The sequence below is a fragment of the Akebia trifoliata genome, chromosome 3 (genome assembly GCF_017979445.1).
Source record: "Akebia trifoliata isolate Shusen 1 chromosome 3, ASM1797944v1, whole genome shotgun sequence".
Taxonomy (NCBI): Eukaryota; Viridiplantae; Streptophyta; class Magnoliopsida; order Ranunculales; family Lardizabalaceae; genus Akebia; species Akebia trifoliata.
The window spans coordinates 50,412,661-50,464,569 of NC_141377.1; the positions used below are offsets into that span (position 1 = coordinate 50,412,661).

At 35.0% G+C, this 51,909-nt stretch overlaps 5 protein-coding genes across 5 annotated transcripts; 2 read left to right on the forward strand and 3 right to left on the reverse strand.

The window, feature by feature from the left end:
• Positions 1-2,988: 2,988 nt before the first annotated feature.
• LOC147407734 (putative inorganic phosphate transporter 1-9) lies at positions 2,989-6,101 on the forward strand. Its single transcript, XM_086436455.1, has 2 exons — positions 2,989-3,882; positions 5,001-6,101. Exons 1-2 carry the CDS (start codon positions 3,194-3,196, stop codon positions 5,893-5,895), a joined length of 1,584 nt encoding a protein of 527 aa, XP_086292581.1. The 5' UTR covers positions 2,989-3,193; the 3' UTR covers positions 5,896-6,101.
• A 1,950-nt stretch (positions 6,102-8,051) lies between these two features.
• On the forward strand, positions 8,052-16,372 carry LOC147407735 (damage-control phosphatase At2g17340-like). Its single transcript, XM_086436456.1, has 12 exons — positions 8,052-8,485; positions 9,213-9,278; positions 11,097-11,163; positions 11,312-11,380; positions 11,500-11,640; positions 12,386-12,514; positions 13,235-13,321; positions 14,692-14,766; positions 14,853-14,930; positions 15,056-15,133; positions 15,779-15,841; positions 15,981-16,372. Exons 1-12 carry the CDS (start codon positions 8,316-8,318, stop codon positions 16,062-16,064), a joined length of 1,107 nt encoding a protein of 368 aa, XP_086292582.1. The 5' UTR covers positions 8,052-8,315; the 3' UTR covers positions 16,065-16,372.
• A 1,965-nt stretch (positions 16,373-18,337) lies between these two features.
• On the reverse strand, positions 18,338-19,976 carry LOC147407736 (cysteine protease XCP1-like). The gene is made up of 4 exons (XM_086436458.1): positions 19,479-19,976; positions 19,158-19,393; positions 18,779-18,919; positions 18,338-18,681 (listed from the first exon to the last, which is right to left on the reverse strand). Exons 1-4 carry the CDS (start codon positions 19,945-19,947, stop codon positions 18,466-18,468), a joined length of 1,062 nt encoding a protein of 353 aa, XP_086292584.1. The 5' UTR covers positions 19,948-19,976; the 3' UTR covers positions 18,338-18,465.
• A 9,116-nt stretch (positions 19,977-29,092) lies between these two features.
• LOC147407737 (uncharacterized) lies at positions 29,093-32,387 on the reverse strand. The gene is made up of 5 exons (XM_086432857.1): positions 32,313-32,387; positions 30,792-31,546; positions 30,133-30,653; positions 29,575-30,046; positions 29,093-29,474 (listed from the first exon to the last, which is right to left on the reverse strand). The coding sequence occupies exons 2-5, from the start codon at positions 31,501-31,503 to the stop codon at positions 29,308-29,310; spliced, it is 1,872 nt and encodes a 623-aa protein (XP_086288983.1). The 5' UTR covers positions 31,504-31,546; positions 32,313-32,387; the 3' UTR covers positions 29,093-29,307.
• A 7,353-nt stretch (positions 32,388-39,740) lies between these two features.
• Positions 39,741-48,621, reverse strand: LOC147407738 (HSP20-like chaperones superfamily protein). Its single transcript, XM_086432629.1, has 5 exons — positions 48,532-48,621; positions 45,072-45,426; positions 44,073-44,371; positions 40,520-40,900; positions 39,741-40,077 (listed from the first exon to the last, which is right to left on the reverse strand). The coding sequence occupies exons 2-5, from the start codon at positions 45,346-45,348 to the stop codon at positions 39,775-39,777; spliced, it is 1,260 nt and encodes a 419-aa protein (XP_086288755.1). The 5' UTR covers positions 45,349-45,426; positions 48,532-48,621; the 3' UTR covers positions 39,741-39,774.
• Between the last annotated feature and the right edge of the window lie 3,288 nt (positions 48,622-51,909).

The following is a 51,909-nucleotide window of genomic DNA, read 5'->3' on the forward strand; positions in this document are numbered from 1 at the left end:
CATTTTAATAGATTAAAGCATAAAAGTAATTTCAACAAACCAAATATTGTGGTTTTCTATTTTCTATTATGAATCATCACATGTCACAATAATTGATTGCCTATAATTGTTTTTGTAATGATGAAATATAGTTATTACATAATTCATAGATCTTATTGATAAATATGAAATTGAATGATAATAGTTTCATAAAATGAATAATGAATAATGAATGTTATAAGTTATCCTTGAGGGGTTGACCAGATGGAAATTTCAGATTGATAAGCGGTTAATGATTGTAGGTAGTGAGTTCGATACCTAATATGAGCATTAATTCCTCTAGAGCCATCTGCAAGGGCACACCCTCACTTTCTTGATGCGTGTGATGTGCGGGCATTGCACTATGATCTATGGATTGAGCAAAACTAAGACACAGGCCTGGTACTTGTCTAAAGGGATACCCAATTATCAAAAATAAAAATAAAAATGAATGTTATTGGTTAATTCGATATGATAGGCTTTATTAGTGAACCCAAAAGGGTGAGCCATGTATTACTTTTTGGTCGTTAATAACAAGTCATTACAACTTTTTCGTATAATGGTGCATCTTTTCATATATTAGTGGATATGATTTTGGTATTATTGGTTCTAAATGATCCACCAGTCCTCGAATTTGTCGATATATTTGAGATGTCTCATTCAACAATGAGAAAAATGAATGTGGGGTTTTAAATCTCATCCGATACATTGACTTGTCCATCAGTCTCGTCTATGCCTGATACCGAGATGACTCGGGTGATACATCACGGTATCGAACGAGTTTTGAAACCATGGTCCCACATAACTTTTTATTGGAAGAAAAACTAGTATTTGGAGTGTAATCAAGAGTCATAATTCTTAGGTCTCATTATCAAAAAAATTTCATGATTATAAGAAAAATTTCATAGATTAGGTGATTTGGGTGGCACTTATGGTTGGATTGTCCGATGCGTCCTTATCCATGTGGGCCTTACAAGCAAGAAAAACAAATTATTTTTTAAAATATCAGATCTTTTCTTCATGTGGTTTAACAAATTATTTTTTCGTAGTTCAACCATCATATCAAGGTGTTAATCAATAAAAGATATAAAAATACAATGGTGGACTCCATTCCTTTTATCTCCCATAAAGAGGGTTGGGATTTAATTTTTTTATAAAACAAAATCATATTTTTTTAATTTTATTATTTTTTCTCTTCTTTTCCTTTTCAAGAATTCTCTTTCAATTTTATTGTCTTTCCATTATTACCCTTTTAACTCCAAAGAAGATGCTTTTGCCATAGGCAAGGACAAACATTAGTAGTTGAAAAAGAATTTCCTCTTTATTTTAAATTTCACATCTTATTGATCCGACGGATGACCCAAAATATGATGACTAATGGTCTTATAAGAACAACTCGAACAAACTCTTTACACATCAGATGTTCTATCTTCAACCCCCCCCCCCCCTCACACACACACACACAAACAACAAACTTTTATTTCTACTTTGATGTGTATTATTATTTCATTAAATAATATGAACAAGTTAATATGCATTATAATTTGAGATTTCAAATCTATAACTAAGAAAAAAAAACATAATATTTAAGATTTGAAGTTAAAACTCTGCTATTTCCAAATGATATAAAAACTAGAGTAATTTTTATATTTCTCACCCAAAGAATACAGTATTAAGCTTCCACCCAAGTAAACGACAAAGCAATGTACGTAAATCGTAGTCACCAGTCATTTAGTGAAAACGAGTTTGATGGGACCTCCTCCCATATGAAAAGTTAAAAACCAAGGAAAAAAAAATATATTTTTTAATTAGATGTACCCCTCAACTTTTTTGGAATATTTGAGGTACCCTATGTTTTCAAACTATGATGTATCATGAATCTTCCCAATAAATTAATAAAATTATCTAAATGTCCCCACCTTCAACATCTAGCCAAACTTTTGTATTTGCAAAATAAATCATATTAAACTTCTTGAATAAATTTCTTTCCACTCATCATCAATCTACTTCAACTTTCAAACCTCAAAAACTACAAACTACAAACTTTAGAGAAGTGAAAGGCGATGAAATTTTAAATACAAATATCGAGGGTTTTCTATAAGGGGTTAAAGCGAAGTTGAAATGATGATCCATTTTGTTTTGATTTAACTTATATCCAAAATCGAGATCTAAATAAAACATTGGTTCTAATCTTAAGTATGAGATCCTTGAAACAAAAAATCGGCCATACAAATATATACTTGATATCGTCCATCAAATATCTAATAAGATAGGCAATTATTATTTAAAGGAAACAAAATATAATTGGTAATTCCTTGCTTGATAGAGTTTAATTTTCGTTAATGTACATTGACTTCTAGATTCCCTCGATTAATATTTAATTAGATTATTAATATTGTTATAAATAAATTAAATTTATGAATCATAGTCTTACAAGGACGTATTAATTATTTAATAGTATTGTCATTAATCTTCTAATTCACCTTATTTTATAAAAACTATAACTATTTAAATATAAATATATCATTAAATAATTATAAACTTTGTTAAAAGATGTCATGATGATACATACGAGTCAACTTAGTATACTGAGTTTTAAAATCATGAGTCCCACACATGGTTTTAAAACTCGATTTCACATGTCTTGGATGAGTTTTTCGATATATTTGAGACGTCTTGTTTAACAATGAGAAAAATGAATGTGGGGTTTAAATCTCACCCGATGCATTGACTTGTCTGTCCGTCTTGTCCATGCCTGATACTGAGACGACTCGGGACAATACGTCACGATCTTAGACGAGTTTTGAGACCATGGTCCCACATAATTTCATTAGTGGAAGAAAAACTAGATAAAAAGTCTTTGTTTTCCATATGGAAAATATATAAAAAAAGACAGAACGATCGTAGATTCATAACGACCTGATACGAATCAAATATATAAAAAAAGACAGAACGATCGTAGATTCATAACGACCTGATACGAATCTTCCACGAGTCCAGGCTCCCTACAGTCAAAGTCTTCTATTACTACTCCAATGCCTCCTCCATGACTCAGCTTCCCCCAAGTCTTCTTCTTAACTTAAGCCTTAAAAACAAGTCGGCCCAATCATCAATTAAGAACAACTAGTACTATATATCTCTCTGCTCCTCTAATTCTTCCACCAAAATTTCACAAATGGCACTTAAGGTTTTATCAGCACTAGATACAGCAAGAACCCAATATTACCACTTCAAAGCCATCATAATCGCTGGCATGGGCCTCTTTACGGACGCCTACGATCTCTTCTGCATCCCACCCGTCATGAAATTGATCGGTCGTATCTACTACGACAAGAACAACGGTGTGATGCCACCATCCGTGACTTCAATCTCGGTAGCAATAGCCCTATTAGGGACCGTAATTGGAAAACTCGTGTTCGGTCTGTTGGGTGATCGGTTCGGTCGAAGACGAATCTATGGCTTCTCACTTATGCTTATGATCTCAAGTTCTATTGGTTGTGGATTTTCGATTTGTCGAACCCATAAATGCGTTATAACAAGTCTTTGTTTCTTTCGATTCTTGCTTGGTGTTGGGATTGGAGGGGATTACCCTATTTCAGCTACGATTATGTCCGAGTTTGCTAATAAGATGACACGTGGTTCGTTTATAGCTGCGGTGTTCTCGATGCAAGGTTTGGGGATTGTAAGTAGCTCGGCTGTTACTATGTTGTTTTGTGAGACTTTCAGACATCGATCAAAAGAATCAAACCGTGGTGGTTCTACGCCCGAGGAGGCTGATTTGGTGTGGCGATTGATTTTGATGTTCGGTGCGATTCCTGCTTCTATGACGTATTATTGGCGGATGAAGATGCCAGAAACGGCAAGGTACGTACGTTTGATTCATCATCAATAATTGGTGCCGTATGATGCGGTGCTATGGGATCTGCTATAAAGTTAGTTGACCTGTATCTGTTCAGATATGATTTGAAATTCATACATAACTACCATTTGACTCTAATGTATTTTTCTAATTGAATAATATTGTGTCCCATGGACAGCTGAGATGAGAAAATATTTATAAGAGATTCTCAATTGGGACTGATCCCTAGAAAATCTAAACCAGTCAATTTTCCTTCCATCTCAGCAGTTTGTTGGATTATCCAATCTTCTTTGGATCCTAGAATAGGCCTTCTTTAATAAAAAATCATCCTTTTCACTTTTTTAAGCTCTGATTGATCTCCTTATCTCGACAATTTTCAAAAGAGTCGCAATTTTATGATGCCCCCTCTGGCATACACTCCTTGACCTGGCATGAACTAGAAACACATATCTCTTTTCCTCGGGATACACAACTACACATCCCCATAAATATGTGTTGTTGTCGAGGAAAAAATCTATGATTCTAGCACATGCCACATTAGAGCGCGTATGAGAGCGTATATCAACTGCTTCTTGTTTGATGCCTTTAATATATTTGGTGATCTTTTCATATATCTCATGTTTTTAGGGATAATGATTTGATAGGATCATATGTTTTTGATAGAATGGTTTGACTCAAGTTGACTGATAAACATAGGTATTAAGAATTTATACAGTATGGAGTTTTGAAATTCAATGGATCGGTTCAAATTTAATGTATCTTTAGTTTTAAAAGCATGTGTTAAAGTTTAGGGCTTAAGTGTGTTTGGGTAAGCATATTTTTGATTGGATCAGTCAAGGGATTGACTTTATTTTTTGTTGACTACTCAAAGAACATCATTGGATTAGTTTAGTTAAAATGGATGTGAATGTATGGGATAGTTGCTTGGGATGGGGCTTCTTAAAGTTTGTTTAGGCCCAATTCAAAAAATTAAAAATATTCCTCATAATTATCCCATCCTTGGGTGGACTTCAGAAATTTTTATCATGGGCTTACAACCCATCCATGGACCTGTTAATATGGCCCACAATGAAATTGTATAGGCCACGCTCAATGTATAGTATTTCTCCAATTTTTTTTGCAGATACACAGCTTTGGTGGAACAAAATATCCCTCAAGCGATCAAGGATATGGAGAAAGTGCTAGAAGTATCAGTGAATCAGATCACAGAAGATTTCGAAACCGTGCCAATGCCACCATCTTATGGAATAATTTCCAAGCAATTCCTTCGTTACCACGGACGTGATCTCTTTGCATGTGCTTCAACATGGTTCCTCGTCGATATTGTATTCTATAGTACCAACTTATTCCAATCTCACATTTACAAGAAACAACTCAACAAACACCCAATATCTGCATATCGGGAGGCCTTCAATATTGCCAAATTTCAAGCTATTATGGCAATTTGTGCCACAATTCCCGGATACTGGGCCACGGTGTTCTTCATCGATCGGATCGGAAGAGTCAAAATCCAAATCATGGGCTTTTTCTTCATGGCCATTTGCCTTTTCGCGATTGGAATCCCTTACTATAGTTATTGGGACAATCATACCAATACGGGCTTCTTAGTTCTCTATGGTCTCATCTTCTTCTTCTCCAATTTCGGGCCAAACACGACCACATTTATCGTGCCAGCCGAACTGTTTCCTGCTCGATTTCGGTCCACCTGTCATGGGATCTCGGGTGCGGCTGGAAAGATCGGGGCTATCATAGGATCAGTTGGTTTTCTTTGGGCTTCTCAGAAAAATGAAGATAAATACAAAGGGCATGCGATGAGAAATGCATTAGTGATTCTTGGTGGAGTTTGTGTTTTAGGGATGATTTTGACTTATTTCTTGACACGTGAAACTAAGGGAAGGTCGTTAGAGGAAAATGAGAATGATGACGAAAGTAGTGAGTTATGTTTCTTGAGATGTTTCAATGGTTCAACTCGAAGAAGGTCTCATCATGCCTCTCTCAATGCAGTTGTTGCTGCTTAAGGTTAATTAAAAGGAAGAAAGTTGACTACTCCACCACACTTATTCTTCTTTTTCTGTGTATGAATTCGTGTTTCCAGTAGTAAGTTAATATAATGTCGTTTCGTCGCAAGCCCTTGATGATATTGTAATTCTCATCATAATGCTTTCATTGCATACTAGGGCCATTACATCTCGGCTAGTTGTAAATTATATATACAAGAATAGGATTGGTGAATATTTGAGATACCATTAACTTCTTGTTCTTCAACTTTTATGATAAATTACTTTTAATTTATTTAACAAAATATATATATAAGATTAGGATCCGTATACACAGATATCTACTCATATATCTACAACATGTTTTGTCCTATGTGGGTTAAAATTTTTTGATTGAGCTGATTTTTGGTGAGGATGATCTCTATGACGAGGAGATCATCCCCACCAAAAATCAGCTAATTCTAAAATTTCTAATCCCATATTTATGAGTTGAAGAATTGTGGACCGTCTATTTTTTATAAATCACTTTTGACGAGGTTTAAAATTTAGGATTGAACTGATTTTTGGTGAGGATGATCTCCTCATCATAGAGATCATCTTAGCCACTAGGAAAAAACACGTTGTAGATATGTGTGTACTCGGAACCCAACCCATTATATATATATTATGACGGGGTATCCAGACCCGTAGACCCAATTAGTATGGCTACAAGCCACACATGCTAGGTTAGTCAGTGAGTGGCCAACGAAGGGGCTAGAACATAAGATTCTTGATTTTTCTACTCAAAGTTTTATCATCTACTAAAAAAAAATCCAATCTTGTTTAGAAAGACAAAAATATTTTGGTTAATTTTCACTTTTCTAAGAAGACTTATAAGCGTCGATGTCAAAAGTTTGAAAATGAACGGATGATTCAAATATTCACCAAAATGTTAGATGGCTATAGCTAGAATTTTAAAAAATAATAAAGGCAACTTAATTAAAGCTTTAAAATTTTGCCTTAACTGTTATTTCTTCAAAAACTTAGAAATGGGCAAAGTAGCTTTAAAGTGGCACTCTCTCCAAAATCACCAATTCACCCTACTACATGGATTTGCCAGTACTGATTATGTTTTGGTCCCTAAGTCCTTCGAACTTGTAATTCATTTAAGTTTGAAAATTAATGGGAGTATTGATGGTCATTGAAACATTCAAAACCAATTTAATTTGTAAGCTTGCCATATGTGAAATTCGGTATTTTACTTTAACTCATGCTCGTTGACCCCCACCCCCTCCCCCACCCCCAATCACAAATACACCCTGCTTTATAAAAATGAAAGAATAATGATGAATGCACGCAGTTGGTACGTGGCTGATGTGTATCTAGTCAAAATTTTCCACTTTTTAAAGTGAGTTACATTTTTAGAAGGGAAAACTACATAATAGACGATGGAGGAGGGACCTGTTTCTGAATGCACCCAGCATTTTTGGGTGGTATCTTAACCTCCATGTTTGTATTTTTCTTCTTCTTTCCTAATGTTCCTCATCTCGATAAAATGGTAATTCAAATATTTAAGATCAATATTCAAATTATCAATGATATGAATTGTTGATTGTCGAGATATCAAGATCAACATTTTTATAATCATTGATCTCGACAATTGAAGCAAAAGTTAATCTCTTATTAATGATTTGAATTGTGATTACAACAATTTGAATAATTGTGAAGAATAATTGAAAGGGAATGAAGTGTATTAAGAAGTAAAAAAGTTTAATAAGAACATATTTGGTAACATTTTTGAGGTCTGTTTTCTAGTTCAAAACTTCTGGATTCATCCAACGCCCTCCTTTGTTAGTTTAAAACTTTTGGATTTCGATTTTGAAATCTAAAATAAAACTAATGATATATATTGAAACTTTCGAGTCTGAATTTTAAAGGTGTAAAACCTTCATTCAGATTTTAGAAGTGTCACCCAACACCTATTAAGATGTTCATAAATTTTTTTTTAGGTATTTTAAAAATGATGGTTATTATTGTCACACCAGTTTTATTAATGTTTCACCAATTCAATTGATATAAGTTGTCACCAAAAGCATTGCACATGATTTGGTGTGGCGTTGCCAGAGATGGCGTGGCAATTTAGTATATTTTCCCATGAGTGGGGGCAACGAATGCCTTTTTTTTTGTGTGAAACACAAAGGTGCCGTGTATCATCTTTCTGACAATCTGACTCCATTGAAATAAACTTTTTCTTTTTCGCGGTTTATTGCCAAGAAAAACGTATTCTGTGGAGATTTCCATCGTTTGTTTACGTGCACGGTCTTTTAATAGTGTCCCTCTTCAGTCTTCCCTCTCTGTCTCTCTCTCTCATTGGTTCAGCAGAGATCATTCTGGATTCTGGAGCTTTCGAGTCGAAATAGAAGAACAGAAAATTACCGAAAAAAGACAGAGAAGGAAGGATCATGGAGAGCGCTTCGGAGCTGGTGCCCTTTCCACTGTTAATGACTCCGATCGAATCGAACTACAGAGCTTGTACGATTCCGTACAGATTCCCATCCGATAATCCTCGAAAAGCGACGCCAACCGAGGTCTCTTGGATCGATCTCTTTTTAAACTCAGTTCCATCTTTCAGGTTTGTGTTCTTGATCGATTTATAAGGTTCTCTGTTGTTAAATTAGTCTATGTTTCGTGATTTGTGTCTTTTTCTTTTTTGTCTTATGTTGTTTTGATGATTCGTGATTAATTATATATTTTTTTGGGGGTTTTGGGGCTTCAAATGGAGCATTTTGAGTCTGTAGCTTTATAAAAAATTGATCTTGGTTAGTAGCTTATGGTAATGTTGCTTCTGTTCGTTTACTGGAGCTGCATTTCTTGGCAATTTTACAGAAAACTCGGATTTGAGAAACCTAAAGTCATATCCAGTTTAGTGCAGAAACTTAGATTCTAGTATCATATATCAACCTCTTTACTCGGTTGTGGACATCTTTCATTGTTTTAGGGTTCTTGAGGATTTTAGATATTTTCTTAATTTCTGCTAATAGCTCATCACGGGAAAATCATCTGGAATAGAAAATTCAAGATCACAAAACTTGGTGTTTAGGGTCTTGACTTGGCTTTGGACAGAGTGAATGGAGGAACATGATTCGTTTTATTTTATATATTGGGATGTGTCTCATGCCTCGAAAACCAACAAAAAGTCATGAGGATTCGTGTTTGATGTTTGGGTTGGTGAGACCATAGAGAAATAAGTGGCTCCAATGATGCCCTCATCAAAATGCTATGCAAATGGTGATATTAATAGTGTGTTATGCAACTTTGTTCTGGATTCATGTTACTTTGCATATTTGATTTTGATTTAGGCAACGAGCGGAAACTGACACTACAGTTGCTGATGCTCCTGCTAAGGCTGAAAAATTTGCTCAAAGGTACCTACATAATTTTTGCATTAATGCATCATAATTTTTACCTTTGTGATAGTTCGTGTTTTAATTTTACATCTGGTAACATGACGTACTCAATATGAATCTAAAGTTTATCTTTTCACCCCAAGGAGTAAGGATAGAGAATGTGCCCTTTTACTAATGCCCTAAAATACACATTATCCATAAATTTTCTAAGTTGATCCAAAATTCAATTGATACAAGTTGAATGCCCCCTTCAACTTGATGACAATGTGTATAATTAGGTCTTATGGGAGGGTTCTCATAGGTTATCTGTCAAACTAAAATTTCCATTTCAGTGTGAGACCCATTAACAATGATGAACTATGGCTTATTTAGCTGGGTCACTTGGCAATTTATTTGTTAGCTATTGTAAATTAAATGAATTCTTATACAAGTCTCAGGCACTTCAAAATCTTACCTTTTGCTCATCATCATCAAAGCTTTAACCCAAATATTTGGGGTCACTGGAAATTCTCGTTTTTCCGTATTTATAAAAATTAAGAAAACTTCATTTTCTTGAGGGGACTTAGATTCATGCAGGAAAAATGAGATGTTCATGAAATTTGTTTCTAACAGTATATCAAATGTCTAGTTTTTCTATTCATATATGTTTTTTTTTTGTACCTTTTTATTTTCAAGTTTTTGTGATTCCTTGGTAAAAACCCAAGGGTCGTTATGATTGCTAAGAAATGCTTTCTCAAGAAAATGGGCGCTATGAATTAAATACAAAAAGATAACATTAAGAATTCATATTAAAGGATGAACATAAGAAATTGAAAACCATCTATTTTTATTCGTCCATTATGTAGAGGGGGAATAAGAGGATAGAGAAGAAAGGTGAAAATGATTGTCTTTGCGCCAATGCATGAAAATGCATTTCCCAAGGGCTGGGTGGGCAAAGTTTTTTTCCCACCAAGATTTGCGTAGATGGTGCAAAATGAATCAGTCCATGTGTAAGCCAATTGAATTGACCGTGATTGACATGGTAAGGCATGATCAATTGGGGGGGGGGGGGGTGGATGACTTAGGTTTGGAGGCACGATCGTCTATTCAACGCTTTTTATCTAAAACATACATTTAATTGTGGGTCATCGGATGTGAGGGTTATTATTATTATTATTTTTCATAGGTAAAGGATTATTGGTTAGCAAGGTGAAGGTGGTTTCAAGGTGGTTTGAACCTAGGATGTGGGAACACCACTCCACACGTCTTACCAACTTAGCTAAGTTGGCACTTAACCATTTTCTCCCTTTTCCTTCATCATCATCTAAGTCTTACCTAAGATACTTGAGGTCAACTATTTTATGGTATTACCATATCACCTAGTCATTACAAGGTAAATCACTAGTAACTATTTGCAAACTTCAAAAAAGGAAAAAAGAAAAAAAGAAAAAAAGAAAAAAAGAGAAAAAGAAAAAAGAAGAAGCAAATATGCAAATCAGACTTGACCAGAAAAAATCCCAGAAAAGAACATAATGCCTGTTGAACAATACACATAAAGACAATACATCCAGTCATCTGTATACACCATTATTGGGCTTCCTTCAAGCATTCTAGAAATGGCTCCATGACCACTGTCATTCACCTCCAGAGACCCATTGGTATTCATCAAAATGATATCAATATAAGGTGGAATCCAAGAGTAAGACTTTGGTTATATATCATGGAATTGGTAACCAAGGCTCATACGCGGGTTCCATGCAAGCTTGTATCCTGTAATCATGCCTGATCAACTAAAGTGGAGAGTTTAGTATCAAATCTTCTGATTATATTGTGCTTATGTGTGTAATGTCTGGGAAGGTACACAGAGTTATTGGAGGACTTAAAGAAAGATCCTGAAAGTCATGGTGGGCCTCCTGATTGCATTGTAAGTCGACTTGCATAAGAAACCATCCTTCCTACTTTCTTCTTTATCTCCCTACTGTTTGCACATGGTGATCACTTCTTTGTTTAGTATTTCAGAGCATTTTATGATGCAGATACTGAAAATTTTGTTTTTTCTTGGATAATTCTAGCTTCTTTGTCGGCTCCGTGAGCAAGTCCTTAGAGAATTAGGATTCAAAGATATATTCAAGAAAGTCAAGGCAAGTTTCAGTCTTCATTTATGGATTTTAAATCTCTTGTGTACCAACAACGTCCAGTTTTTATTTCTCTATTTCTGATCAAGAGTCATTTTTATTTATTTTGCATTAAAATGCACTAGGATGAAGAGAATGCTAAAGCTATATCACTATTTGGAGATGTGGTTCGGCTAAATGATGCCATTGAAGATGGCAGCAAGCGTGTTGAGAATTTGGTTAGGGGAATATTTGCGGGGAACATATTTGATTTGGGTTCTGCACAGGTAAACCAAGTCCTTATTGCCAACTATATGAAAATCTACGGATATTCATTACATTTCTTGTTATGTTGACATCTGGACATTAACACGGCAAGAAAATCAAGTCACCTTGTCAATAAGGTTTCCCATTATGGATAGTATTAATATTCTAGGGAACTTTCCTGATGATTTGCTAGCTCAACTATCTGCTAATTGACATTATGTTTATTATTAAAAATTGCATTACGATATGGAAAAATTAAATATCAAAATAGAAATAAGGTGAACCACTCTGTATATTGAAATCATGCAATGTTGAATATTTAAATCTTAAAACTAAATCTTACCACACCATGGTGCGGTCAGATTATGAGCACCCTTCATGTGAAGTGTGTTCTTTCCCCTTTGAACAGTTGCTTCTCTTGCTTATCTAAAATGAAAAAAAGAAACACGAAACAATTGCTTCTCTTCATGACTTGTATGCATCATACAACACTACATACTTAAAGGCAATGCCTTGAAGCTTTGGTCCAAGATTGTGTTCTGGATCTCAGTGATGTGAGACATTTGGCAAGTGAATCTGCTAATTCTTCCTTTTCGAACACATGCAAAGTAAGTTCATAATTGTCAGCACTATGAAAGTTCTATGCTTTGTAATTTTGGGATCTAGCATTCTTATCTTATTGTAGAATCTCACAGTTGTATGACTTAACATTTAGACAATTTTTCTTTCCTAGTAGGATTTACTTTACATTTCCATTTCTTGAAGCTTGCTGAGGTTTTTGCGAAGGATGGAATGTCTTTTCTGGCCAGTTGTCAGAATCTTCTTCCTCGACCTTGGGTTATTGATGACTTGGACACTTTTAATTTGAAAATGAGTAGGAAATCTTGGAAAAAGGTAAGTACTATTTGCTTTAATTTTAACTAATATAATACTTTTTACCTTCTTGCAGAGTTTGTATATATTTAAAAGATCTTATATCTTGTTTTTTTAATTGGCGTGCAGTCACTATCACAAAATTCAGTATTTTTTTTGAAATTTCGAAACACTTCTCAATATAAGGGACCAGCCGATTAAATAGGAGTATCAATGAATTAATCAGTGATTTTCCGATTAACCCCCAGTTTCTTCAACCTTCAAATGTCAAGCACAAGATGGGGTTTTTAGGGAGGTTGCAGTTGACGGGTTTTGTGTAGAAACCCAAAAACATAATCTATATAATAAAACAGGATGGTTGTCGCCCCTCCTTTATCTCAATCTTTATACCCCATAAAAAGTATCTCGAAGAAAAGTTTTACCTTTTCTCTTTTCCCTTTTTCAAGAATACCCCCAACTTTATTATGTTTCATCTTTCCTTTTCTAATAATACCCATTCAACTATATTTTCTTTCCTCTTCTCCCATTTTCCAGTAATACCCGTCCAACTTTATTTTCTTTCCTCTTTTACCCTCTTAATCTCAAAGAGGATGGCCATGTTGTAGGGGCATGGGCAAACTAGTTTGTATAATCCCTGAAAATTTCCTAGATTTATGTGAATTAAATCAAACTGACCCCCTGCTGAATCCAAACTTGGTTACTATGACATGCACCAATCATTTCATTTGTTTATTATGACAGGCTGTCATTTTTGTCGACAATTCCGGTGCAGATATCATCTTGGGTATTTTGCCCTTTGCAAGAGAGTTGCTTCGACGTGGTACACAGGTTTGCAATTTATGATAGCTAATTTTCTACAAGAAACCTGAACGTCTAATTCTGAGACAACAAGTTTTGCTTCTGTTAGGGGATTTTGAAGCTTCTTCTAATGTAATACTTTAATACTATTAAAAAAAAGAATTTACAAAAACATCCATGTGAACAATGTAGCATGTTTTACACCTTGCTGTGTGTTTTTTCTCATAATATTAATGTATGAAAAACTACCCTGTTTCTAATAATAAAGATGATCCGATATTTTAGTTGTGCCCCACATTCATTCTGCTCTTCTATTTTTGTGAGTGATCACACAAGAAAGGCCACCCTCAACTTTAAAAGTGCCACTGAAGAATTTATGAAAGCTTTCAACCACATTGTTTGGATGGAGCTTTCATTGATAGATATTGATTATTTAGTTAAGAATTTCAAGATTTTTAATTAATTTTTAGTGTTTTTATTTGATCATTTCTGGAGGTCTTGTCTTTGTAGTGTTTTAGGTGGTAGTCTATACTCTTCTATTTTTAGGAGGCAGATTCTAATGCATCTTTTTCAGTCATTAACCTCAACTGTCTAGATCCCTTTTTGTTTGAAAAGAGGGAAGTTTAAAATTAGGGAGTATTCCTCTCCATGTAGGCTATAACACAATGTATATGGTAATTAGAGGGAAGAAGAATTGCTGTAAGGGAAGTACACTACAAAAGAGGAAGAAAATTTTGAAAATCAAAATAGCAAACAAGGAAACAATTGACAATGATTAAGGCCCAAGGAGAAAAAAAATCCCCCATGCTCTTCCACATCTTTAAAGCTTCAAAATTGCAATGAAAATTGGTTGTCCTACTATGCATGACCTATCGACCTATGAAACAAAGACATGGGCATGTGTGTTGGTTTTTGACACCAAATACAAAACTTAGATATACTGACCCCGACAAACTTGATATCACGACTTGTCTATATTTCTACTTCTAAATACTATAGTAAACATGCAAAGTATGAAGAACTAGTTTAAATAAGCTGATATATGTTGAAAATCATATTAAAATATATAAATAGTAGCTAGAAACAAAATATTCATTACCATTTGTTTCTGGTTAAACTGGTATCTATTGACACCCTTATCCGCAAGTTGTTGCCTACTCCTTTCATCTCCATGCAACATGTGATCTTGCCTGACTAGGTGGAGATACTATTGGAGATAGGATGGGCATAACAAGCAATGGAAAAAGATTACCGACATGTCAAATATAGGGTTTCCATAGGTGGAATTGGACCCATGTTCAGACTATGATGCTCATGTTACAAGTGAGCTTTTGCTAATTACAATTATAAAAAAAGATTATGCCAATTACCATTTGTTTATATATTCAGGGTTGATGCAGGTTGTTTTGGCAGCCAATGATTTGCCTTCTATTAATGACGTGACATATCCCGAGCTAATAGAGATTATTTCAAAGGTGGCAGAATTTTTTTTTTTTTTCTTAATTTTCTTTTACAATTATTATGTAGTAGTTTATCCTTACGTTTCCAGTGGATGTTTCAGTTGAAGGATGAAAATGGGCAGCTCATGGGTGTTGATACTTCCAATCTTCTGATCGCTAATTCTGGTAACGATTTGCCGGTAAGAAAATGGCATCACTGTTCTGAGTCATCACTATGTAGGTGGTGGTCTCTTTGAACCCGTGATAGTTATATATTCCTGTGCTAATGGATCTCCGTTTCCTTTTCAAATCAACTTGTCTACAGGTCATCGACCTTTCAAGAGTGTCACAAGAGCTTGCATATCTGGCAAGTGATGCCGAACTAGTTGTTGTGGAAGGAATGGTAAGTTAATTATCCTACTGATTGGTATAGGTAGAAATATTAACTGTATTTGACTGGTGATGCTACGGGGTTTGTTTTATGCAAATTCATCTTCAGAAATGTGAGTCAGAATTGAATCAGCCAGGCACCAAAGGTAGAATGAAGTGATAGGTTGGTACTTATTAAGTAGTTTTTGAAAGTAAATTGTCTGAAATTACAAAAAGAGATACTGAAGAACATAAAGCTTCAGTAAGTTTAGAAATTTTTGAAATATCTTGTGAGCATTTAATATATAATGATATTTCTTGGTTTCGGATTAGCTAAGTGACAATTAGGCTCAAGTTCTGTCTTTAGCACATTTGTTAGATTTGCATGTTTCAACTCTTCCTTTAGCACATTGGCTAGTTTAGAGCAGAAAAAAAAATTACTGTGAAAACGGAATTTTTATCAAATCCTCAAATAAATATTTTTTATTTGATTAATTTCCCATTTCAATGTTTACTTGGACAATTTTATCAATTCAGGCTAAGATCTAAAAATTGGAAATGGCATCCAAGGCACCTCAGCTCTGTGGATGAACCTAGTTGAACTAACTAATTCAATGTTAAATTGTTTGAAATTTCCCAAATGTTCAAATCCCATCTTTGTTTTTTTTTCTTCTTGCAGGGTCGAGGAATTGAGACAAATCTGTATGCTCAATTTAAATGTGATTCCCTCAAGATTGGAATGGTAATTGCTTTAAATAGTCGACTCCCATTTTTTATTGTTATTTTCTTTTCTACTTTTATTAAAAAAATATGTACATTTTAGTTAATTTAATGTTTTAATTTTATTGTTGTTTTTTCTTGGTTACCTCTTCTCTTTACAGGTGAAGCATCCAGAGGTTGCCCAGTTCTTGGGAGGGAGGCTCTATGATTGCGTCTTCAAATACAATGAAGTTTTGAATGGTTGAGGCACCTTCTTGTCCGTAATTATTTTTATCTCATTTATTTCACATATAAGCATCATCTGCACTGTAATATTTTTGCTTGATCTTTTCATTTAAACCCTGAAACATGAGCATCATCAGAAGTCTTTGCTCCTTGTAATAAAGGATAATGGAGCACTTTCTTGGCAACAATATTGTTGCCTTGCGGGGCTTCATTTTGTTACACCTAAAAAAAATTCCGGAAAACTTTTCAGCAAAATGTTACATGAAGAGCATAGTTTTTTATAGGCTCTTGAAGACTTGTCAGAGAACGAAAATAGAAATTTTTGGTCTGTTTGTTTGCATGGAAAATCATTTTACATGAAATTTGAAATCCATGGGAAAATGAATAAAGTTAAGAAAATTAAATTCCATTGTTTGATTGCAACGTGATCAACAACAGGGAAAAAAAATTGGAGAGAGAGAGAGAGAGAGAGAAAGCAGTGGTGATGAGGCGATGGGGAGGGTGGCTGTGGTGGTAGTTATGAAGGGGAAGAAGATGATGAATAAGGATGAGAGGGGAGATTAAGGGGTTTTTTTTTGGATGGATATTGCGGTGGATTTCATTTGAGTTTTTTTTTTTTTTTTTTTTTTAATGAAGTTGGAAATTCATTTTTCATTGACAACTAATCAAAACACATGAAAAATGTGATTTTCCATGAAAAATAAGATTCTACCCTATTTTTCTGTGCAATCAAAAAGACTCTTTAGGATAGTTTTTATGTTGTCCCCAAAACTTCAGATGATACTTTTCATCGAGAAATTGTTGTAAGAGAAGTTTTCTCTTTAACATTTAATAATTTTTTCTTTCCGACAGCACGAGTCACTGAATTCATTAAAATCAGGCTTACCAATCAAAAAGAAAATTATAAATTTTTCTTAGACCTATATGGCCTATCAAGAGATGGACTAGTGGTTCATGCGGTCAAAATGGGTCCACCAAGAGGAGGGTCAAAGGCGCATTGAGATCAATGGACCGAGAAAGTGTTACATGATATCTTAAGGTGGTAGCATTAATATTTTTTTAGGCCACATGTTCACCAAATTTGGACTTTCCTTTGCTTAAAAGTTCTGTTTTTTCTTTTTCTTTTTTAAATATTTCACAATGATGTCTTTCGCTGAGTTGATTTTGGTTAAAAAAAATATTGTCCACAGGTGAATCTGTATAGTGCTGTCTATTATTGTATGTGTTTATTTAATTATCAAATCATATTTATTAAAGTGATGATTTCTTATAATGTCTTTAGAAACTTGAGATAATGATGTATCCTCATCTATTTTCCTGTTAACAGAGTTCATATGTTTTTATTTAGTTTTATTATTTTTTATGTATACTAAGTCAATATTAATAAGTAACTTAAGCAGCAGCTTTGGTTTCAAATCTTGTTGGAGACTTGTCTGAGTCATCTTGATCTTGTTCACTAACGAGATGGATTTAAAGGGTGTTTTCAAATGATGACATTTTGGAAATTTTAGCCGAGTCAGTAAAACTTGGTCGACTCAACCATGATTTTGTAATTTTATTAAAATAGTTGTTTTTTTATGATTTAAATAAACAAATCTTGTGACTAATGATTTTATATTGAATAAAGCTGAAGTGACTTCAGGCTAGAATCTCATATCGCACTTCTTGACGTGAAAGTGTATGGGAACCATAGATGCTTTTCATCGAGATACAAGTGAAAAAACATCTATGGTTCCTATCCACTTTCATGTCAAAAAGTGCGATATGAAGTCACTGCAGATCAACTCTTTTATATTCTACCTTATTTTATAATTATAATTATAAAATATGTAAATGTATTCTGATAAATAAATGTAAATCGAGGTAAATGGTTTATCTCATCCACAAGTGAGACTCAGACATCAAACCATGGCAACACCAGCCATCTCCTGGTTAATTTCTTAATGATGAATGTGGGAGGTCATCATTTGAAAACTCAATAAAAATATATAAAATTTATTTTTTTATAAAAGTGGTTTTAATATTTCAAGAAGATACTAATATTTATTTATTTATTTTTTCCACCAAAAAGCTCTAAATATAGCATTATGAGTCGATGGAGTTTCTGATCCAACTTGCTATATTTTCTAGCTGACAAATTTGGTTCCAGCGGCTGAGTCACTTGAAAATCCAATCGACTAGAAGAGTCTACTCTGATAAATGTCGAGTAGACTTGATGAGTTTTCAGCTCAGTAACCAATCCAATAAGATAGATGACTTCAACTCTATACGTAAAAATTATATGAATGGTATCTAATGTGAAGTTATGGCTTTTCAGTAGTTTTATTCAAAGAAGAAGATCTGAGATTACATCACAATTAAAGAGGAAAAAAACAACAAAACAAAGTAAGGGATTACAAAGCAATAATAAACTTGTGCACATCATTTCTTCTTGGTAGGATAAGAAACCAATTTATTAATTCCACACAACCCTTCATGTTTTCCAGTGTTCCTCTTCATCCTTATGTATCCTTTCTCTCCCCATTTAGGTCCCCACGAGTTCTTCACAATTATGTAATCCAAGTTCTTTGATGATCCATATCCAACAGCAGCAACTCCATGATCTAGATCCGTTCCACAATTCCCATTGAAAATGCCCTGAAGAAACCAATTAAGATGACTTAGTCAATATTATTTAGAATTACGTACGTTTTTGTTTACAAAAGAAATTGAGAAAGGAGAAAAGCTTTCGTACCCCACTGTAAAATTGGAAATCTCTACTAGAGGCCTCAATAGCAACACTAAGAGGTTGGTGGGAGAGTGCTTTCAAGAGGCTTGCCTCATCGTTCACTGGCACGTCTTCGTAACCACTAATGGTCACCACTTCTGATTTCTCCTGCACCACCCAAAAAATATAGAAAAAAAATGTTAATTACTATTGTGCACAAGTGTCTTGTATTCAGTTTGTGACTGAGATCCCAATACACAAATTGTTGTGGCCTGAATTTTTTCTGGGGATTCAATCAGAAATCGTTGTGTATGGAAGGTATCTATATATATATATGTAATATAAATTCATAAATTGTATTTTACTGCTGTTTGACTTTGCTAGGAATGGAATGCAATGGACTCACCCTTTTCATCTCACATGTCCCTTCCTCCATGAGATATGGGTAGTCATCCTCTTTGTGGAGTCCTCCATTAGAGATGATGTAGGAAAATGCGTAATCCATCAGACCTCCATTACACCCACTGTTGTACGTAGTATCGCAATCGATCAACTCCTGCTCCGACAGAGAAGTTAGATTTCCTGTAACTATCTGATTAATTCCCTCTACAGCTGCTACCGTCGAAAATGCCCAGCAACTCCCTGCAAGTAGACCAAAAACAAAGGCCTATAATTCCCAACTAGAAAGAGAGAGAGACAGAGAGAGAGTAATTTAGTTACTACTTACCACATCCACCTTGGTTCTTCACATTAGTGACAGCTCCTTTCTTTCTCCAATCAACAGACTTGGGCAAATCAGTAACATCTTTATAGCTAAACTCTTTAGATGATTCTGATATCTTCTTTGAAAACTCATTAGATTTCAACCCAAGATACTTCTCCTTGAACTCATCATGGCTCAAGTCTGCAAACTCATTCAATCCAAGCCAATAGCTAGTTACCTTCTTGTTAGTCTCATCTATGTGTTCCAAATTGTCCTTAAACAACTCGAACCTATGCAACTTCTCTTCAAGGCTTTTATACGATTTTCCATGTTTTGACATCCATGATTCAAAGAGATCGATGAGTTTACCAACGGACTTCAGATCGTCTGGTGAATATCCTACGATTGAAAAATCTCGAGCAATTGCGGAGCAGATGAGGAGTGACAAGGAGAGGGAGAGAAGAAAGAGCTTAGAGAATGAGGAGAATGTCATCCTTGCTGATTCAAGTTCTTCAACAAATGGAAGAGTAGATGAGGGATGAACAAAGAGAAGGGACATGAGTAGTTATATATAGGTTTTAATTCATGTATATGTTGCTTTAAGGGAAGTAGTTGAATTGTTTTATGATATTAGAATACTGAATCTTTAAGCTTGGTTCTTTTCAGATGCTTTAAATCCAAGCATGCATTTTTTTTTTTTTAAATATCTTATAGGATATCTCCAAAGAGACCGAACATGCTGTTTCTTGGTAAACATACATACGTATAATTTGACTGGACTCGATTGGATTTCAAGGTTACTCGGCCACAAAATTTGCCGGAAACAAATCGCTGAGTCAACTTGGAAGCTCGGTCGAGTCAGACCGAAAATTTACCAAGTTGGGGCAGAAACTCTATTTCCAAGACCCTTGAATTTTTCTCAAAAAAATCCCTCAAAATCAAGGATTTTTCTGGCTGACAACTTCAAGCTATTTATATATTCAATCTCATCTTCAATCCATTTTCTTCAATATCTTTAAGAAAATCCTTGATTTATCTACCTATAAATCCACCATCTTCAAGCTCTTAAATCTATTCAAATTCATCTTCTATTCATCGAGCTTTTAATCATATTCTAATATAAAAGAAATACCTTAAAAGAATGCAAATTTCATGCCACTCATACAATGGAAAGGACCTCATATGCTCAATCACAATCCCAACTAGGTAATTGTGAAATCCAATGGTAGGATAAATCTTATAGATACTTATTCTCAATATAAAATCTCTTATCCTAATTGTTGGATTTCATATTACGTGGTTGGGATTGTGAGTGAACATATGAGTTCTTTTCCACGAGTATATATATATATTCTTAAAAGAAAACAGAAAAATTTAGGAGACTGACAAATCGAATGGTCTTCTTCCTGGGCTCAAAATGTTCAAAATCTTTCATATCATGAATGCTTCTAAATTGTTGAACACTATCAGACAGGTTTACAAAAACAAAAAATTATTTACAATAAATAGTCATCTACCAATAATACTCTGCCAAATCTGAATGCCTCTACATTAACGATAAACAAAAATTGGTAATTGGATGAGATTTATAAGATTCAACATGCTTTTATTAACTTTTATACAAAATTGAAAAATAGAATCCTCCTCACAAAGATACCAAACTGCTAACAATATTACTGATCCAATTAAATTCAAAATAAACAAGACATGCACAATTAAATTTACAAGAGACTGCCACATGGAATATTTTGGCCCAACAAAAGTCTTGCAATTTGATGATGTCATCTGATCATACTGGTACTAAGACATTCGGATCCAATAATTAAGATACCCAATAATATTAGCTCGTTTGGGTTAGACCTGATCCAAACCAAACTAAACTTCTTTTTTTATATCTGTAATCCAAACCAAACTATTACCATTCGCATCCGTTTGTGCAACCTTAGGGACTTAAAAGTTTATTTGCACTATTACCATTGGCTTATAGATTCCTAATAGGAAAAATTACTTAATAGACCTTACGGTAAGGACATTTTTCAAAATGGACCCTCAATTTTTGGATGGTATCTTAACAAACAGATTGTAAAAATCTTTCTGTCTTAATGCCCATCACCACAATAAAATAACGAACTCAAATCGTCCATCTCGATTCTCGACGATTCATGCTCTCAACATTTTATGTCACTACTACTGATAATAGGGGTATTTGAAAGAAAGGCACCCTAAGGACACAGGATAAGATGCATTTTAAACATTTTGGATTTTGAAAGAAGCATTGGAGAGTGCTTTTGATAAGATTTTTTTGGACAATGACTACAAAGACCTAATTTTTGACCAAGTCTGTATCAAAAAGTCCTTTCTAAAAAATTATTGACTCTTTAGTACCTAGCTAATTTTTCAAATATAGTCTAAAAAGGATGTTTGAAACAAAAATACCATAATTACTCTTTCAATGATTTTTGAAGCTTAAAGAAACATATTTATTTGAGAATATTTCAGCTACTCCTATGTTTTATAACTAATGACATGTCCCTTAATTATGGTCATCTCTTATAGATCAATTTTAAGAAAAAAAAACTTGTTTCTCTTAACAAAACTAGTAATATTTAAATCACTTAGATGATGATGACTACAGCAATGATGATGATGGAGATGAGTATGATCATCATCAAACTGATTTGGTCTATATTTAGATTTATTAAAATATATAAATAATTTTAAAACTCGATTTGAATGTTCGTCGAATTAATTCAACTCAAATATTAGCAAGTCGACACAAATGAGTCAAACAAAATTATATTGAATTTAGCTTTTAATAAATAAAATTTTATATTTATTTTTCATAGAAATATTAATAACTAAATAAATTGGTCAAGTTTTTTAGTTTGACTCCCTATATTTTTAGATCAAATACTTTGTAAAATTGTTAAAAGGGTATTTTTCTTTAAAAAATCTTCAAAAGATCCTTAATAGACTAATATTTTATTAAGTGGGATTTAAATGGTCCGTATTCTTTACTAAGGGACTATTCGGTACATATTTTCAATAAAGAGTCATTCCCCCCCCCCCCCCCCCCCTGCTTTTTTTTTTTTTTTCCTTTTTCTTGAGAGCATTTTAGGTTATAAAATGAGTTTTTAATGCATCTTAACGCGTGCCATTAGGGCACAAGTTAACTTGGAACATATCCTTTAGAGCCCGTTTTTCTTGAAGCTCTTTGTAGCCATTATTAACAGTTGTGCCACATCATCAAGGTGTTTACATCCAATCATTTGAATTTTGGAGTTCAGTCCATTTTCAAATGCTTGATTATTTTTATAATAATTTTTTTTTTTCAATTCTTATCTAAACGACGAGTACAAAAGAATTGAGTTATTATTTTTCTTCATTGTGATGTTCTATGGAGGGTAGAACAAAAGCTAGAAGTAAAATGGGCTACAAAGGTCCGCTCACCAAGTTTAACAACACCCAAAAAGAGTCCCTCTGTTAGGGTTTTTTAAGTAATACCTATAAAAAAAAAGTAATTTTTCCTTCTTAATATAAATGTGGGGCAAATTTTTCTTTTGGATAATGCTGTAGTAACATTAAAATGTACATTAATTGTACATTCTGATTTGGTGGTGCACACATAAATGAAAAGAATCTATGGTTATGTGTGCACCACCACATCAAAATGTCAGAATTGATGCACATTGCAATGTTACTCCTGCACGACTCCTTTCTTTTTCATAAATGTGGGCATTCAAGTGGACTAAAGTCTCAAATATTGCATCAAAAGGATGAACTGACCAAAGAAGTGTATCAAGTAGAACAAATAGTAAAAAGTTGGGTACACTATTACAATCATTTAAAAAAATGAGAGATGGGTTCACTTAGCAGATCGCTATATTCATCCAATCTCCATAGAAACCAACCTTGGTTCTACAGCCCAGGCAACCTAATTGAAATTTGGAAGATCCAACGCATAAAGTAATAACTAGGGTATTGCTGGCCATACATGCATGCAAGCTAATTAACACAAAAAAGTATGTGAGGAACTGTAATATTTGTTAGATACATGCCAAGATAATGCATCAGAATCACATCGATTGAGTTGGAAGCTATCGTGTAAGTTTGAAAATGTCTATAACTCATGGATTCTCCAATATAGTGGTATGTTCGGATTCTCTCTATGCTATTACCAGCATAAATGGAGTTTGGGATGCTGATTGGTTAAAGATCTCTCTATTCACTTTGAGGAGATTCGTTTCGAGTTCATGTGGCGTGAGTCTAATCGGGCAGCTGATTGGTTAGCAAAAAAAGGGCCCTCTTGTATTGAGGGATCTATTCTTATTATCCAGGATGATCTTCCCTCTGATTTTTTTTAATCCTTCTTGAGGATCAATCTTGTACTTTCATCCGGCGTTAGCCTCTTTTAGTTTATATCATAGGGTGGGGCCCTTCATAGCCCCTGCTTACCGATTAAAAAAAAAGAAAAGAAAAGATAATGTATCAGCCACCATAGGAACTTAGATCTGCACTCAACCATGGCTGTTTGCTTGATGGAGAATGAGCATAGTGGGGACACTTCCAAGTTCCAAGAGTACTCGAAAATTTAACGTTCTCCTACTAGCGATGACTACTTTAAATGGATTAATGAGACAGTCCCCTTGATGAGAATATAGAGCAAGAAGTTGTAGGTACCAGCTAACTTAATTAGTTGGTACAGTGTATGGGTGATGATACCATTTGTAGACTAGGGTTGGTATAGTGTACTTTACAATGTAGTATCTGTCAGGGAACGATCAAGCAAAAGCCTAAACAAAGTGCCACTCAACCTTCTAAAAAGGCAACAACTGAAATCGAAAGGGAGATAAACACAAGTCTTACATTATGCTCTACGGACTTATGTATCGAATAGAGGAGAAGTGTGAAGAAGCCTTCTACAAGTTGGAAACGTATCACCAATATCTTCAAAAAAATATTACAAGAAGGTCAAGAAATGGAGCTTCAAAGAAGGATATTTGGCCTTGAAGAAGGTTTTCCAAAACATGCAAGTGCCAACTAAGATGTCTCATGGTAAGTTGATTAACAATGGCAAGTCTCTAATCCCTTAGTCAAAGTACAGATCGACTAAGATGCTTCATGTTATATATGTTAGGAAGAGTGTGAGTGTTTAAGATTGATATGCAATAAATTTTGAAGTGAGAGAGAGAGAGAGAGAGAGAGAGGAGAGGCTAGCGCTCTGGCGTTTTTCTAAGGGATTCCGGAGAGAGTTTTAGTGATCTATCGAAAGAAATCCTAGAGGTAGTTCAAATCAATTGTTGGATTGATAAAAAGAATACCCTACAAATTTCTTTGTATAGATCTCTTCTAATCTCTAGGCATGGGAGAATCGTCTAGTGGCTTTTCTTGGAGAAACCTATTCAAGGGATGAGATTCCGCCATGGATAGATCCATCGAAACAAAACTAGAACTTAAAGGGAAGAATATTATTTCTATCCCAGAGGAAGATATCCAAAAATAAATTGATCGATGGGAGAATACTCTTGTTGGGTATGTGTTGGGAAAGAGACCTTATTTCATGGGTTTGAAGGCTGCATTAGATAAGCTTTGGAAGATCAAGGGTAATGTTGAGATCATCTCGATGGATGCTAGTTTTTTTCTTTTTGAATTTAGCCTTTCAAGATATTGTTTAACAATTCTGAATTTGACAATTTGGACAATTGGGAGTCATCCTCTAATTCTTTTACAATGGCATCCGGATATGCAATTGTCAAGGAAGTTGCTCAATTCAATTCCTGTTTGGATAAGACTTGCACTACAATTCTGGCGTTCAGAATGTCTTCGTTCTATTGGTAGTACATTTGGTAGTCCTCTTCATATGGACGAGCTTACTGTCAAAAGAACGCGATTTCCTATGCTAGGATTTGTGTCGAAATTGAACCTGATTGTCATTTTCCGGAATTGGTAGGCCTTACTAAGGACAATGGTTCGGAATTCTTACAATCCATTCAATATGAGTAGAAACCTAGATGTGTCATGTACCTACTTAGATAGGATCACAAAAATTAATAAAAAGAAGAAAAAGATTGCGATTGATCTTGTTCGAGGGAGATCAGAGCTCTTAAGCCACCAATTCGAGATGGTGAATCTCCAATCCAATTAAGGCCTAAATATATTTTCTTTGCATATTTTCATTAATCTCACAATGGATTTAAATACAAGAGAAACACTACCCACTATCCTATTAATTCAGGGAACTATCTCATAACCATAACTCCTACACAATTTGTAACTACCCTTCCCCATTACCTAAGACTCCTTAACTAAATGAAACTCTAAAACAATTAAAATAAAATACATCAAGATGCATCAAATCTTAATATAAGAGAATAATTTCTAGACACATAACAAAATGTTGCAATCATTGTGTATCATTTGATGATTCAAAGGATAGATGTCCTAACATTTAGCACCAGGGTCGAAAAGAGTAGCCTCCTCAAGGAGACAAGTTCAATGATCAATCGGTCAGTACGTTACAACAAGATCAAGTATATACCACGACCATGGCAACAACCATAGAACCAATAAGGATAGATCATGGTGGGGAAGACGATAAATTCTTGATTTGGTAATTGTTGTAGATAAGGAAAGTATCATTAATGATGGTTTGGTTCTCGATTGTGTTTCTTCGATTTTGGTAAGTACACCGTTAATTCAGATAGCAACCAAAGATTTACCAAATCTAGTAGATTTGATGAAGGGAAAGGAAATAATGGTGCATGAGATTATGCCTCTTGTGGAGAACTCAAATGGTGGATACCAAATTGATGCAACCAATCCTTTTTTAGTGTTAGTTGAGTTAGACGATAATCTTGAGAATAGTAACTCGGATTTGGAAGATTATGTTTCGGATTCTGCTGAGATGAAAAACATGTGTTCTTTGAACATGGAAAGTAGTACTCCTCAAACACCATTGCAAGCTAAAAATAAACAAAAGAAAAAGGGGTCGACTAGCAAGTCTAAGAAGGAAAAAAAACAAAAACAAAAAAAAACCAAACCAATTTTAGAAATCATGACTCATTCGAAGGGTGTGCCTATCGTGGAAGGCGCAAAATTAGATAAATCTCTATGAATTTTGGTTGTTGGAACATAAGAGGTCTGAATCATATCAATAAAAGAAGAGCAGTTAGGGACCTTATCTCTTCGAAGAAACTTGATTTTCTAGTTCTTTGTGAGACTAAAGTTGTACCGCACTGATGATAATTCAAATTTTTTTGCTACTTGTGTTTATGCTGAAAATTTTGCTTCAGAAAAGGTTGGAGTTGTGGAATTGGTTGACTAATATCTCAGCCAGTATTGATAGTCCTTGGGTGGTTATTGGGGATTTTAAGAACATCAAATTTAGAAATGAAAATATTGGTGATCATCTTGCTCCTTAGCGTAACTTGGAAGAATTTAATGACTGTATTAACTCGCGTGGGTTACAAGATATGGTCACTATAGATCATTTTCTCTCTTAGAGTAATAAGTTGACTGATGATAGCTGTATCTTGGGCAGGTTGGATAGAGCTCTTGTCAATTTTCATTGGCTCCAGCAACGGGCTAATGTTTGACTAAAATATCTTTCTCCTGGGATATTTAACCACTCCCTGTTGAGTTTTAGTGTGGCTTCTCAGGTTAGATCTCGAAAATGTAATTTCAAATTTTTTATTGCTTGGATTGATCAAGAAGATTTTTGGGATGTTGTTGAAAATGCTTGGAGAACTCAAATTGACGAGAATCCTTCATTTGTTATGGCTTGTAAGCTGTGTCGGGTGAAGATGGCAATAAAAAATTGGAATTGGCATAAGTTTGAGGATGTTACTAGTAGAAAGGTTGCTGCAGAAGTCAATCTCAAGAATATTCAGCAGAGTATTCAAGCTAATCCTTTAAACTTAGATCTTGCTCGTCAAGAGAAGGTAGTTGTTATCAAGTCGACAAAGGAGATTTTGGTTGAAGAGTCCATGATTAGCATTTTCTTGTATCCTTGAGGATAAAATTGGGCATAATATTATCTCAATTCCAAATGGGCGTAATCTTCCTCAAATTTCTTATTTTTGCGGATGATGTCTTACTTTTTTCTAAGAATACTATTCACTTTGCTTCAAATATTAAATCCCTTCTTAATGATTTTTTTTTTTTTTCAAATTTCAGACCTTCAAACTAATATCGATAAGAGTAACATATTCTTTTACAATTCGTGTTCCAACAAAAATCTAATTCTTCAGACTTTTTCTTTTCAGGAAGGGACTCTTCCAATTTGGTACGTAGGCCTTCCTTTATTTTCTTCTCGATTAACTATGGCCATGTGTTATCCATTAATTGAAAAAATTCAAAAGTATATTGAGAGTTGGAAATCTAATTTTTTATGGTTTGTTGGAAGAATTGAGCTTATCAAATCTATTCTCTCTTCTTTTCAAAATTAGTAGTCTTCTTGTTTCTCTTTGCCTAAGGGAGTTTTGATTAAAATTGAATCTATCTTGAATAATTTCCTTTGGAGTGGTCCTTCATCTAGAAAGTCTCTTCATCCTGTTAGTCGGTCCAAAGTGTGTCAACCGTTTAAAGGAGGCCTTGGCATTAGAAGACTTAAAGATTGGAATACTATTGTGCTCATGAAATTATTATGGAAGGTAGTCAATAAAAATAGTCTTTGGAGTTCTTGGGTGAGAAAAAGATATGTCAAGCATGGCAATATTTGGAGGTGTAATCCTCCTATTGATGCATCTTAGGCATGGAGGGGTATTTTGAAAGTGTGAGACTTACCAAAAATCATGTTCGATTTATTGTTGGTGATGACTTGTCTACATCTTTTTGGAAGGACCCATGGTTAGAAGGTGAACCTTTGATCGATCAATTTGGAAAAATACCTGTTTTTCATATGAATAGCAGCTTAGATGCCTTGGTTTCTGATTTTGTGAGGAATGATGGTTGGCAAGGCCTTATCAGAGATGATCTTAGATTGATGGAGATTGCGAACCAAGTAGAAGCTCATTATCCTCCTTGGTCGAATGAAAAAGACAGAATAGCGTGGAAGTGTATGGCAAATGTTAATTTCATTTCTAAATCAACATGGGACTCAATTAAAAGAGTTGATCCAGAAACAAATTGGCATAAAGTAATTTGGAACAAGCTGAAAATTTGCGACATTCTTTTATAACTTGGATTGCAATAAATAGAAGCTTGTTAACAGTGAAAAATCTGAGGAAGAAAGGGTTATTGCTAGTTTCTCGTTGTGTTGGACTTTGCTTGGTGTGAATCTAATAGAGCAACTGATTGGTTGGCAAGGAAGGGTGTTTTAACTAAGAATTTCTTTGTTTTAGATTCCTCAAATGTTCCTGATGAATTGTATAATGTCCTCTTGGAGGATCACACTGTTTGTTTTCATCGGCATTAGCCTCTTTTATTTTATCAGGGTGGGGCCCTTTATAGCCTCAGCTTACCGATAATAAAATATTTAAAAAATAAATAAATAAATAAGTCCCTAATTTTAGTCACAGTGCTAATTTTCCACCATGGCTTCTTCACCCGCGAAGAGAAGAGAAGCCTACGGCCTTACAACCAATCAAAAACTGAAATTGAGAGTAAGATCCCCATCAAATAACTTTGATTAGCACCAGATCCCTAACAGAAGCTTAAATGAGATGATTGTAAGAATGTCATAACCATTAACATAAAAGATAATAGAAATTGAAAAAGGAAGCATCATATACTAAAAGATAAGTTCATTATCCCAAAATTACCACTCAACTAGAGAGTTTTTAAAGATGTCCCCACAGAAGGGAGGACTTTTTATTTAAACAGAAAAAGAAAAAAAAAAAAAAAAAGGAGGAATTCACGACTGAGAGTTGTGAAGAGAGTCTTCTTGAGCAACAGTACTGTTAATGAGGTCTTCAACGGTGGCAACCGTATTAACATCAACTGAAAAGTTTTCTTGTTCAGATTGATTTACTGCAATCACCTTGGGAGGCACTTGGAATTCAGCCTCATTGTTGTTTTTGCCTGAGACATCCAATTTTAAGAAATTAGTTGAAGAAAATTTCCTTTTAGCAGAAGTATATAGAAGGTTTAATTAAGGTCCTTAAATGGTTAGGGAGCAAACCTCCATGCTCAGGAAGATCCACAGGTAATACTCCGTCAGGACGAAAATGTTTTTCAGCTTTCTTCCACACCTCCTCCCGAGTAGCTGCTACTACTTCGTCCATCTGCTTTTGAAACTTTTCTTGAACCTGTTGAATAGCTATAATGGCCTCTTCAGTACACTTTGCTTTAGTTTTCTCAACGGCCACTAACTCTACAGTGTTGAGTTGTTCTTTCATAGAAATAATCTGCGAGTGAGAAGACTCCACTATAGCCTGAAGCCTAAAAACTTCTTGACCATGAGCCTCATCCTTCATCTTGATGTTATCCATCAAAGTCTTCTTTTCCAGGTCAACACGTTTATAAGCTTCCTTCCACCAACGGACCTCATCCTCCAAGGCAATCTGTGTTTGGCTTGCCTGTTTTGAGTATTCGACGTACTCCTTCTTGATGTCCATCAGTCGAGTGTGGCATTCAATAGAATATGTTATAACCTGGTTATTAAAAGAAAGAAGTGTAGTTAGCAACATTTTCTCCCAAGGAGAAAGATAGAGTAAAGAGGGATAATTAAAGATATTACTTGGTATATGCCCCCGCACATGAGTGGAAGCAATTGTGCCTCAGAAGCCTCTTGAGTGTAAGAAATATCTCTCGGAAGTTGAGCATTAGTGAGAATGCATTTTGCGACTTTTGTGTCGGCAAGGCCTGATTTGTTGACAGATAACGGCTTGTGTCCCAAGATGAAATTGGGAGCCCACTTTCCGTTCGGTATAGAAGGGCCATCGTCTATCCATGGAGTAGGGGAAAATTCAATAGCAGGAGCGATGGGGGGAGTAGGGGTTCCCTGAGAAACCTCCTTGATTGGAGCCGGAGTGGCTACAGTAACAACTTCTGCTTCGAGATCCATGGTATTAAGTGCTAGCTTTTCGACCGCAGGAGTGGGAGAAGGCGAAGATGGCCCAACATGCCCTCTTTCTGTTATAGAATTAGGGTCTCGCAGAATGAATCGAGAGAGATCAATGTTCATGGATAGTGCAGAAGAATTATTAGAGGTAGGAGGAGCACATATGTGACTCCGACGCTTACGAGACCCTCCAAGAGCTGTAAACAAAGACACAAAAATCAATAAGTTAGAAATGTAGAATAAGTAAAAAAAGAAAATGATTATCATTCAAATTTTAGACCTTCCTGTTCAAGCAAAAAATAGAAATCACAAAAGGAAGGAATAGAGAAACTTACTTTGACTCCTCTTGATCCCTCTAGTCGTTCCGACCGTTGATATGTTGGAATTATGTCTTCTCAGAGGATTTGTATCCTCTATTGGATGATGAGAAGATACATCTGAAGGGCCTTCAATAGCAAGCAGTGGGTTGACGGCTAGAGGTTTTGATATCTGACCTCTCATTCGTTTAGGACTAGAAGCAGTTCCCCTTCTGGATTCTTCAAGTGCTTTTGTTCGTGGCCCGTAGCAATAAGCTTCAGCTTCTTCCATACATATCCTAATGTCACTTAGACCACTTAATAACTTGAATCTCTTAAGGTTTTCAGGTTCGATGTACAAAATTTCCGGATTGTAAATTATAACTATCCCATTAAAGATCTTCAAACTTGATTGGTATCTGGTCTGCCGGTGGAGATTAAGAGGGAAAATATTTATAAACTGTCTTTTGTCGTTAACTTGACCTATCGATAAACTCCCTTTAAAATACTTTTGAAGGGTTCGAAGGTTCATGACGACGTTAGGATGGGCCTTCCTCAGAATATAATAATACAACCTCTTCATTTGAAGAAGGTCAACCCATGAAGAGCCCAAATCGTTCTCACTGTATGGTGGCAGACCTTCTGCGATCCTTTGCGCGGCTGATCGTCTTGGTATATCTGTATTGACGTCAGGGCCCAGATACAGCGTGAAAATGAAGTTCACAAGAAATAGTTGGTCTCTTAGATCCATACTGTCGGCTGGTTCTTTCGTTTACTTCAACTTCTTTCACTACCTATTTCATGAATGGAGAAATCTTGTATCATGTTTAGGCACAGAAAAGCAATTGATGTATAAACAGCTACTTGGCCAAAAAAAAAAATCTATAAACAGATATTAACGAACCCTTATAGAGTAATATACCTTTGCTTGCTCAGCAACAAAAAAAAAAAAAGATTAAACCGTATTGTTAAATAAATAGATAAAATCACACTCAGTATCATTGACTGATCACAGGAGATTAAAATAACAGTAAATCAGAGAATAATACAACCATAAATTACATTTAAGTATTTCCTTTGGTAACCACATAATCCTTCTCGATCATAAGTTCATTTTTTTTTCTTGAAAAAAAAAATGTATAGCTTTTGATCAAATTTCAACTTGTAAAATAAAAACATGAAGAGAATACATCTAAAGGAAGAACAGTGCTGAAACAGAAAAATCATAGCAACGTACTTGATTCTATCTTCTATCATTGAAAAACTGCAGAATGAAGTTTTTTTTCTTTTCTTTATTGCTAGTCAGATAATCAAGCATTTAAACTGGAAGAAGTATCAAATATCGACAAACATTGAATCTCGAATTCTCCTTGATAACTAAAGTTCTAAGCTTCATATAACTGAAACCCTAATAATATATTCCACTTATAAAGATAATTTCCAGTCACAGATCACCATATATAGAACTAAAACACCTAAAAAAAGAAAAAAAACATGCATGCAAATTGAGAACATAACAGCTAAAAATCAAAGAACCGAAGAAGAGTGACATATTGTTACCTCTGGATACTGAAATGAACGGAAAAATAAAGACGCACGTCTATCGGCTCTTTCTTCACTCTGAAGCGGTGCTCTAGAGCTCTGTGTCGCTCAGGCTTATATAGAGAACATTTGGTTTGGAAAAGAGGCCAAGTAACTGTATTTGGACAGATTACGAATTTATCGTCGCTTGTGCTTGTTTTACAGGTGTCGCAAAAATCTAAAATAGAGATTGCCAAAAATCTAAAATAGAGATTGCCAAAATCTTTTAGTGTGATTTTTTCTAAATATGGTCAATTTTTGTAAATCAAAGAGATTTGGACCGTATCAACCTGAGATTTAGGGCACAAATCACAACCAAAAAAAAATTAGGATAGATTCCGTATATCATGATCTGCTACAACTCATTAAGATAAGATTATGGGTTGCCTTCATTTCGTTATATGTGCTGATAGAGGTTCTCTTATTTGTAGGGTTTTGTTAACAACGTTTAGGTACATTAAAAACACCTTAGAAATTGAAATTCCTGCTAAAAATGGTCTCAAAAGAATTTTAATTTATACCAAAAATATTCTCAAATGCTTATTTCCAAGGTGTATTTAATGCACCTAATGGTTTACTTCCCTTCTCTGTAGGAAAATGCTGAAATGACAAAAAGAATTTACTGGTATTCTCACAAGTCTAACGTGGGATGTGCACATAACCAGAGATGTGTTTCCTTGCGATACGAGTAAAAACCATCTACGGTTATGTATGCATGTTCACGTCAGAATTGTGAGAATCACAGTAAATCCTGTGTCACCCCAGTACAACTCTTCTCTGTATTATGTACCATATTCAATTTAGGAAAGTGCTGAACATTGAAATTGACATCACTTCAGACATTGCAGATATGGATGTGTCCATAGAACCATAGATGCATTTCATCGAGATAAGAGTGAGAAGCATCTATTGTTCTGTGCACACCAGTGCCCCAAACGACGTCAATTACAATGTTACTCCAACATGACTCTTCAATTTACTATACATATTGTCAATAAAAAAATGTTGTTTTGATTTGATAATTGATGGTCATTAATAAAAAATGAAAGGAAGGTAGTTCATTCTAGAAAGCATGTACTCGGATTATATGTTTCAGGACTTTAATATGAGAGCTATAAGGGCGGAATGTACACCCCACTCCCACAAGATTAAGATTTGGGAGATTTCCCAAAGCATGATCAACTTTTGACGAATTTCCGATTTTGGCTCATTATCCATTTTAATTCTCAAAAAGTAAATAACGAGATTGCAGGTTTTCCAAGTGACGATCTTGTAGGTTAAAGTGACTTCAAGTGATCAACTATCTTGTAGGTTCACTACTTTTAGCAAGATCGTCATTATATAAACTTGCGAGATTGTCACTTTAAACTTGCGATCTCATTGTTATTCACATTTTGAGAATTAAATTGAACAGCTATCTGGAATTGAAATTTTGTCATTCAGCTCATGAAATTGGCAATTTACCGTTAATATTTTCCAAACTTGATCCATCAATGTTCAATTTTAAACACTCACGTAGGGGTCTTTCCCAAGTGATAAGACACATTTCTAGTAATAGTAGTTGGAGGAAACTTATAGACAACATCAAGGTCACTAATTAAGCATTTAATCTTCTTGATGACTACATGAGCTAGCCAACACTCTTGAAAAATTGTCTGATTTCTTGCAACCTAACGACCACCCAAAGGAACCAGGCTGTAGTATAACCATGAAAAGTGTCGCACCATCTCGAGATAAAGGAGATCAGCCCAAAAGGAAGAGAGGAGACTCCATGCAAGTTTTAAAAAAAAAAAAAAAACTCCACACTTTAAGAGCAAATCTATACTTGAAAAATAAATGAGAAACACATGTTGAATCTCCTTCTAACCTTAGATATCTGTCAAACCAGAGCTTCACAAATTCATTAAATGTGTATTAAAAAGCACGACGTCATTGTTTGGTAATAAAACAAGATTTTATTTATAAAAAATATTACATAACAAGTGGGAGGGTAGCCCCAACAATGTACAGCAACAATTATGTCCATCTTGGGTCTTATCTTTTGTTGGTCCAAAGTTTATAAGGAGTTTAGGGGGATTTTTTTGAATATTTTATCTTCAATTGGGATGGGATTCGATATATTTCTAGTGAGTAGCGTAATATCTGTAAGGTTTTGCTAGGTTGGTCACCTCAACTGGCCTAGTGTTGTTATTAATGAAATGCTACTTATCAACCAAAAAAAAAAAAAAACAATGCACGACATCTATTTTTTCGAGAAACATATGAATTGATTGTTAATAATTGAACTACATTAGATTACAAAAAGTCCATCGGTGAAGACAACTATCAGCAGATGTATCAAGTGGCTTGGGGAGATTGATAACTGCTGGTCTTTCATATAATGCAGAAGGAGGCCATCGTTTGTTGGAGTTGGGGGGTTAAACTGAGGCCTGTTCCTCCCATTCGGAAGGTGCTGGTCTATTGGGAGGTGCCTCTGATTCAGTATGTTAAGCTGAACGTGGATGAAACTTCAAAGCTTAATCCAGGTATGTCTGGGGAAAGCGCAATCTTACAAAACGTTGAAGAATACTTCCTAGCAGCAGGTTCCTGGTTTTATGGATTTGGAACAAATAACCTTGCCGAATTCAGATCTATCCTTGAAGCTTTGATGAGCTTGGTTCACCAAACGCCAACCTTATCATTGAATTCGACTCATCCTTAGTGGTTAAAGGGCTGAAGGGAGGAAGGATTCCTTGGTCTTTGGATCAACGGGTTCAGAAAATTTTGGAGGCCCATAACTCCTTTACATGGAATATTCGGCATGTTTGGAGAGAAGCTAACACTGTCGCAGATGCTTTAGCATAGATTGTATTCTGATGTCTCTAGTCTTCCCATTTCAGCAAAGAAATGCTATATGAGAGACAAACTTCATGTTCCTAATTTTAGACTTGCAAAATGAGGGACCTCCCCTCCTGTACATTCTTCTAATCTCTACATACTCCTTTCATTTAGCCAAAAAAAAAAAAGATTATAGAAGTCCAAATATCGTTAACCGCAAGAGCAACACCTTCCAAAACGACTTCATACGCAATCTTTGCAGAATCTCCTCCCAATGGGGAAACCCCTCATGCGAATTCCTTAAAATCCTCCTTTGACTTAATTTCTTGTATTACATAATTCAAACTTGAATTTTGAATAGGGCTTTCCACCTCAGCCATTACCTCTACGTCATTCACTTCCTTAGCCAATGAAGGCTCTCCAACTAGGATGTTTGGAAGTTGAGTCCCTAACATGTGTTAAACTCGAGGTCTCCTAACCTGCAACAGTTGGTGCAGTAATGTGGAATCAGTTCATAAACTATAGGTCGCCAGAAATCGAATTACCCATGAGCAATTCTCCACATTTTAGAACAATCTTTTAATAAGTCAAGAATACATACACTCTCACTCCATTGAGTCACGTACCATGCCTTGTCGCATGGTTGATGGCCAACACCCACCACCGAAGCAATGCTTCGAAGATTTGCCTCCTCATAGCAAAACAAAGGTTGCTTACGTTAGGCATGTCAACAGACTTACGTTTCTCAAGCATGTCCTTGGCTCTATGCCGATTTATTATTTTCAATTATTTTGATCCCCAAATCAATATAGTAAAGACAAGATCAAAAGAATGCATCTTCTTCGGTGGGATAAAGTTTCCAAACCCAATCAAGATAGCAGCTTGGGGATTCGTCGTCTTCAAGACATCCATAAAATCAGAAAGCTCAATTAAGTTGTGTTGGAAAAGCTAACAGAAAGAGTGAGGGGACAAAATGTTTATATCATGCCACTACAACTAGAAATTCATCTTTGATATGAAAGTCCATGGTCACACTTATGCTATTAATGCTTCGAAATTCCAAATTTCTAGCTAGTTGGGGATGGCTCAAAAACTTCATTCATGTATCACAGTTGGAGAACTGGTGAGCTAGTTGAGCAATTTCTGAATGTTGGTGATAAGACCTTTATTAAGGACGTTTAGAATCATGTTCATGGCTGAGATTTTGGAAAAATCGAAGCTCTTTTCAGTCAAGAGGTATGTCTGTTTTGTTCCAATTTTTATTTGTTAAATAGTAAAAGTTTATTAATATGAAGAAGAAGGTACTAGAGAGGATTAACTTCTCAAGTTTACAAGTCTGAACATAGGTAAACTCATAATATCCCCTATTAAGCAAGTTTTTGCTCCAATGGGAAAACTCGAAACATCGTCGAAAACTCTAGAATCTTGGGCCAGAACTGCAAATTTTGCTGGCAAATCTATGATAGTATTGGCTTCCCTCCATACGTGTTGCACCTTCCACCACCTAAAAGATTGAAGTTTCTCAAAAAATCTTTGGAACCAATGATCAAGGGTCCAAGGGACTCTTGTGCCCTTCAAAACATTCACCAACATAGAAGAATTAGACTAACTTTGCCTATTGGGCTCAATTGGACCTAAAGTTAAGTTTAACCAATTTTAAATTAGTTTGGATTGCTATATGGATTCAATTAATCTAACGGGGCAAGAGATTGGTGTGAAATCCATTTCTTATTTAATGGTGCCATCCTCATAAAGAATAATCAAATAAAGGCAGTACAAAAATCCACCAGTAGGAGTTTCATGGGCGGAACGAGTCTTACCTCCCGTTCTAGATGGTAGATGTACTAGTTGAGTCGACTCAAGCCACCGACATTGATAAGGATCTAGAACCCTAATTACATAAACTTTACGAGTAAATTATATACTAAATCCTTTAATTAGATGTAATTCATTATTAGTCCATATTTATTATTGATTTCCATTAAATTATGTATTTCAAACCTAATTGATTTCCATTAAATTATGTAAAAGGAGAAAGTCACAAAGTTTCAAGGTAAATCAGAAAAATCCGAAGATTCCACTACGATCCAAGATCTAAAACAAGACCAAGAACCAAAATGCAATCCCATTGGGCCCACATGGACCGCGGTGCCTTAATCAACTTGGGCAACATGGTGGTGTCGGTGGATAATTCTTCGAGATTTGTGCAAGAGCTTGGCAATTATAATTACTTCGTATTGAAATAGAGTTTTGACGTTATTTTATTTACGGAAGATTTTCTAATCCTAAAAATCCTAACCTGATATTTGTTAATAGTAGACCAGACTAGAGTTTAAGGGGGGTAGAAAAATGTATATATAGATATATAAATCATTTCTACAATTAGGGTAAGAGAATTAGGGTATTTATATTTTTTGATCTTTCTTTCTTGTTTTCAAGCTTTGTAAGGAGATATTGCTAGTTTTAGATCAAGATCAATTCTCCATATTTCTCATCTCTCTTCTCTATTTTATTTTCTTTTTAATTTGTTGATTCTTGTGATAATCACCGGTTAAATTCTCCATTAGAGAGGTCGATGAAGTCAAAGCAACATCTTCCCTCTTAGTTTTAATTTATTATTTCACCGTATGCTTTAATGTTTAGTGTGGGAAGTTTTTTAAGTAGGGATTATTGGGTTGAGATTTGATTTCCTAATTTAGATGACTTATTCTTAGATAAGCTCAAGCTAAGCCATGCTTGACGAAGAATATTAAATTCAAACCCTTTAATTTCTTTTTATTAATTTATTCACCATCTTTGAATTTATATTTTAGAATTTAACCGCTCCATCATCCGATCCTTCGACATTAGTTTTGTCAAGAAGATTGAGACAAGAAAGGACAAATTAATCTAAGGGATGGATTAGTTCAGGTGGACTTGACCAATCTAAGAAGTTAAATTGCAGATTTATTTTCCATTTTAGTTTAGTTTAAATTTCTTCCTAAAAATTGTCTTAATTTGTTACCTTTGAATCCCCATCAATTTTGAGTTGAAAGAATCGTAGGATCAACGTTGTCTCTATGGATTGATCCTTACTTGCCAAGGTTTATTTTTTATGCATTATTTTATTATCAATCTATACCGAACAGATAATAATCTCGATGTACGAACCCGAGGGGTCGAGATAGTTATGTCTCACTGTCATCCTTCCCTAAAGCTATTACACTCTGAACCTTCTCAGATAAGTTCAAAAGTTGAAAATTTGTTTATAAGTAAAATAAAAACCTACTACAAATCTGATCTTTAAAAAAAAAAGTGATAGTGATTTTGTTGAAGAATCGGATCTGGATGGTCAAATAAAGCTTCAGTCTTATTGTTCCTAGTCAAACCCTTCACCTGAAAACAAAAGACAAATCCAAAGTTAAAAAATTAAAAATAAAATATTTTATTCGATTCTGAAATAGTGCGGGAGATTTATGAAGAAAACACAAATGCAAATCTTGAGGTTTCAAAGCGTCGCCCAAAGAGACGTGGGCACCATAGTAAAACTTTGCGAGAATCGAATTTTTTATTTATTTTTATTTCTCCTAACAAATTGAGAATTAGAATGAAAATATTTTAAAAAATAAAATTCGGATTTGTCAGAAACCCTAATTAAATTTGTCAAAAAAAATTTGAATCAAACCGTTGTCGCCAGTAGTGGTACCAATTTGTTCATTGTAGATTATCAATAAAAATATAAGAGAACAAAATAAATAAAAACCTTGACAAACAAGGATCGATCTACAGAGACAACGTTGATCCAACAATTTATTTTAACTTAAAATAATCAATTAGGTTTGAATTATTCAAGAAAATTAAAATAAAATTAATCTAAAATAAATATGAATGCAGCTCAGGTAGAAAAATCCAGAAGGGAACCGCTGAAGAGTCTCTCTATGAAGGACGGAACAAAGGAGTCCACTTGAAGAGTCTCATGACAAAATCCTCTATCACAATTCTCACTTTAAGATATATGTTTATCATGTCAGTCTGGATGGAAAATTTTAGAAGAATATGACTGAAATTCAACGTAATTGTGTCATAGGAACCAAATAATTTACACCCTTGAATAATTTTCCGGATACTTTCCACCCATGGCTGAAACTGGGAAGATCCAACCCTGGGTTTCGCAAATTTTTCTAACAAAGCAAACTTGAATATCTCAGATCCAATATCTTCACATCGTCCTCCAAAAAGGAGATGAAGGTTCTCCTAATCATAGAGAAGGTTGTTCAATGATCTTCGGAGAGGGCCATCTTCTGTAGGAGGATCTCCATCTTTCAGAGCACAAGAACGAGCCTCTACCTCTGCATAGGCTCAGATTCTGGGGTGCATATTTTTTCATCAATGTGGGCAATTCACTTGATGGACTAGGATCTTCATTGCATCAAAAGGATGAACCAAAGCTAAGTATCAAGCACATACAGCAAACAAGAAAAAAGTTCACTAATTATTACAACCATCCCCCAAAAACAAAAACAAAAGTTCGGTTCATTGATCAGACCCAGGCCTGGATCTTCCCATTAGAGCGCTTGCTGGTGACTGACACCTCAATGGACGGTCCAGATTGGTAAGCAGATGTGATGGTCCCACACAAGGTCGCCTAAGCAGAAGGCCCTTTGTGTTTGAATACAACAACTTCCAGTATCCCAATGTTGAATTCCATTGTAACCAACCTAGGGTCTACTGGCCCAGGCGACCAGAATGAAATTTCGAAAGGCCCAGGTGGGCAGAAGCGGTGTGTTATCATTTCAAATCTCCCTTTATTTATCATACCAAAGTTTCCACCTATCATTGTCTCGCCCTTTATACACACCTTCCCATCTCCACCAATCACATGACTGAACTGATCTGCTACAACAAAATAAAAGATCTGTTTAGTACTATTAGAAACACATACTGATTCCTAAATATATTTATATCAACTACAACAAAGTAATAAAACAATGTTGGATGGACGCCATTCTAGTACCATCTGATTCACATGGTGGTGCTACGGACACTATAAAGTTGGTGGACATTGATTATGATGCTTGCTCAATCAAGTCATCTCGGTGTTGCCAATGAACAAGTGAGATTTTCAATGTGATTTGTTGCTCACATTGACTCATCTGAGATCTGACATGACTAGTCTCATATTTTTAAAATATGATCTTGTGACTGATGAGCATCTTTTAATCTACCTTCTTTTACATAAGAAAAGAAGAAGATTATAATTATTTGAATAGAAGCATATATTAATCAATAAATTTGAATAAAAATAAATGGTTTATCACAAATGAGACACGATGAAATGGTATTTCAAATATTAAAACCATCGAACAAAAGGAAGGAGAAGAGAAATTTACCATGACCCTCTTGATTCCTGTAAGAGAAACGCGAAAGAGATAAGCATCATCACTGATGCCTATGTCTACTAGGCCAATTGGTGGTCCAGCTCTTCCTTCTCTAGCAGTTCCACCTAATATCACAGGTGTATCGGAATCATTAGTACTTATATGATCTGCCTCTTCAGTTGGATGGTCCTCAGTCCTATGACCCTCAATGGGAATCGGTGGTTGCATGCTGAGAGGTTGAACAATTAGTCCTCTCCTCACTTGACCACCACGTCTCCCCGATGAAGAAGAAGTCCCAATGCGATCTTCTTTAACTTTCATAGCTCGATACCCATGGACATACGCTTGAGCTTCATCTTTATTAATCTTAAATTCGGCTTGACCAGTTAATAACTTGAATCTCTCAAGGTCATCAGGTTTGATATAGGAAACATTGTGATCGTCAATCATAATGATCCCATGAAATATCTTGTGGCCACCTCAGAATCTTGCTTGCCGATGAAGATCCAATGGAAAGATATCGGTAAATTGCCACCCATCAAGAACCAAACTTATTTTTAAAGTCCCCTTAAGATACATGTGAAGCCATCGAAGTTTAATTACAACACTTGGATGGGTATTCCTGAGTAAATAATAATACAGGCTTTCCACTTAAGGAAGGGCAACAAAGGTAGTGCCCAAATCATTCCTAATGTATGGTGGCAGATTTTCTGCCACCCTTTGCGCGACTGATCACCTTGGTATATCGGTTTTGATGTCTGGGCTGAGATAAGTTTGGAAAATGAAGGTGATGAGAAATAGTTGGTTGTTTACAGATGGTTCGACCAACTGCCTTCTAGGGTTTCTAGTACTCAGAAATTTCCATATTGTTGTTTGGTTCTTTGGTTACTTACAACCTCCCAATCCCACACTACCTATTTCAAGAAATAAAACAAATTAAGGTGGGTGAGTTGCTAAAACATGCTATGAAATGATCTTAATTAACTAGAAGTCATAATTTTGGATAGAATTGAATGGAAACACCAGATTCAATTTTCTAAGACTTTGGTGATGATTGATAGAGATCTCTTACTTAGTGAGATGCATTGGGTCTTTTGATTCTCTGCATTATGTAACACACACACACACACACACACACACGCAGAAAGAGAGAGAGGAAAACCTAAACAGCATGCATGTATAATGAAGACCAGTGCTCAAACTCAAACAAGCAGAAGAAACAAAATCATAAAAAGGAACTTGATCCGATCTTCTCAATTATCGGTTGCAAACATTGAATCTCGAAGTTTCTATCAAAACTAAAACTCTTAGCTTGTTATATTTGAAACCCTAACAATTCGTCCATTTATGAAGACCATTTAACGTAACAGACCATCATATAGAATTAAAAAACCAAAAAGTCATGCATGAAAGTGAAGAATAGGAGCTAAAGAACGAAGAACCAGATAACAAGATGAGATTGAGAATGTCACCTGAAAATTATAGACTGATTAACTTACAGGAAAAACGATGATCTGAGTATCTTGTAGAAGATCCGGCAGCCTGAGGATCTCTCTCTTAATTTGTTACTAAACAACAGTTCTCTTACTCTATACCGACCATGGTTTAGTGTGAAAAGGAGTCCAGTAGTGAAACCGTAGTAGGACAGATTACACATTTACCCTTGCCCTAAGCAGGTTTGACAACCATAGACACGAAGTGAAAATTGGAAAATTCGACAAAAAAAATTGACTGGCCAAGGCCTATGAATTTAGAAACTGAATTTTGACGGTCTAGGACCGTCGAAATTCTTGATGTTCCCAGATTTGACGGCTTAGAGTTGTCGAATTTCTCCCATCCTTCATTAATTTGAAGGTTTTGCCAGTTGAAAAAAAAAATTGACAATGAAAAATTCAACGCCAATTCGACGTTTGGGTCCGTCAAATTTGGACTTTTTTCACATTGTGAGAAATGACCAAAACAGGTCATCTCATTTATTATTTGAAGATTATTTAGCTAATATGGCATATTTTTTATGCATGAAGAGATTTTGGCCAGATAGGTGTGGGTTAATTGGGCACAGATCACAAAACACATGATCTCATTCAAACATAAGCCTTTGTTCGATGTTTCTATCATGATCATCCTAATGATGAGATCATGTTGTTTAGATTTGATGAGATTAGCAGTAAAATTTTCTTGGTTTTGTTGGTTTTTTTTCTGAACATTTCAAAATCCTATTTATCATGTAAATTTTCCCAAAAAATATATCCCTAACAAAGAAATGTATTAGTCCCTATCTCTAGAAAATATGTGTTATTTTTCTCAGATCCTAATGATCATGTTGACAAAGAGCTTCAACAGTTGAGTTGTGAAAATTCGATCATAAAACTTCTATTGAGATGGTCTTGCCATGCAAAATAAACACAATAAAGATGAGAACTCATTATATGATTGTCATGTTTGTAAATGCTATTTTTTTTTTAATCGATTGTGTGTTTGTAAACAGGATTACCATATGCAAGTGAAGATAAAGTACATCATGATCACACAAGTGGAAGCATGATCTTCTCGTAAAATTCACATGGATGTTTTCCTGATGTTCCCCTCTTGTTCCTTCAAATTCTTGGAGAGAAGTCAATAGAGCAGCAGATTTTTAGTTAATTATCTAAGTTGTAATTATTTTGGCTTGGAATTTTCATTTTTTTCAATCTTAGGTCCTTTCAACCACAGCTTGCCAATCATAAAAATAAAATCAAATTATTCATTCTTCTATCTCAATCGTTTGATAGAGAGTCTCAACCAACATTTGGGGATCCAGTTTTAGTTAAAATATATTGGGCAGTCATACAACAGCCCTTTTTATTGGTCTTTTCTGACCTCAAACCACTGTTGATCGAGATAAGAGGGAAACATGTACATGGATGCCCTAAAGATCAGTAGTGACCTAGGAATTAGTATTACATTTTCTAGGATACATTTTTCTTGGGAACCCATAATATTATGTTTTTTTTTTTAACTATCTTCAACATTGCATCAAGGAAAACACTTCCACTTCTAAGTAAGATTTAAAATCATACTACGGGTTTTGAGCTCAAATGGATTACCAAATTGGCAATCCAACACTATGTACAGTCCTATAGATTTTACAGAAAATTTCAGATAAAGAAGACAAAAAACAAACAAACAATTCATAAATATAATTTTTTTTTTTTGGCTTGATCCAAGGTTTTGAAAATGGACTGCTACTAAACTCCCACCACACTGATCACAAATTTAAAATAAAAATTTAACAGTAAAAAATAATTAAGGATTACACACAATCAAAAGGCTTGTCTATGCTCCAAAACAAATTTGGAACCGGTCACCATATTCTTGATTGGTAAGCTGATTTGATAAACCAGCATAAAGCCTGAATTAATGGCAGGGGCACTTAATTACAACAACAATATCAAAACAAGTAAAATAAGAAGCTCAAAAACATCATCCAAGTATAGCTAGGAAATCCCATGCATATAATATCGTTGCAACTAATAACACATATTTCCTCCTCTTTCTCTTATGACCTCTAGACCAGGATTTAAGAACTCTGAGACGTCCTTGGAGCTGGCAACTCAGTAGTTGAACCAGTGAACCAATCCACTGGTACGGTAGTTAAATTGTATTTGGCCACGGTCACCTCCAGTATCTCATCATCTGTAACTTTGTAAGAATGAACTCTAGGGTCCACTAGCCCAGGCAAACTGAATGAAATTTCAAATGGCTCATCTGATGGGCAGAGATGGTGAGGAGTAGTCATTTCAGATCTGTTTGGAAGTTCCGAAACAGTGGTTTCACTTCTGATAACAACCTTCCCATTGACCTCTATTTCACAATCGAAACAATCTGTTCTAGGAACAAAAATCATGTATCTTTTAGCATTAGAAAGACCCCTTGATTTACATGTAAATATGATACAAATATGAATAAATCAGATTATAATTTTATCGTTTGTGAAAAAAATTTGTAGTGAATATACCTTTTGAGTCGTGTTCCAGAACGGTCTCCCATTCCTTTGGCAACATACAGTGTCTACGTGGCATGTTTTGGTTGGAGATTAAATATACTTTGGGCTGTGTGGAATGCAGAAAATTAAAGAGTCCAGATCGTATGCACCCAGGGTGGAGGATTGAAACCCTACTCCCACACCCACAATACACGCCATGTAAGCTGTAATGCAAGGAAAATTTTAAAATGAGATATTTTAGGCGCTAATTCCTTGGATTATGGATTACTTGGCGTGTATTGGGGTGTGGGAGGAGGGCTTCAATCCTCCACCCTGGTGTATACGATCTGCACTCAAAATTAAATAACTTGATTAGGAGCCAATGTGTTTTAAACTCCAACCAAAACATGCCACTTAGACATCATTCCTATTTTACAGGAAGAGGAGGACAACTTACCTGATCCTATACCATTATACCCCATTGGTTTTAAAATCTAGTTATCTAATTTTTTTTTTAAATCAAAGAGGTATGCATGTAAATTCACTAAATATGATTATTAGACAGATAAACTGTATCTAATTACACAAAAACAAACTTACATTTTTTCTTCTTAATACCAGGTAGAGAAACTCGGAAAAGGAATGCATCGCCAACACTGCCTATGTCGATGAGACCCATTGGATGTCCAGATCTCCCTTCTCTAGCATTTTCAGTTAAGACCACGGGTGTGTCCAAATTCTGCTCTTGTATCATTGGAGGGGAAGCTACCTTCTCCATGGAGGAGTCATCCACTTGATCTTTCTCATCTATTGGTTGATGATCAGAGACATCTTTACGATTTTCTGTGGGAGCCAGCGGCACAAGTTGCATGTCCATAGGTTCAAAAAGTCGATCTCAACCTCTCTTCCTTCTATTAATACGTCTTATATAGAGGAAGAAGCAGTTCCTCTAGACCTGTACTTTTCAATTTTAATCGGAAGCACTAAATTGTTAAAGTTGCTATACATATTTTTTAAAATAATGTTACCGCAAAACAAAACAAAAAAAAAATAATAATAATAATAATTGTAGCTGCTCTCTTATTTCACCCACAGTGGAGGATTTAAAACATCATATTGACTGTAATCAGACAATTATACAGCAGCCAATGATAGACTAATCTTTATTGACATTAAATGACGATCAATGGTCAGAATCCTAGTTTTCTTTGAACCTAATGGATTGAGGATGAGGTTGAACAGATCGATTTGAGAGCCTTTAGGAATTAAGGTTATAAATATTTTAGTAAAAAAATCAAGGGTTTTCTTCGAGGGGTTGAAGCCGCTGAATACAATACGAACTTGAATATATAGGTTTTAGAATTTGAAGATGGTGAACCCCAAACCAATGCTCCAAAACTCTCAAGGGAGTGCAAAGTTTAAGTCTTAACCCAAGGATCCTTACATAACCCCACGGTTCAAAGCCAATGCCCTTGTTGTCCCACTTTACGCCCAGCCCAGCCCCCCCCCCCCCCCCCCCCTCAAAAAAATAATAATAATAATAATAAATAAATAATTGTTAACACCCAAACCAATGCTCCAAAACTACCTAGTGAGTGAAAAATTTTAAGTCTTAACTCAAGGATCCTTACATAACCCCATGTTTCAAGACCAACGCCCTCGTTTTCCCACTTTATGACGACCCCTCTCCCCTCCACCTCCCGGCCCCTTAGCCTTCTTTCCAATTACTAGGTACCTCTTTCTTTTTTCCATAAGCCATCCCTTCCCAGACTAATCATGGTAGGCTACTATAATTGACTCCTTACATATCCCAAGCTATATTAAAGTCTTTTTTTTTTCCATATTTCATAATATAGCGGAGACTCCTTTTATTCTTTTTTTTTTTTCATAGTCGCCTCCCCATGGCTCAAAACCTAGATATGGGTTTGGTTTTGATATCAAATGTTAACACCCAAACCAATGGTCCAAAAATGCCTAGGTGTTTTCTTTAACAGTTTTTTGTGGACTTTTGAGAGAAAATCTAGGGTTTTGGAAGTACAGTTTCTGACCCAACTCAGTAAATCTTTTATCTAACTCGCCAAGTTTTCAACTCAGATTGTATGTGTTTCTATGTTGTTAGCGAATCGGTTCTAACAAGTTTTGTGGTCGAGTCATAAGGAAATCCAGTTGAGTTGAGTAAACTATGTTGAGTTTTAAGTCAACCCCAAGAGTTTTACAACTAAGGTTAGATCAATTTAGAAAACAACCATTTTCTTCAAAAAGGCTGATAGAACTTTAACAAAATTTAAAAAAAATTCTATGGTCTATCATTTAATGTTCATCCAACTCAAGAATTGTGATCAAACACGCCAAGCAAATTAGAAAAATCATAGAAAACAAACTTCACTTGATTTTCTATCACAAACAACCAAACAAACAAAAAAAAAGAATCAGACATTTAAACCATGAAGATAAAAACAATCATTCACAAACATTCAATTTCAAATTCTACACAAATAACTAAAATTCTCAGCATGATAGAACTAAAACACCAAACAAAATTGCATCAAAGACAACCAGAAAACCTAAGCATATGGAAGATGATCTTAGTGGTTCCTCTTTTTTTCTTTTTATTTTTTCAGAAATGGAGTGGTGGTAGCCTGTTTAAACTAGCTGAGGTTAAATTGGTTTTTAATTTTGAGATGCCCAGATGATGGAACGGTTAAAATTAAGATAGATAAGGTGCTAAATTCAGTGGGAAGTGGTTGGGGTTTTATTGAAAGGAATTTCTTTTGTCAGTTTTAGTTTCGCGGGTTGGTTAGGGACAACTTTAAAGGATGTGCTTTTGATTGAGCTTGAGGCAATTTTTGAAGCTCTGAAATTTGTTCAACGAGAAGATTTAACCGAAAATTTATCATCAGATTCAATGTATTTAATACAGTGCTTGAAAGGGGAAATTGAGGTTGCTTGGAAATACAAAGAAATGGTGAAGGAAATTCAGCAACTACGGGTAAATTTCAGCCCATGTTTACTTGAGTTTTATTGGCAAGAAACCAATAGGGCAGCGGATTTTCTTACTTGGCTTGGTGCTACAACAGGTGAATTTTTAGTAATAGAGGAATTTGATTCAATTCCTTAAGAGCTTTTGAGAATTCTCCTTGATAATGCACTTTCTTGTAATTATTCTTGAAGTTAATTTAATAAAAATGGTGGGGTCCTTTAACCCCAACTTACCAATCAGAAAAAAAAAAAACCTAAGCAGCATGCACATAAATAAAGAACAATGCCCAAACACTCCATGCTAATTAGAAACAAGGGGGAAAGTCATAACTCAGAACTTGATTAGATCATCTACAATAAAATAAAATAAAACCATAGAATCTAGCATTTAAACCATAAAAATTATTATCAACTACGCTGGCAAACATTGAATCTAATTCTCCATTAAAACTAAAAGGGTGATTTAGGCATAGTTCCCCACATTTTGGTGAATATTTGAGATACATCCCTATATTTTTCAAATTGATGACATGAGTCCTTTGACCTCAATCTTCTCTTATAGACAAATGGAACTGGCATAAATACTCTCACATTCAACATGTAACCAAAAACCCTTTCAAAGTCTCCAAACATCATCTCATTCTTGAGGCGTGAGCAGATAAAATCTTAAAGTTGAAGATGTGGGTAAAAATTTACACCCAAGTAATTGAAGCTGCGACTGATTTAGAGAAGAAAAGCAACGGTTTTTTTTTTATTATATAAAAGGTTGAAGATGAGAGTATTTATGTCATTTCTATCTATATCAATAAGAGAAGGCCGACGTCAAGGGATGTATGATGTCAGTTTGAAAACATAGGGATGTATTTCAAATATTCATCAAAAAATGGGGACCTATGTCTAAATCACCAAAACTAGATAAAATTATCAGGTTGACATATCTTAAACCCTAACAATTCTTCTGATCATAAAAGATCATTTCAAGTAACAGACCACTATATAGAATTGAAAAAATCAGGCATGCAAATGAATAACAGGAGTTAAAAACAAAGAACCAAAGAACAAATCGAGTGAAAGATATCACCTGATAATTACAGTTTCACCTCTGGAGACTGACAAACGTACCCAAAAACAAGCTTATCTGAGTCTCTCTCTCTCTCTCTCTCTCACACACGTTTAATTTGTTTCTAAACGACAGTTCTCTAGACCTCCATTATATAGATCAGGTTTAGTGTGAAAAAAGAGTCTAGAGAAACTGTATTTGGACAGATTGCAAATTTACCATTGTCCTGAGCGCGTTTCACAACTGTCAAAAATGACAATAACAGGTCATTTCATTTATTATTTGAAGATTTCCACTTAATATGGAAATTTTTTGTGAATGGAGATATTTGGGCCAGATTGGCGTGGGTTAATTTGGCACAGATCACAAGACACATGATCTCATTAAACGTAAGCCCTTTTATTTATTTTGTTTCTATTCTTTTATGGTAAATTAGGGCATAAGGGACCGCCCTGCATTCTCTAATATCGAAGGGTTACAGTCCTTAGTTCTTACAAGATAGATCATCAAATAAAATATCCACAATCAGGTATAACGGAAATAAAAAAAATTATGGCTCAATGCCCACTTTGCTTACAAAATGAACTGCTTTATTGACTTCTCTTCAACGGAGATACCATCTACGAAAATTCAAGATTCCCTAAATTATGATACTCGTTGAATCTCCACCTAGTCGATTGAAATGGTTTGATCATGTATAAGAAATACTAATGACAAAAAATATAAGAATTCACTTACTTGATACACAACATTAAAAAAAGCCCATATTCGACGGATTAAGGTGTTGAATTTTTCATTGTCGGTTTTATTTTGATGGTTCAAAAGTGTCAAATTAATGGAGGATGGGAGAAATTCAACAGTTCTAAACCGTCGAATTTGGGGAACATCAAAATTTCAATGTCCCTATGCCGTCAAATTTTAGTTTCTAAAATTCGTGAGCCAAGGACCATCGAGATTCCCAGTTTACATATAGTGATGCACATTTCCTTAAACATGATAATCATGAGTACGTAATGCTCACAAGTGGAATTGGTGCTATAAGTTCCACTGCATGGCAAAAATTCAAATGTCAGGAACTCTCTTGTAAACCTGATATTTTTTGGAGCCCACGTAATTTCGCTCCTGTGGAAATTTTCAATGCAGCTTTCAATTTTCCTTTTAAATACAACATTGACTGTGGTTGAAGTAATTATCATGAGGAGCAATATTTTTGCTAAGAGAGCACAGGATAGATAAATTAATAAAGCACTATTGATTTACAAAATTAATATAAATCCTTTTGCTTCCTTAAAAAAAATGAATAAAAATTGATTAACAAACTATGTCGCACTTCAACAAGCTTACAAGTGCTCATGGGCCAAGTAATCTTGAAGATATAAATCTGGTTGAGCTTTTTTCTACAATCTCTATTAGATGCATCTCAAAAGGATCGAGAATTTTTTTTATCATTATGTCTCCCGATTCTGCAAAGGGAAATTTCCCAAAACGTGATCAACTTTTGATGAAATGCCGATTTTGGCTCACTGTTTATTATTTTAATTTCCAAAACCTGAACAATGAGATCGTAGGTTTTTCAAATAATGATCTCACAGGTTAAATTGATAATCTTTCAGGATTAAAGTGGCAATCTCGTAGGTTCGCTACTTTTAATGAGATCGTCACTATGTATACTAGTGAGATTATCACTTTGGAAAAAAATATATATCAGCGAGATTGTCACCTTAAACATGCTAGATCATCACTTGAAAAACCTGTGATCTCGTTGTTAACGTTTTAGGAATTAGAATGACAGTTATTCCAAATCAGAATTTTGTCATATTCAACCCACAAAATGGTAATTTTCCCTTCTTTACATGCAATAAATTACATCAAGGAAATAGGATTTTTTCCTTGGAGGTAGTTTGAAGCAATTATATTTCAGCATTGTTGGCGAGAGACAAATCGAGCTGCAGATCTTCTTTCAAAGATTTGGTTAATTTCAGTGGATGTATGATGGCATTCAGTCCCATCTTCCAAATGAGTTGTGCTCCATAATGATCATAATGCAGCATCTCTCATTTGTAAGATGTTTATGATTAATAAAGGAGTGCAGTCCATTAAACCCTAACGATCAGGAAAAAACGAAGGAAGCTAGAACGAGCTTTGAGGGAAAAAATTTAAATATGGTTGGTGTGGTAGACTAGCAACTATGCAGATTTCTTATCCAAATTAGCTCTAAATTACACTACTGTAGTTAGGTGGAATCACAAATCTCCTATTTCTAATGCACTTTCCCTTCAAAGGAAAAAATAAACGCACATTTGAAAGATTCTTGAAGGCATTAATAGATGGGAGGTGAAGCACATCTATCTTGAAGGTAACTTTGTAGCGGATGGCCTTGCTAATTTTGCTGCTCTTTCTTCTACCTCAGTTGTATTTGATTCTTCTAACACTTTTCCTTTGTTAATAAAAAACGCTTACAAAGGAGATTTGTTGGGTCTTTCTTGTATAAAATTTATTGTAATCATTTGCTTTCTTAGCAAAAACAAAAGATTTCTTGAAGTTTAATGCTGGGTGAGGACATACTCATCAACCTCCTTTTTAACCCTTCACCAATTAAGTGCATCTTCAGTTAGACGCATCTTCCATGGATTTTAGTGCCTTTAATTAGGCTTATGCATCTTCAAATAGGAGTGAAGTTGAAAACGTCATTTTACTTTTTTAGTTTTGGAGGTCTCCCTCTTCCAGCAAAGAAATCTTTCATGGGAGATCGTTTTGCTTTGCATTCCTTTAGTTTTGCAAATTAACAGTTTATCCCTTGCAATTTTCATCACTTGAATACAATCCTTGCTTACGTTGAAAAAAACCAAATCTAGGCACACCTTGAAAGCTCTACAATTCTTTGATCATCTTCCAAGATTGAGAGCTCGAATTTATTAGTAGGCCAGATTCTAAATCACCACAAAGAATTGCTCGCCCGATTATCTAGGAAAGGCATCTATCACCATTCAGACAACTCTTTCAATCAAAGGGAGGCTATGCTCACAATCAAAGAACACATAAGCTTTAGCATGGACTGCCATAGCTGCAAGGGCACCAGCTACCGTATTTTGCGCCCTCCAAGCATGACTAATACCCCACTCACACATTAGAAGCAATCTTCTAATTTTGTGTAGAAACGGATCTAATCTCCAAGGATAACGACCACCCTTTATGCTATTCACAACCAACAAACGAGTTCATTTCAATAAAGACGTTCTTCCCAACTAGATTGAACTCCTCCAAAGCTGCTAGCAGAGACCTACATTCAGTCATATTGGGAAATCTAGGGTTGTCAGGAGTGGGCTGCATTACAAGGGACGAAAATGGATTAGATGCCTGCGCATTAGAGGATTTCAATTTGAATTCTGAAACTTCATC

Bases quoted from the DNA above. Each gene is read 5' to 3' on its own strand.
- LOC147407734 (XM_086436455.1), top strand. From the start codon at position 3,194: ATGGCACTTAAGGTTTTATCAGCACTAGATACAGCAAGAACCCAATAT. The intron at 3,883-5,000 runs GTACGTACGTTT...TTTTTTTTGCAG, and splicing joins AAGATGCCAGAAACGGCAAG to ATACACAGCTTTGGTGGAAC.
- LOC147407735 (XM_086436456.1), top strand. From the start codon at position 8,316: ATGGAGAGCGCTTCGGAGCTGGTGCCCTTTCCACTGTTAATGACTCCG. The intron at 11,641-12,385 runs GTAAACCAAGTC...CATTTCTTGAAG, and splicing joins TTGATTTGGGTTCTGCACAG to CTTGCTGAGGTTTTTGCGAA. The intron at 14,767-14,852 runs GTGGCAGAATTT...TGGATGTTTCAG, and splicing joins TAATAGAGATTATTTCAAAG to TTGAAGGATGAAAATGGGCA.
- LOC147407736 (XM_086436458.1), bottom strand. From the start codon at position 19,947: ATGACATTCTCCTCATTCTCTAAGCTCTTTCTTCTCTCCCTCTCCTTG. The intron at 19,394-19,478 runs GTAAGTAGTAAC...GTCTACTTGCAG, and splicing joins GAAGAACCAAGGTGGATGTG to GGAGTTGCTGGGCATTTTCG. The intron at 18,920-19,157 runs GTGAGTCCATTG...TGGGTGGTGCAG, and splicing joins GGACATGTGAGATGAAAAGG to GAGAAATCAGAAGTGGTGAC.
- LOC147407737 (XM_086432857.1), bottom strand. From the start codon at position 31,503: ATGGATCTAAGAGACCAACTATTTCTTGTGAACTTCATTTTCACGCTG. The intron at 30,047-30,132 runs GTAATATCTTTA...TTTAATAACCAG, and splicing joins TGTGCGGGGGCATATACCAA to GTTATAACATATTCTATTGA. The intron at 29,475-29,574 runs GTTTGCTCCCTA...TGGATGTCTCAG, and splicing joins GGATCTTCCTGAGCATGGAG to GCAAAAACAACAATGAGGCT.
- LOC147407738 (XM_086432629.1), bottom strand. From the start codon at position 45,348: ATGGACATGCAACTTGTGCCGCTGGCTCCCACAGAAAATCGTAAAGAT. The intron at 44,372-45,071 runs GTAAGTTTGTTT...TTCCTAGAACAG, and splicing joins TGGTATTAAGAAGAAAAAAT to ATTGTTTCGATTGTGAAATA. The intron at 40,901-44,072 runs TCTTAAATCCTG...GAGAGATTCAAG, and splicing joins CTCCAAGGACGTCTCAGAGT to TTATTAACTGGTCAAGCCGA.